Source organism: Silurus aristotelis (genome assembly GCF_946808225.1).
Source record: "Silurus aristotelis genome assembly, chromosome: 4".
Classification (NCBI taxonomy): domain Eukaryota; kingdom Metazoa; phylum Chordata; class Actinopteri; order Siluriformes; family Siluridae; genus Silurus; species Silurus aristotelis.
The window spans coordinates 31,646,115-31,718,203 of record NC_139577.1 but is presented as its reverse complement, the minus strand read 5'-3'; the positions used below and the strand labels follow the sequence as shown (position 1 = coordinate 31,718,203).

General features: G+C 37.6%; 2 protein-coding genes across 2 annotated transcripts; both read right to left on the bottom strand.

The window, feature by feature from the left end:
- Positions 1–30,290: 30,290 nt before the first annotated feature.
- Positions 30,291–35,208, bottom strand: LOC310725620 (uncharacterized protein). The gene is made up of 2 exons (XM_083540615.1): positions 34,931–35,208; positions 30,291–32,366 (listed from the first exon to the last, which is right to left on the bottom strand). Exons 1-2 carry the CDS (start codon positions 35,027–35,029, stop codon positions 31,266–31,268), a joined length of 1,200 nt encoding a protein of 399 aa, XP_083396741.1. The 5' UTR covers positions 35,030–35,208; the 3' UTR covers positions 30,291–31,265.
- A 3,190-nt stretch (positions 35,209–38,398) lies between these two features.
- LOC310724563 (uncharacterized protein) lies at positions 38,399–42,441 on the bottom strand. Its single transcript, XM_083538786.1, has 2 exons — positions 42,221–42,441; positions 38,399–40,034 (listed from the first exon to the last, which is right to left on the bottom strand). Exons 1-2 carry the CDS (start codon positions 42,326–42,328, stop codon positions 38,937–38,939), a joined length of 1,206 nt encoding a protein of 401 aa, XP_083394912.1. The 5' UTR covers positions 42,329–42,441; the 3' UTR covers positions 38,399–38,936.
- Between the last annotated feature and the right edge of the window lie 29,648 nt (positions 42,442–72,089).

Here is a 72,089-nt window from a genome sequence, read left to right as displayed (position 1 = left end):
TAACATTTTGCAGTCAGTCAATCAGCTCTGAATATCATTGAAACTGTAATATACATTTTTTTTAATTCAAATAACATTTTTTAAAAGTTTGCTTTACTACGTTGTCTTTTTTTTTTTTTGACCGACTGTTTGATCGTTGTTTCATTTTGGCGTGTTAAAAAGGTTGTTGTGTTGATGGTCAATGCAGTATTGAGGTGTACAATTTAATTTGTATTTTAGGAAACAAAACCTCACAAATCAGCTGTTTTTGGTTTTTCACTAACACGTGTCTTGGTGTTGAGGACTTGTGCATCTTTGAGCCTGCATTCAATACGAGTCAAATACTCAGATACTGTTCAAATCAGATAAAATCAGATTGTTGACTTTTAGTTTGTAATGGGGAAACTTATACTTTTACTCAAGTATGATTTCAGGTACTATTTACACCTCTGTTGAATGAGTTTAAGTATCAGAAAAGTCATCATTTATGTGAACTTAATGTGAGCAATAGATGCAGTTCAACGCTCCAATCACCTGCACATGAGACCTTTTTAAGAGGAGAGTTTCTATAGGTGCATACACACATTGGGAAAACTCTGACTCTACACAACCATGTGGTTATGCAACTTCTATATTCACTAACGTCAGCATAGAACATAGTACATAGTACATTTATGGCATTTGGCAGATGCCCAAATCAAGAGCAACCTACAATGAAAAAGTAGTGGAGGTAAAATAGAGATATGCATTATAAAGTTTAAAAAATTATTTCTTACAGTCCATCAGTTGTAACTTTTTTTGAATTGCTATTATTCCTTCAAAACATTGATAAAGGCCACATATTGCCTTCGATGATTTGATTAGAATCACATAACAATTTAGTTCCCAGTTCTGTGTCTTTATTCTCTCTGCCCTATTAATCATTTAATTACCATGCATGCACCGTTGCGGTAGCCTTTTCAGCTGCTTTCGTTTCTTTATTCAACACTGAAAAGGTTACATGGATTTTTTTATGCCATTTTCCCCAACCAGCAGCATAATCTTAATAAATCAAATTATGCTTTGACAGCCGCGGTGAGGCGTGTCGGCGATGATGGGTATTGGATTTCTGGTATCGTGAGATTGTGTTTGCGTTGCAGAGCAGATGGTGGGATTAAGAGTAATGACCAGGTGACATCAATAATGTCAACACATTGCTTTTCTATTGCATGTAAAAAAATAAATAAAAAAATACAAGCATTTATTTATGACACTGTAATACTTCAGCTTTCAATTTGCTCAGCTTGCTGGCTAATGGCCCTTTTCAAAATGTTATTTCCTTTCGACGCATGAAAACGGTTTCCTCCTTCGGTTCCTCTCAATACTTGTCTGAAACATGACAGCAATTTGCTATGCTTTTTCTTAGTGTTTCCATGATGGTGGTGGACACTGTGTACATTCCACTGATTTACAAATATGTAGGTACTCTTTAAAACATTTTATGTGATGTACTGCATTTTTTTGGCTGTGCACAATGACAAAGTTAAATCTAATCGAAAATGTGTTTTAGATATATAATGTAAAACAAATTTATAAAACCTCCACATAAAAATCTAAATATTTGCCTGTTTTAGTCCTTTATAATGACACTAATTAATAATAACTAACTGTAATTTTCACCTCTATGAAATATTTTAGATTTTGCATACAGTCCATCAATTACAGACAGTTGAATTATCCAGATTTTGTGAATATTATGGATGCAACAGCAGTAGGCCTAGATTATCTGATTTCCGCATTTTTCCCCCAGTGATATTGGCTAACAAGTTTGTTTAGAATGTACAAGTTACAGAATGAAGGTAATATAATGGGTGCTAGAAACATGAAGTTACTGAGCAACTCCAGAACTATAAGCATGGATTTGGACTGTAATGATCAACAGTTTACTACAATGGCTCAGGACCACAGATTGCATTTAATCACCTAACACAGCACACCTTAACAACGATGGATATAATGTACAGATGTTTTTCCACCTCGCCCTTCTCCCATGTGTTTGCCAGCTTTCCACATCAGTGGTGCTGAACTGGCACCTTTCAGCACCCTGTTCAACATCCTGTTTGCAGTCATTTTCTGAGTGAATTTACTACCATGGGAATGGGCTGGAGGTCGTTACAGTAATTATTAATATAGAACTATTCATTCATAATAATACTTACTGTATTGTCGAGGTTTTTTTCTTTTGGCTGCTCTCATTAGGGGTCGGCACAGCGGATCATCCGTCTCCATATCACTCTGTCCTCTAGATCTGCCTCTTTTAAACCAATACTGTATTATCAAGGTAACAGTAGTACAAATTATTTCTTGACTGAGACATGGGAACTAAATATTACCATGTAACCAAAATTCCAATATCAAAGAAAAAAGAAAGAGAATGTTCACCATAACTAATTAATAATCTACCTTCTATTCCTCAGCTGGAAGTGTTTTTATAACTCTTCATGACAGACCCGCATTCACAGTTGAATGCTCTTAATGTTTAAAGACACTCACAGCTTTTATCTTCACTGATGTGAATATTGCACTTGAGTAAAAGCATGGTAACAAAAACCCCATGCAAATGATCTAACAGTTGTCAGGTTGAACCAGAATTCTTTTCTTGTGAAAATGGATTTATTACTTTACTATGACATAACTACATTTAAAGACTAACATGGGTAACATGTTTCATATCAGTTTTACTACTGAGATCAAAAAAGTGTTATATTAGTCTTTTAAAACATACAGTAAATATCCTGATATGTAAAGTTTGTTCCGTCTGAATACTAACCTACGACAAGTTTTTTTTTTTTGTCAATAAGTTTTAAATGTCAGTGTAGGAACGGGGGAAAAGCCTGTCTGTCCATCAAACAAACCACTGTCAATTAAACAAACAAACAAACAAATTATTTGGAAAACATCTATGACCTTTGAAACATGTCAAGTTTTAATGTTGAGTTTGGTTTTACTAATAATTAACAAACATTTGCATAGAGCATCCATAGTTGTCCATTCTAATGCTAATTAGAGTATTAAAAACTTGAAAGGTATTAATTTAAGGTACATTAAGAACAGACTAAAATGTGGGATATACAGTGAGGAAAATAAGTATTTAAACACCCTGCTTTTTTGCAAGTTCTCCCACTTAGAAATCATGGAGGGGTCTGAAATTGTCATTGTAGGTGCATGTCCACTGTGAGAGACATAATCTAAAAAAATAAATCCAGAAATCACAATATATGATTTTTAAACTATTTATTTGTATGATACAGCTGCAAACCATCTCATTTTCGCCTCTCTCACCTTGTCTCCAAAACGTCCTACATGCGCGTCATCACTCTGAACGAAAACCTCAACATCTTCAGCTCTGCTACCTCCAGCTCCACCTCCTGTCTTTTACTTAATGCCACTGACTCTAAACTATACAACATCTCAGGTCTCACCACAGTCCTATAAACTTTCTTAGTTAGCTGATGTGACTCTACTAAAATATACACATTACTTCTATAGTAACTGCATTAATGCTTTAGCATGCCTATTCTTAAACCCTTAAACATTACAACTAGTTTATTAGCATTAAAAAAAAAAAAAAAAAATGCATATTCAGAAAATGTGCATGATGCATGTGTTCATCACTGCAGAGGCTCCAGATGGATCTTTCCTTAGAATGCAAGTCTGAATCTGGAATTTTCTGTAAGACAAACGCAGTGCTTAATAATCTCCACAGAGACCTTTGCTCATTGTATTTCTAGCTTCTAGGACCTATATTATTGCTTAGGAGTGATGTAGTGCAGGTGCTGAATGTTCAGCAGCTTTCCATTGTATTAAATGGATGGTTTTAGCATCTGAACTCCAAGTGGGATGGCGCATTAATAATAAATGGTGACCCTCATTAAACCTGAAAGTGAACTGAACAGAGCATCCTCTAATTACAGCTGGTGCACGTTCCACTGGGACACTCAGGGTTATTGTTAAGGTTAACGATAATGGTGCTTTCTTCCCTACACATACTGTTAAAAGAAAACGGCTGTAGATTATTGCATAATTGGAACGATTGTCTCCGTTTGTCCCTTTTCAAAAAAAACTATTTATATCTACTGTATAGGCATGTATTCTATCACAATAATTTTTTCCCCCTAAGAATCTGTTCGTATCGGGGTCAATTATGGAGGCGTTTCCAAGCAAAAGCTGTCGATCACTGCCACACTACACACACCAATTATACTCATGTACATGGAAAAGGTATGATTACTGTGTAATCTGAAGAAACAGCATGACTACATATACATTATAAATGCCCCATGCAGTCAAAGTGAGCATAAACATATTTTTTCTTTTTAGTATTACATGTACCCTTCAGCTGCCAAAATGGAAGCTATTTTTTTTTCTAAATAGCATCCCCCACAGTGTGGGCCATATCTAGTTATCCATACAGAGCCGTATCCGTAAAAAGCCTTCATATTTCACACCTGGTTTTCTACAGTATATTCAGAACTGTATTAGCAGAAATGGCTACACAAATCACACAAATAATTCACTTTTCCTGCAATTTTCAACATTTAAAACATAATTTTCTCTCCTCCTATCTGTGTTCAGGTTTCCGAAAAGTTTCTTTCACTATTGCTTTCAAATTCTTCTTGCTATCCTTGCTGCAATCAAGATTGTATTAGAATCTGAGCAACCAGGCATTCAGGACTCATATAAATCAAGAAAACTGATTATTTGCAAAAGCAGTCGATGTATTCCCCCAACATCATTTAAAAGTCTATGCAATAAAATCTGTATTAAGCAAAAAGAAAGCGAAGAACGTGTGACATTTATTTGGTAAATATGCAGGTTATAAAATGTTTTGTGCAACCAAGAAGCTTCCAACTGACTTTCTGGTTTTCTCCAATGAATACATTTCCCTCAGTTTGCTGTGTGTATTTTGTATGGCAGGTTATGCTAACACTAAGGTAAGAAACAGTCAAATTAAATGAATAAAATGAAATCACTTAATAGTGTCTCAATAGAGACGACATTACTTCCTGAAAACTGGAAAATATTTCCAGATAAAATCAAAATTGCTTTCAAACCGGAGCTTCATTTCAACAGAACTCAACTTCACACATGTTTTGAGTAAAAACCTGCTTATATACATTATATTGAAGAATGGTGGAACAATGGTGAGCTTGTGACTAGCTGAACTTGAACACGTGCAGAAAGCGGTAAAAACACTCGTCTTAAAGGATGTGTGGTGAGTGTCCACTTGCATGGTGCGTGTTTTGAGGAAAGGATTACAGTGACCAAAGAATTAGAAAACAAGGAACTCATGAATCAGAAAGCATGTCATTAATTAGTCAACATGGAACGCTAATGGCAGGGTGAAGGTGCTTTCAAACAAGTGTGATGCCATCTTGCATGTTAATGAGGTAATGTTTAAGCTTTAAGACATGTTTGCTAACTCATTTGGTTGGTTTCAGTCTATACAGTTCAATTTAAATGTGTGCTAATAAGTGTACTTAAAATGTGCATACTGCATATATTTGTGTTAATTGTATAAAATGTTTAGTATTTGATTGTAATTAGGTATTTCTTTCTGTTTTCTTTAAAGGTTCTCAACCTAAACAAAGCTAAACTAAACTAAACTACTGTAAACTCAACTCAACTCAATTGATCCAAAGCTCAACTTTGTTGCTAAGTGAAGCTCTGTTGGACAATTTAAACCAGTGACTCAACTCAATCATCTAACTTTATTCAAGCTGGTGAAAAACTCTTCTGTGAATGGATGTGAATGGAAGTATTAAACAACACAATACAAATCAATTAAAATTGTAATGAGCTTATTGAAGATTGACAGTGAAGCAATGTTTTGGTTGATTCTGTGTCTGTGACTGACTGAGCTCTTAATTTTTTCTTTTTTAGTTAGAGGCAGAATTGATGTGTGGAACCCAAAATAACTCGACCGTTGATAACCAAGCCTGTCAATTGGTACCGGGCCGCACAGAAAGAATACATGACTTACATTATTTCCGTTTTATTTATTATCTGATTCTAAACGATGTTTTATTTTGGAAAATGACCGGATTCTCTCCACCACATCTGTCTATGACTCACTCTTGATGCATGTCATGATGTTTGCCTCAGTCACATACATACCTACATCCACTACCTTCTTAAAGGGGCTGCTCCGACCACTAACACATAATACATTACCGCTAAATTCAAACCCCCAAGCGAGCAAAATGAACAAAAAACAACACAGTTGATTCACGTTTATTATTATATTTAGAAAATACCAGTTTTTATGCTGGTCGTATGATTTTATTTTGTTGTATTTATCTGCCACACCTTAAAGGCCGTTCTGAAAATATTGTCTGACATTAAACCGGTTCGTGGCGAAAAAAAGGTTGGGAACCTCTGATCTACAATATAACACCAGCGGTCTTCACATTCGTGACAGTGTAGAATGGCCAAGCATAGATGGTGTGTTATTAAAGCAGGAAGGTGAAAGCAACAGAAGATTTATTGGCGTTGGAGAGTCAAGTGGATGAGTTAAAGATGGCTGAAGAAGCAGTGGGAAATCCAATTAAGCAGCTTAAAAAAGAAAGGACTTCTGCTTAAATCATTTTTACTAGACAAGTTAACTTCCTCAGCAGAGAAGCTCGCAGAAACTTTGACTTGCTGCAAGGAAGGTTTTCAATGATTACAGAACTGGACTCCTCACCGGCATGGAGATTGATACTTTTAGTGGAACAGGAGGTCAACAATGAAAAGACTGCATGTGAGTGTGATGTTAAGTTTAAAAAATGTAAAATGATTGTCCAAGAAAATTTCTGGTCACGATATGGTCTGCATGAAGGGACTAATGCAATTGCTGCAGCAGAGAAAACCTTGATTGAGTAGCAAGCAAAGCTGTCGACAGCAATGAGTATGAAAACTATGAAGGCCAGTTTAACTTGATCACAAAACGTGTTAAAGAGGCAATAGGAGCTCTGTCAAGCTGGGAGAAATGAATCCCTGATTCTAAAATCAAAGTCTTGGAAAGACGCTGAAGGAGGCCGACAGAAAATAGACCTTAAAGTGAGGAAAGGATAGTTTGCTAGAGCATGGAGAGCCACTAAATGTCAGCTGCACACCCCAGCATAGTCATTCAGTTTGCCTGTGTTCGATGGAAAGAAAATAAACTTTTATCGTAGGAATACGGACTGGGAAAGACCATAATGACAAGTAGAAACTTCTGGACCTGTGAAGTTCAAAAAGATACAATTGCTGGATAGTATAGATGGCAAGATTATGAAAGACTCCAAATTCTCCTCCTATAACACTGCAGAAAGTGCTCACAAATCGATATGGAAAAAAGTTTGCGATCGCAATGAAATTTGTGGAGGAATTTGAGACAATTCCTGTGATAAGAGGAACCCAGCCACACAAAGTGATTGAACTATTTACAAAAAAAAGTGGAGAAGGCTTTTGTGGATCTTACTGATCTTGGAGACACTGGGGACATAAAAAAATTATCTTGTGGTCAAAACCATCGAAAGTAAACTTCCTAAGTTTAAGAAAAAGGACTGTGTTTGTTTTATGACTCCTAATAGTGATGTTACATCAGAAAACCACTTTGGCAAGCTTCTTGACTTTTTGGAAGGAATCCTGGAGAGACTTGAGCAACTTAGAGTCACAAAGAAAGTGGATAAGCAAGAAATAAAGTCAAAAAGTCATGCATTCACCAAACTGAAAAAGATAGCACCATCTGAAAGTTTGTGTATTGTGTGCAGATCTGTGCAGCACAAAGGAAAAATCTTCTTTTGTAATAGGTTCAAGGAACTGAATGTAGCAGAAAAGGTGATCCAGAGAAAACTTGGATTGTGCAGGAATTGCTTGGGATGTCATGATGATGACAGCAGGTGTAGAAACTAATTTCTGTGCAGGAGTAAGGAATGCAAGAAGGAGCCTCTGCAGATCATCATTACCTTATCTGTATATATCTTAGGGGAATTAAGGTGGAACAAGAGATATTCCGTTCTGAACTTTCTCCTGAGATAGTGGAGAAGTGCAGGAAAATGTTTACCAACAGGGTCAGGATGGAAAGTCCAAAAAAGAGAAGTTAAGACTGTTGGAAAATAATGGACTTAAGAGCTTCCAGTTATTATGCTGACCAATGCAGGCCAAACAATTGGAACCCTCATTCATTTAGCATACGATACATATTTCATAACTCATGAAGCTGCCATCAGACTCAGATTGAGAGGTGAACCAGTCTTTGAGTCAAAGACACACTTCATATGATCAATGAGAACTGCTGTGGTCAGGTATGAGGAATTCCTTGGAGGAAATGACCATGACCCAATAGTTATCTCCAAAGCCCATCAAGAAAACAAAATGTCTGTGTTGATGCAAGAGGCACACTTGCAAGTGGCAGAGAGTTTCTTCAGTGGAGGAGCTGGGATTGAAGCCCCATGAGACTTGAAAGAGCTGGAGATTATAAGTAATGGTCTTACTTATGTGCAAGCAGATTCCAACAGTGATCGACCTCTTGGGAACGCAAAATACCCATGGATCCAAGATCCTGCTTCTCTTCAAAATAATCAAAGCGGAGTGGAGTCCACTTTCCTAAGAACAGAAAAACAGCTTGGCAGAATGCTTGAACAGAAAAAATCTGTCTGTCTGTCTTTCTTTCGGCTTCTCCCATTAGGGGTCGCCACAGCGGATCCTCCCCAATTTATCCGGGCTTGGGACCGGCACTGAGAGTGGCTGGGGATGGTTCCCTGACCGGGGATCGAACCCGGGTCGTAGCGGTGAGAGCGCTACATCTTAACTACTAGACCGCCAGGGGAAAAAAAATCTACATTTCTTAATTTCATGACATGGATAAGAGAGGTGCTGCAGTAAAATACAGTTTTTGACAAGTGGACAGGTGCAGTCTGGTATGTAAATCTTTTATTAGCACTAAACCCACATTCAGTCACTATGCCTGTTAGTCTTATGTGGAATGGCAGCAAGAAATTTAAGGGGCGACCTATGACAAGTATAAACGACCTCTTGCTAAAGAGACCAGATGTGTTGAATCGTATCAGAGCTGTGCAGTCTCTATTGCTGGTATTTCAAAAGACAGCTACACAGACAATATCCACACATCTTATAATAATCGAAAGAGGCTGGTCAAGATAGTGAAGGGCCTTGAAGAAATCCTGAACTTGGGAGTAGGAAGAGTCCTGGTGGTTCCAAACCTCTTCCATTTATGGATAATGGAGGCCACTGTGCTTATTGGGACCTTAGAATTTTTCTGTACCCTTCCCCAGATCTGTGCCTCATTACAATCTTCTCTCGGAGTTCTACAGACCTTTCCTTGGACTTCATTGCTTGGTTTGTGCTCTGACATGCATTGCTAACTTTGGGACCTCATATAGACAGGTGTGTGCCTTTCCAAATCATCAGATGAATCTACCACAGGTGGACTCAAATCAAGTTGTAGAAACATCTAAATGATGATCAGTTTACACAGGATGCACCTGAGCTCAATTTTGAGTGTTTTCTTTTTTTTTTTTTTTAATTTGCAAAGATTTTAAACAAACTTATTTCGTGTTATCATTATACGGTATTGCTTGTAGAATTTTAGGAAAAATAAAGAATTTAATCCATTTTAGAATTAAACTAACATACTGTAACAAAATGTGGAAAAAGTGAAGCACCGTGACAACTTTCCGGATGCACTGTATTCTCAAGTAAAGTTTATTTCTATAGCGCTTTTCACAACGGACATGGTCTCCAAGCAGCTTTACAGAATTTACAGTTAAAGTGAACGATGTGTATTTACCCCTGAAGAGCAGCCATGGTGACTGTGGCAAGGACAAACTTGTCTGGCTCACAAACCAAAGCGCCCTGAGGAGTAAACACAAGTTGGAAAAAGTCAAGGCAAACGCTGATTCTAAAGATATTGTAAGAGATGATGTCAAAGTTTTTTTTAAGTCAACCTGTTTTTTGCTCGGGTCTTGAGAAACACAAGAAAAACTATTAAATGTGAAATCACAAAATGTCTGCCGGTTAGTTGTGTTGAAGTTAGAAGTGCAATTTAGGTCAATTTAGGTCAATTTAAAAGTATTTCAGACTGCCTGTTAAAGAAAACAGGACTTTGAGAGCTGAACTGATTAGGTCAGAAGAAATAGTTTTACGGAGAGCTACGAAGAGCACCGGAAACAAAAAAAGTGGAGCGTAGAATTATAAAGCTTGTGACTGGCACACGCTGAGCTTAAAAATGTCCAGAAAGTTCTAGTTCCCTGAGGGAACGAGACGCTGTGTCGGAACGCTTTGGAAACGCGACTGCGTTGTCCATGCTCTGAGTAATGATTCTAATCAGTCAAAATTGAGACAAGCTGTCACCGACGGGGTGACGTCACGACCAGGGAGTAAAAGCACACCTGGAGAGAAGACTGTTTTAGCTTCTGTAACCGTGAAGGAAGCGCTAAAAGTGGGCCATGGGTGTGGCTAGAGATGTAACGTCTCATTTCCTCTGGGAGCTAGGGTTACATATGTAACCTACAGACGTTCCCTTTCAGGAATTCGAGCTGCGTAGGAACGCTTTGGGAACAAAAGTCCAATAACTTGACACCGACCAGTCCCTGACTAGTGTAAATAAACGCAACTGAGTCAAAGGACAGAGGTGCCAGGAGTGGCAAAGTGGTCACGATTGTAAAACCTGGTAAAGATGAGCACAGTGGACCACCCCGCAGCATCACAGAGGTCTTAGAGGGACACTCCAGAGGACCAAGCCTTAGAGACTGCCACACTCCGGGTCGAGTAAGCTCTGACCCCAAATGGAGCGGGGCCACGGTTGTGCAACAGCATCCAATCCCAACAGGGCTGGTGGGTATATGGAGAACCATAGGGCTTTTGCCGAAATCTATAAAAAAAACGCTTCATCACCTGGGGTTGGAGACGCCACTCCCCGGGCTTGGACCCTGTCTCGACAGGGTGTTTGCTGCCTCATTCAAGTGGCCTGGGATATAAACTGCTCTGAAGCAGAGGAGCTTCCCCTGGGCCCACAGGAGGATCTGGCGCACCAGGCTGTACTAGGGGGGCTACCACAGACCCCCCTGGTGGTTGATATATGAGACCACCGAGGTGTTGTCCGAGCGGACCAACACATGATCACCTCCTGAGGTCCTGGAGAAAGTACTTGAAAGCCAGAATCACGGGCAGCATGTCTAGGCAATTGATGTGCCACCTCAGATGGACACTGTCCCATAGATCTTGTGCAGAGCGGCCACTCATGACCGCTCCCCATCCTGTAAGGGGCCGCATCCGTCGTAAGCACAATGCAACGACCGGGAACTCTTGACACCAGGCCTTGGAGTAGGAAACCAGGATCTTTCCACGCATTTAAGGCATGTAGGCATCACCATGTGACCTTTACATTTTGAGGGGATTGCACTTCCGAGAGAAACCCCGGGCACTGAGTCACCACTAAAGGGGTCTCATGTACAGAAGGCCAAGTGGAATGACAGTGGACACTGCTGCCATTAACCAGAGCAGTCTCTGGAACTGCTTAACAGCTTTACTGCACTTCTTTGACCTTCCTGACTGCCATGAGGATGAACGCTATGCGGGCAGTGGAAAACTGCGGGGTTACAGGCAAAGGCCGAATGGAAGAACCCAAATGACCCCAATGAACGCTTTGACCCCAAGAGCAAAATTCAGGAACTTCCCGTGAGAAGGGAGGATGGGTACGTAAAAGTACAGATCCTTTAAGGCTACTGTGACAAACCAATCCTCAGATCTGAGACATAACCTGCTTGAGGGTCAGCACCCTGAACCGGAGCCTTATTAAAGAGCGGTTCAGCTGATGTAAATCTATGATAGGACACAACCCACGATCCTTTTTGGGAACTATTAAGTACCGGCTGTAAAACCCTGAATCTGTCTGACAGAGGGACCACCTAGATGGCCTCCTTCCACAGGAGAATATTTACTTCTCGTTCCAGGACCAGAGCCTGCTTGCTTCTCACCAGAGTGAGAGAGAGCCTGTTTAACCGGTGCGGGCGAGACCTGAACTGAATCGCGTTTCCTCACTCTACAGTACGCAGGATGCACAGAGACACGTCTGGCAAAGCCCTTCAGGATGCCAGGTTCTCCCTTAAGGGTATCAGTCTCTCGAGACTGACCACCGGTGTGTCCAGAGCCACGTTTAGGCTTTGCCCCGGGAGACCATTTGGTCCACAAAGATGCCAGGCGGAACAGAGGGAGGGAGCTCAGTGGACCTGGCCATGCCATGAAGAACATTCAGTGGCGGGGTTAATGAACCAGGTCCCTAAAGGGGCTGGGAGGAGATGGGCACCGAGAAAAGCGGTGCTACATGCCTCCGGTCATACCTCCACAGGTCAAGTCAGGACCTTTTTGGCTGAAGCCCTCTTCCTGGAGATAAAAGTCCTTAGATCTGTTACCTCACAGGCTTTGACCAGGACACCGTGCGGGATCCCGCACAGGGGGAAAGTGCGTTGCGACACTCGTACTTGGCGGTACGAAGTGCTGGGTTGGGGTTGGGGCCCGCCGAGCAACCCTCATGAGAGCGGCGTCGGAGAGATGGTTAGAATGCCGCAGACTTTTTCTTGGACTCCTGGAACCTGTCGACTACAGAATTAACAGCGCCTCCGAGAAACCCTGAAGGAGAGAGTGGGGCTTCCAGCGGCACGACCTTGTCCCTGTCCGGTATTTCGGTATATAAGTCAGAAAACTGGCTGCCCAAGGGATCTCCCAGATCCAGCTCCTGCAGCAGGTCGGCTTGGTATGCCTGCAGTACCGACATGGTTTTCAAACACTCAGCAGCCTGACCTGCTGAGGTGTAAGCCTAACCCACCAGCGCCAAGGTAATGCGCAGGGGCTTGGTGGGTAATGTCGGAGGTTTTAGGGAAGATGGCCCTCCTCGAGCTTCGGAACGCCGCATGTCACAACCTTCAGGAGCTCCTCGCTATCGGGTTTGTGAGAGCGTGCCCCTCCCCCCTCAGAGGAGGAGGAAGAGAGGCGGCACTGCATGCTCTTGTGACGAGGGCAAGATATCGCTGAGATGCGTCGTTCCAAAGCCGACCTAAAGTCTGACCAAGCAGAGGAAAGAGAAGGGACAAACTTAAACCTCCAAACCTTCTGCGAGATCCATAAGCGAACCCCAGGAACTGGAGCGCCGCTCCGCCTCAGCGAGAGCGGGATCATAACCACGAGGACTGGGGGCGCTCTCCTAAAAGAGCACCCACTGGGAGCCGAGCAGCCGCATAGGCATGCAAGCGCAGTGCTGGCAATCTTTTGAGAGTCAAAATTGCATGCTCCGCTTCCAAACAAGCCACCCACACGCTGTGTGCATCCATACAGCCGAAACATGTGCTTGGTTTTCTTAAATGCCTCTATTTATTTTTAGAAACAGACAGACAAACATTAAATTTCACACAGAGCACTTCATGAAAAAAACAGAAGCTGAAGCAGTCTTCTCTTCAGGTGCGCTTTATACTCCCTGGTTGTGATGTCACCCGGCTGGTGACAGCCTGTCTTCAATTTTGACTGATTAGACTCATTACTCAGAGCATGAACAACGCAGTCACGTTCCCAAAGCATTAGGATGCAGCTTGAATTCCTGAAAGGGAACTCCAGTGACAAATCCTATATGTCTTTCCCTGCTTTAATCAACCCAGTTCCATAAATTAGCTTGTTATCATGCCCTTGATGGGCTACATTAGGTGCAACAGGTAACCAAATAATGATTCATCTTTAAAGAACAAAATATCCCATAAGACAGGGATGTTCAATCTTTTCAACAAAGGGCCAGTGTGGGTGCATGATTTCATTCCAACCAGTCAAGTCCACATCAATTCAACCTATTTAAATCTAATGATTTTTGTTTTCAATGACTATCAGCTGTGGTCTTTGATTGGTTGGAATGAAAACCTGCACCAACACCTGCCCTTTGTGGAACAGAAAGGGTGGACACCCCTGCCATAAGACATTTTTGGAAAATGTTTAGTTGTTAAAAGCATAGTAGCAAAATAGTAAGATTCATTAAATAAAATCAATAAAATGTATCTAAAATAAATAAATAATAGATTTTGCTAGTTTTTACACTGTACTTAGTGAACCATCAGAGTTTAGATTTATACCTCTTGAGAACTTATTTGCTTGATAAGCTTAATTGCTTATTTCAGATTCACCCCAGAAATATAACATAAGTCTGAACTCTCAGTATATCAGGCTTCCTCTCGGTTTTGTTTATTAGTAGAGCACCACATCGCAGCGTCACACCACATCACAAACACTTCCTCTCCTCTCAAGTAAATTTATACAGCACAGACTTGTGGAGTTTCTCCTCAATATGTCATATACACCCCAAAAACCTTTGAAGATCCACTTCAGGCAGTACATCTTCATTCCGCTGGAAGTTTATAGTAATATGGAGCTTTTAGCAGCCGCTGTGAACTCTGTCAAAGAGGCCTTAGAGGTGAATCTGCTATTGTAGCCTTTAATCTGGTTTTTCATGTTGGCCATTAGAATCTCAGCAGCATCTGCAAGAGGTCTTAAATCATTGTTTTTAGAAAAACAGAACTTAACGCAGCTTGAGTGTGTTAGATTTTTGTAGTGTGACATAAATTGCCCATACTGGGACCGATAATAATACAATGTGTGTTTTCTGAGCACTGGGGTGTGGGGTGTGTGGTGGTCTGGATTAAATAGCCTGCTGAATGTAGCTGTGACTGAATTCCTGGAATACAGCTAAGAAGGATTAAAAAAAGCTTAAACAGTGTTTAGCAAGTCTCTCTCTCTCTTTTGTAAACTGCATTGTTAAACTATTTAGTTTTATGCTGATCATGTTGTGGAACTTTCTTCTATTATTTGTTTTAGATTTGACATTTGTTGTTGATTATTGCCTGGCAAATAAATGTAAATTTCTTGATTAACCCGGAAACGTCATGAAATATTTTATATCTAGTTGATTATGTAGTCTAGTGTTACTGCATATCTATGACCAGAACTGTACATACAGAAGGCTCATGGAGCATCAAGCACAACATCTGGGACCTTCTGATTTCTGACTATTACTGACCTAGCAAGTTATAACAAAAGTGACCAAATCAATTATTCATTATGCATGAGCAAGCATTTAACAGCTACTTAAAGAATATTAGTTTACGTTATATCCTCAGACTAAGATTCGGACTGGCCAATTTGTCTTTGTGAGCAGGTACAGATAGTCAAGCACAAGGCTCTAAGCGACTCCGGGTCCATAATGAATTATTAATTGAAAAGACGGAATGCTTAGAATAATCTATTGAAATTAAAGAAAAAATACAACCAGCTTTAAGTAGATATATTTAAAATAAATCTTTATTACAAATTGGAGTCAGATTTGAGTTATAAAAATAGGATTTATGTAACAAATTGCTATCCCTTTTATTAATCTTTTACAGCAGCATGAGAAAGACTGACATGCAGCATACCTTCACCCAACCCAGTGGATTCCATCATTGGGCCATTGGAAGGGTCACCCTACAAATTAATTTTGCCACTTGGTCCCAGAATAGAAAAGAGATTTGAAGTATGCTTACCTCTTACCCTGAGAAAAGGTGGGACCAGCTGTGCTAGAGGATCTCAGGAAATTTGGTGCAGTGCGAGGAGCGAGGAGGTCTTCAGTGTAAGAGGTTGCTACTTCATTTTTAGGATTGTCAGCAAGCATTAGTTTTTTAATCTGATGCGTGAGTGCTGCTACCGGAAGCCAGTGAAAAGAGTGCAGCAGTGGGGTGGTGTGTGCAGCTGCATTTTGGATTATTTGCAGAGGACAAATAGCGTTCAGAGGTAGGCCTGCCAGCAGAGAGTTGCAGTAGCCAATTCTCAAAATGACAAGAGACTGAACAAGCACCTGAGCAGCTTGTGGAGATAGAAATAATCAAGTAATTCTGATGTTGTAGTGAAGAAACTGACAAAATCAATTTAAGGCTCTAGGTTTCTTATTATAAGCTTACTAAGTGACCCTGTGCTTTGACCGCATCTTCCTGACAAGCAAGTGGTAGCTCAGTGGTTAAGGTGTAAGGTTATCGATAGGAAGGTAGGTGTTTAAGCCCATGTATTTCCAAGCTGCAACTCTTGGGCCCTTGAGTGAGGCCGTTGATGCTCTGTGCTTAAAGGGTGTGGTATCATGTCTGGCCGCAGCTTCCTAACATCACTAGTATATGCGTAGAAAAAATTTTATTGTGTTGTAATGTGCAAGTGACAAGTATAAAGCACTTTACCCTTGACCTTTGTAGTGGACCTCAGGAGACAGGAGTGTGAGCACACCATCAATCAACAATTTCCTCAGTGTTTACACCACCGAAGACCTTACTAAAATCTCTTTTTTCTGAGATGGCTGAGGAAGTTTGCCCCAACATCCTCAAAACATTTTACTGCTCACTCATGTATTGAACTGCCAGTGTTTGATTTGTATGAAGGAAGGCTAATTATTTAAAAAGGTTTTCTTCACAGAGTCAACAAAAAAAATGCAAAAAACTTTGTTGTTTCAAAGTTTATTATTATTTAATATTTAAATGTATTACAAATGTAACATTTGTAAACATTAAAACTTTACATTTCTTAAAACAATTTTAAATAAAATGTATATAAATAATATATAAAATAATATTTTATAATAATAAAAGAAAAGAAAATATTAAAGTAAACTAGAATAAATTAAATCAATGCAATACACTTTTTTTATTATATTGATTAAATTGAGTAATCAAAAAAATGTATTACATAAAATTAAATAAATGAAAAAAAAATTATTATTAGTTTACATTTGTTGGACCCCATCTTGAAGCTGTACAAAAAACGCTAACGAATCCATGTCGTGAGACTGTAGTAAAACCAGAAGTGGCGGTGTTTCGCACATGCGCAAAACAGCACACTACAAATCTTATTTCCGGTACTGAGTGAGCAGCCACAGTGACACAACACTAACTTTAGTTTCTTTTTTATACCCATGGCATTGTGTATGTTTTCAATTTGAATAATATAAAACAAATACGCTCAAAATGCGAGACTAAAGCGGTCCGCCACTTAATACGTTTCTGTGGAAAGTCAGATTTTATGTTCCACACATAAAAAGGATTGCATTCGGTACACGTGTGTACCAAATTGAAAACCCTGTACTGTTACACCCCTAGTAGACACTGCTGGACTCTTGGTAACAGAGCTTATATTACTTGTCTGGGTGAAGGTTTTATGGTTCTCATCACCCTCCACTGTACAGCAGTTCATGCATCAACAAAGCAGATATTTTAAAGTTAATAATTACCTGCTTTAATTTGCCAATGTTTAGAGATATGTAGTTATTCTTGCACTAGACCACAAGCCCTTCCACCTTCTCTCTGTGTGACGTCTCATTACATTCACTCTAGAGGTCAACTACTGTGGTGTTGTCAGCAAAATTAATTATGTGGTTTGAACTTTCTCGCATTGCAGTCTTGGCTCAGCAGCATGAAACAGCAGTGGGCATGTCATGCACCCCTCTGAGGAACCAGGGCAAGAAAACAAATTGAATATACAGCATAACTGTCATAATCCTTGTTTAATCTTTAGATTTCAGGGAAATGGTCCTCAAAACTGAGAAAGTAATCAAAACCAAACATAATTAACGACAAATAGTACTTACAGGTTACATCTACGTGAAATTATATACCAATAATGTGTCCGTTTCATTATTTGTAATGCGATTTGCAAATTCCCCTGGGGACCCCAAGGGTACAAACCCCAAACTACGGCCTGCCCTCACATTTGAAACGATCCTCTGAACAATGCCAGATACATATTTTGAAAATGTAATTTTAAATATGTTTTACTCAAATAATTTATTTATTTAATAATAAAGATTGGCATTTAAACAAATCATTTTTTAAATTATTAATAGAGGTTGAGGCACTGGTAGTTGACTGCTAAAACTATCGGTTATTGGCTAAAATCCATACCAATAGTTTTTCCGGCTTCCGGTCCGCTGTCATCACAAGAGCGGCCTCAAGGGGCGAATCCCTGACACTACGTGCTGTTAGTTTTTACACGTGAGACTGCACGCTGCACGGAGAACGCTAAAATAGTTATTATTACTTTCTTAATTATATAATTACATGTATTAATGAGTATATTCATATCTGTTTCCTTTAGCACATTTTCATGATTGAGAACAGTTTTTTTTTTTTTTTTTGTAATAAAGTTCAGTACTATTTTACATGAAGTGTTATGCTGGTTTAATGATCCAGTTTCCATTTTAAAAAAAGGAATCCAACCTAGTTATTAACAGCCTAATTAATTGCTAGATTTGCCAACAGACCATATGTATATGTATAAGCAAGTAAATGTTTTAGTTTCTATAGCAATTAATATGAAAAAATGCCATAACGACGAATATGCTTTTTTAATTGGCTATATATCTCTTAGAAAGTGATGCACATTTGTCTGTACAGTGCAAAACCAAATAATAAACTAATCTAGCATTAGGAGGCATACTGCATAAATTACAATAATACTGGTTGTCACAATCTTCTGTTAAAGACTGACCCGGCCTCCTGTTAAAGAAATAAAAAATTGTGGCCTTCACAGAAAAAAAGGTTGGGAATCTGATTTACAGCTACAGGAGTTTTACAATGAAAACTGAAACACTGGCCAGTATAGTTGGAGTTTTTATGTATACTTATGTGTTATGCCTGGCCGCCAATCATCACTGAATACATATTCAATAAGTAAAAGCAGAGAGTGAAGGTTGAATTAGCAGAGCTGAAAATAGGACATGTTTTAGTTGAGCTTCTCACTGGTACTTCTTGGACTAAGACAGTAAGTCGTTGGGGTATCAAACAGCTATGTTATCCAGGAAAATGTCAGCATACCACCATGAAGGACAAACACTATCCAACAGGATTAACTGTTTACCTCCTCCCCTGTTTTGTTCTGCTTTCTTGGGCTTGCTGCTGTTATACAATAGGTGGAGCCCCTTATTAATAACAATTAAATGGTGGCTGGGAAAGGAACCAAAAAGAGCAAGAATCTGATCAGCCTAGAGTTGACAAAAATCATACTGAAGCCTATCTAGAAGTTTGGCTGAAGGCTTTTTAAGGCTATGGGTTACTGATCGGAAGGTTGGATATTCAAGCCACGGTTGAGGCAAGTTGTCACTCTTGGGCCCTTGAGCAAGGCCCTTAATCCTATGTGCTCCAGGGGCACTGTATAATGGCTAAACCTGTGCTCTGACCCCAGCGTCCTATAAATAATAGGATATGTGAAGAAAGAATTTCAATGTGCTGTAATCTATGTGTGTTAAAGTCTATTAATAATGTTGTTAGCCTTGTTAGCCTTGTGTCACAGTGCATATGTTACAGCCTTATTCCAAAATGGATTCAATTCATTATTTTCCTCACATTTTTACAAACAATATACCAGAATGACAACGTGAATAAAGTTTATTTAAAATCTTTACAAATTTATTAAAAATAAAAAAAGCAACAAAATCACAGCCTTTGCCATGACACAGGTGCATCCTGTTACCACTGATCATCCTTGAGAAGATTCTACCTCTTGATTGGAGTCCACCTGTGTTTAATTCCGCTGCTTGGACATGATTTGGAAAGGCACACACTTGTCTATATGAGGTCCCACAGTTAACAGTGCATGTCAGAGCACAAACCAAGCCATGACGTCCAAGGAATTGGCTGTAGACCTTCGAGACAGCATTGTATCAGGATTGATGACGCTTGAGAGGTTCTGCAAATAAGAATTTGAGAAACTGCCCAAGATGTGCCAAGCTTGTAGCATCAAACTCAAAAAGACTTGAGGCTGTAATTGGTGCTAAAGGAGCTTCAACAAAGTATTGAGCAAAGGCTGTGAATACTGATGTACATGAATTTTTTTTCTTTTCTTTCGTTGGTTTATTTTGAATAAATTTGCAAAGATTTTAAAAAACTTATTTCACGTTGTCATTACAAATTCAGGTTCATCATTCGCATTAAGACTGGATTGTGTCATACATAAAAAAAAAAAAAAATTATCTACGTTTACGAGAAGGAAATCATAACAATCCTGTATAGTCATAACAATACCAGAATGAAATCGAATATTTTGAGAATTAAATCAAAATTGCTAGAATGAAGTCAAAATATTTTGAGAACAAAATTGTAGCAAAAAGTTTAAATAGCACATTTTGAGAAAAATCACAGAATTGCGAGAAACGTTTCGCTGTTGCCATAAAATAGATGTGGAGGATTTGGTTAAATCCTACTTTAGGTTGGGATTTAGTAATGTTTTGACGCATCAGCAAAGGGTGATAATTAGTAAACAGACACTGGTTATGTATGAAACTTAATTTAGACAGAAATTTGCTCTTTTGTAAAGTTTATAGCATATCGATGGTTACACATCTGCAAGCTATTTGAATTGGAGATGTTGTTTCTTAAGAGACTATGAGGATGATGATCAAAGAAATGGACCCTGAAAGAAATGAACATCTGGGTGCTTGACGTCTAATGACTTTACCAGTACATATTCTCATAAATACTGCTTTATTCTCGTATTGCTGCTACTTAAATCTCGTAATCTTAGATTTTATTGTATTTTTTGTACCGTTTTTCAAATAGAAATCAGGAATTTAATTGTATTAAATGATAATATTTCACACTGCATGGACAGAAAGCTTTTTCAGCTATAGGGAGGATATTAGTGTTGCTAGATCAGCATAATTCTCTACCTTCATTAAAGATAATACAAATTTGTATTTAATACAGAAGCAAGGTTAACTAGGAACAAGACCTGCGATATCAAACCACCTATTTTATCTCCAAGATAAAAAAAAACAGTCAGCCGCATACTCACATAACATTCAGGGAAACATCCAGGCAGGTTTCATGTTTTATCACAGTATAGGAGTAGCACTGGTTAAACTGGTATATGACCTACTATCAGGTCCAGTCCGGGTTGTGCTCTTTGCTTATATAGCTTGATTTTTGTGATTCCTTAGATCATTTTTTTTTTTATTATTATTATTATTGATTAATTGCATTTTTGCATAGTTTTTTTTCCCTGCTCAGGTCTTATTTGACTGATTTGTGTTCTGTTAGTAGATGTGAATGTTCAGTAAAGTCTTGTATTTAAAAAGCCCTTTTTAATATATATTTTATATATAATAATTATTCCTAAACACTGTTTTAGTTTTCACTGGCATGCTGATAGCATACAATGTTTCAGCAAACTAAAGAGAAAAACAGATTAGATACTGGAGTCTGATTAAGTTCCTTCTACTCAATTCTGACATAAATTAAACATTACTTCTACTAGGACCATACGCAGTTTTGCTCTTAACTTACACCACATATAGGAAGTACTGTATTGCATAATGTAAAATATTTGTTAAGCTTTTATTACATTGATTAGATGATCTGGTCTGGATGTTGTAGTATGTGCATAAAGGGTAAGAGGTAAGTATACTTCAAGGCTCTTTTCTGTTCTGGCACCGAGGTGGTAGAATGAACTTCCCCCAGATGTCCGAACAGAGTCGATGGCTATCTTCAAGCAACAAGCCTTCCTCTTCCTGAAGCACTTAAACTAACACTATCCAAGTTTGCTTTGTTTTAAGAAAAAACTCCCAAAAGAGTAGTCTGATTTATTCTAAGTTGTAAATTTGGCATGCCAGTGTAGATTTATTCATTGATAGAAACTCAAAGCACTTTTGTACCTCGTTCTGGACACGGCGTAACCTAAATGCTGTAAATGTGAAGCTCCAGGATGTAAGTAAGGGTCCTTACTAGAACCACAGTGATTTTATAATATCGCCTTATTTCATCTACTCTGTAATGGCTTTCAGTAAAATTTAGCTTTGATAATAAAAATACTTCTAATGACCTATAAAGCACTGAATGGTATCTAATTTCCTTCATACCTGGAATCATGAAAACTACAGCACAGGGAAGCCCTACTGTATGGTCTCTCCTTCCAATTATTATGTAATTCTAAAGTCTAGCCAAAATCCTTGTTGTTTATTCAGGTCTTCAGTTAATAATGAAGAGCTTTTAACTGCTGCACGTTAAGAGCAAAACAAGTACCCTGTGTGTGCAATCTCCTTACTTTCTATCCAGCTACATAACACTCCTGCTTGCCTGATGAGGTTTTGATGATCCGAATTCGATCTGCCCTCTGCTCCCGCCTGGTCTATTCCGATGTTCTCCTTGCCGAGGATGGCCCCACATAGAAAAAAAGAGATTGCCCTGAAATTGCTGTGGTTGGTAGCAAACAGATATCCAAAAGATCGCTGTGTACAGGCTTTCTGAATAGACCAAAGATGCATGCTCAGGTCTCATTTACTTACCTAAAAAATGATTTTAAAGCTACAAAATACTTATAAATACAAATCCTTTAAACACAATTAGTATTGCTTGATAGCATACATTCAGTGTTAAGGGCCATGCTCAAGGACCTAGCAATTGTAGCTTGGTGGTGCTGGGATTCAAACTCATACCTTTCAAATAACGTTACTCAAGTAAACTTCCACCTATATATATATATATATTTCTTCAAGATGGCTTGTGCCCCTGATTAATCCACTTCAAGTAGCAGAAAATAGCAGTATTCAAGTAATAAATAATAGAAACATTTTCCACACTGTGAGTAAACATCTATTCTTATGAGCAATAATACGACTTTTTTTCTGTGTAAATGTACTGCTGTCTTTTTAAGCACCCGATCCATTAAAACTTTTCCTGTACTGTGAACAGCATTATAACTTCTCATCTATGTGAACACTGGTCATTTTTACTGTTATTAAAAGCAGAGATGTGGCTTTTTAACCATTGTAATTGATGGTAAAAGATGCTATGTTTTAGCAAAACTCTTTCGACATTGTGAGCAGTAGTTTGGTTTCTCTCCTGTGTAAATAAGCTAATGTATTTTGAGCTTGCTTTGCTGTGTAAAACTCTTCCCACACTATCAGCTGTAATAAAAATTCTCTCCTGTGTGAATGTACTGTACAGAACTCTTCCTATAGTCTGAGTGGTCATTCGGCTTCTCTCTTGTGTGAACTTTTTAACCTGCCCAAGTTCTTCAACACCACCCCACTGCTGCGCTCCCTCCACTGGCTTCCGGTAGCTGCATGAATTAGATTCAAAACACTGATACTTGCCTACAAAGGCAAAAATGGACCAGCACCATCTTACCTCAGAGACCTCATCACTCCTCGCACTGCACCACGCTGTCTGAGATTCTCCAGCACTGCTCGACTGGTGCCACCTTCTCTCAGAATGAGAGGTAAGTACACTTCAAGGCTCTTCCCCTAGATGTCCGAAAAGCAGAGTCCCTGGCTATTTTCAAGCTTCCTCTTCCTGAAACACTTAAACTAACACTTTTCCAGGTTTGCTTTAATTTTTACAAAAAAAAAAAAATAAAAATCCTCTCAACAGAGTTGTAGGCTGATTTATCTTAAGATCCAGAACCAGTGTAGATTATTTCATTGATTGAGACTCGAAGCACTTTTGTACGTCACTCTGGACAAGGGCGTCTGCTAAATGCTATAAATGTAAAGGTGACTGGACAGTGTTCCCAAAGTAGCTTAACAGCGGTAAAGAGGCTATAAAGGTGGAATGTATACATTTAGTGCCTATAAGTTTGTTCCTTATACGTTTATCCCTAATGAATGAGCCAGGGGTGACTATGGCAAGGAAACCTTCTTTTCTTATACCTTAAATGGTATAGGGAGGAAACCTTGAGAGGAACCAGACTCAAAAGGGAACCCATACACATCTGGGTGACACAAAATGTTCATTCAGTAGTGAATTCTTTCTTTTCCAATTACTTCATGAATGTGTTTTCAAAGGTCATTAGTATCAAGACATCGATTTAAAGAAATTGTACTCTGTAGCAGAAGCAGAAACACAATGTTAGAAAGTTATATGCCTCGATTACACCTGGTATTAGATTGGATCAAATATGGACAACAGAGACAGGTAGCAATTCCAGCCTGGCCTTTTTATGTCTTGAATACATCATACTGACATTTTACAATCAGAAGTCATTCTGAACTGCCAGGGGTGGTTTAAGGGGTGGTTTAATTTGGTTTTGTCAGAATGAATTAAACACTCAGTATATCCACATCCATTTGAGGCCGATCTACAGTGCTCCAGAGTGAAAGTAAAAAAAAAAAAATAAATAAAGTTTTGTATCAAAATTCTTTAGTGTGCCCTTAGGCCAACTAGATCTAGTGCATACAAATGAGTCCAGAGCACCATTTATTCCCATGTGCAATTTTTTCAGTTTTCAGCTGAATAGAAAGATATTACCAAACTGACTGAATAATGAATCATTAAAAAACCTGCCCACCAAACACATATTGGTCATTAAGACACTGTGTCATGCCAAAACACTCCGAGTACATATTAAGGCAGTGATTTTCAACCAGAATGCCATGAGAGGGCATCAGGTCTGCTGTGGGAAATGATCTATTTTACATTATTTGGTGCAAATAAATTATTATTTAATTGCTGAGAATATTTTGCCATTGTTAGGCAAGTGTCCCTGGGATGTAGTGACTGGCAAAGTAATAAAAATACTCCTCCATGCCAGTGGGTGGCATTGTAGGTAGCACAAACGCCTAACTGGACACTGGACAAAGTTCTGACCCAGATATATTTCCCACTAGTAATTTGAGATGAGAAATCTGTTTACTAATTATGAATCATTCAGTAAACAGATTTGAGTTTCATGAGTAACTTAATTCAAGTGAGTCAGTAAGGATTCTGCCTGCTTTTGCCATGGAATTCCACTAGAGGGCACTCACCAAATCCTTAGAATTCACAGAATCCGCAGACTTATGATTCCCAACAGATCCGCTGAATCCCACGGTTCAGGTGGATTAGCCAGGAATCAGGACCCGTGAAATTGAGTCTGTTTCTGACAATGAAGGAAGTTTCCTTATCGACTCAGTCACCTACTTCCTAACAACAACTTAGAACAACTAAAAAGTGTAATTTACAATTTGTGAAAGAACCAGGTTATTTAAATCAGATGGGTCTCTACTAGTGATGGGAAGATCGGATCATTTTAGTGACTTGGTTCTTTGAATCTTGTTCATCAAAATTAATGAATCTTGAATTAATTAGTCATTTGGTTCATTATGTTACTTTGATCAGAAATGGTGGCTCCAGCGGTTAAGGCGCTGGGTTGCCGATCGGAAGGTCTGGGGTTCCGGTATCGCCAAGCTGCCACTCTTGGGCCCTTGAGCAAGGCCCTTAACCCTCTATGCTCCGGGGGTCCCTTACGAGGGAAATATTAAGGTCCGTGACGTCGGAGTGACGTGGGGCCGCCTTCCCGTGGGCTCACCACCTGCAGGAGGGACCGTAAGGGACGGTGCTGTGAGGATTGGGCAGCAGTCAAAGGCGGGGGCCTGCTTAGACTGCTGCCCCCGCGACCCGAATTACGGATAAGCGGGAGAAAATGAATGAATGATCAGAAATCAACTAAAATGTTACATTTTAATAAGCAGATCCCCAGACACATCTACATACACTAACTTTGACTATAATTCCGAAAATGTATATATAATATAAAACTGCATAGCGTCTAAAAGATGTTTTGCGATGCTTTTCTTTGCTCTTCTGAGTCACATTAAGGACTCATTCAAAATGAACGAATCATTCATGAATGGCCCGTCACTATTCCCTAGTGTGAGTGGTGGCCAAAAAAAGAAAAAAAACCGCTGAACTTGAGGCAATAAGGTGAATGTAATCTTTCGCATTAATTTATGTTTATCTGGTTGCACCAACTGTGCAACTGTGAGCTGAAGTCTACGAACAGCATTCGTATATACGAGTCCTTGTTGTCTAGGTGGGTGAGGGCCAAATGAAGGGTCGTAGAGATGGCATCTTCCGTGGAGCGGTTTGGAAGGTATGCGAAATGCATGGGATCCAGTGATGGTGGTAGCTGGGTCTTGATGTGCCTCATGACGAGCCTTTCAAAGCACTTAATTACGATGGGAAGTAGACTTCTTCGGCACGGGAATAATGGCGCTGCTCAGGGAGATGTTGAAGATGTCGGTGAAGACATCCACTAGCTGTTGTGCACATTCCCTGAGCACTCTGCCTAGAATGTTGTCTGGTCCAGCAGACTTTCATGGGTGAACTCTAGAGTTTTCCTCACTTGAGCTGTGGTTAGACAGAGCACCTGGTCACTGGGAGGAGGGATATTCTTCCTTGCCGCCATGTTGTTCTGCACCTCGAACTGGGCGTAGAAGTCGCTCAGCGCATCTGGGAGGGAGGTGTCATGGTCACAGGCAGTAGTTTGTAGTTTGTGATAACCTGGATGCCCTGCCACATGTCTCCACTGTCCTGAAAGTGGCCGTGAATTTTCTTGGCGTGTGCAGTTTGGCCCTTTACTGTCTTTAAGCCCGTCTTATCCCCTGCTCTGAAGGCAAAGTCTCTTGATTTTATCTCTCAAATAACAAATCTCTAACATAAACAGACACTACTTCAAGCAGTGCAACTGAGAGAAAAGCTATAAAATGTAGAGAATTGACTATTGGGAATAATTTATTACATATTCATGGAAAAAAAGATATTAAACATAAGTCAGTGATTCTTATTTGGTTGAGCAGAGAAAGCCTTGCCAGCTCACCACTGTACACATCATACTAGTGTTGTACTACAGTGCCGGTTTGACATCTATCCAGGGTTTACCCACAGAGTTTTGAGTCACTTGATTTACCCATGAAACTGATTTTCATTATTATAAATATAGGTGTTATTATTATAAATAATGGCATTAATAATGACTACCACACATGCCTGCTACTTAACTTTTCTACTCCATGTTAGTGATGGGAAGATCGGGTCATTTTAGTGACTTGTTTTTTTTTTTTAACCAACTTTGACAATATTGAAAATATGACAATGCAGCTAAGGACAAAATTTGATAAACAGAATGAGTATCTTCACCTCTCTATATTGTCAATAGTCCTTTTATCACATGACTCAATAATTGTAACAATAATGTCAAGATTTGGACCAAAAAAAAAACCCCTGATCTTCTGAATTGTGTAGCATTTATGGGAGTCACATGACAAAAGAACGAATGACTCGGACCCAAGGATTTATGACACGAACTACTCAATTCCGTTTCCTGTGTAATGCATTGCATAACGTTTATGGGAGTCACTAATAAAAAAACTAACGACTCGGACTAGAATAGTCGAGAGAGATGAACTGCAAAATTGTTTCCTGTACATAAACTACGGGGATTTTGTGATGCTTTGCTCATGTGCATCCAGTAGAAAATGAATGAATCACTCTTTAAGGACTGAGTCACATCAAGACTTGATTCAAAATGAACAGATTTTTCATAGACGACCGTCACTACTCCATGTTATTTTGTATGAAGTTGTTTATAAGTAGTGGCTTCAGAGGAAGTGTCTATCTAGAACATATGTGTATGTTACCTTCTGGCTCTCCCTGTTAGCTATGCTGTCATAGCTAATCTTGCACTGTTCACACTGTACAGTGTCTAAATTTTATGTTACAATATGTATATTTATTAATCCTTAATTAAGGCCTAAAGATCTATAAAGTTACTGAGCAACTCTGAGCAAGAACAATAAGAATGGATTGAGAACAATGAGAACAATCTTCTACAATTTGCATGAACAGTTCTGCATTTAGGCACTGAATCAATGGACACTTCAACAATGATAGAACTGTAATGAACGGACAATCGGTACCACTTGGATAAGGATGGGTTTCATTTTGAGTCTGGTTCCTCACAAGGTTTCTTCCTCATACGATCTGAGAGCTTTTTCTTGCCATTGTCACCACAGGCTCACTCGGTAGAGATGAAATAACAGGCATTAAACTTGCACATTCAATCATTTATATTCAATAAATGTATAAATTTAAGAATCTCTGTGAAGAATCTCTGTAATGTTTACAGAGAATTTTACGAAATTTTCTCTCATATATATGGAATGGTCAGTGTTGGGCAATAACGCGTTACTGTAACGCAGTTAATTTTGACAGTAACTAATACTGTAACGCGTTACTTTTTAAATAAAGTATCTCCATTACCGTATGGTGCGTTACCCGTTTCTTTTTTAAATGAATGAATTTGGGCTGAAGTGTAGACTACAGTCTAACCTGTTTACAGCAGCGATGCATTGTAGGATTGGTGGATGAACCACTGTAAACGTGAAGAAGACGCACTGTGGGCGTGTCTCTATTTATTCATGTCTGTGCGGCAGTAATGGTGAGTCGAGGCGAGAGCAAGACGAGTTTCTCAAAGTGGAAATATGCTCTTTATTTCACTTTAGTTGAGTATAAAGACAAAGACTTTTAAGGCAAATGTAAGCTGTGTCTTTCTGGTTCGAAGCACGTATCTACTGCGATAAACAGCAACTCCAATCTGTTGAAGCTCCTCCAGAATCTCCATGCCTCGATGAAGCTAGTAGCTAGAAGCTAACCCGGTGTTCTGTTCTACATTGTTGATAGTTTTCATACTTCAGCTGTGAAAGGAACATTTTTAAGAGCTCAACACAACAGCAGAAGCTACTTTAGTTTTTGATTGTGAATATATTATTCAGCTTGTTTTGTTATTTATTTCAGAAATCCTTGTGATATATTCAGTTTGTGCTGCTCTGACTTTAATAGAATAGTGTTTAAAAATGACTTTGTGTTTAAGTCAGTTTTATGTTTGTAGACCATAACGCAGAAAAAGGGCATTAATGGGAACAATAAAGAACGTTCTTTAAAAAAAAGTTACTTTTAACAGTAACGCGTTAAACTTACTTTTTGGTGTAAGTAATCAACAAAGTAACTGAGTTACTTTTTGAATGAAGTAACGAGTAACTGTAACTAGTTACTACTTTTTAGTAACTAGCACAACACTGGGAATGGTAAGATTCATTGATTCACATCAGTATTTTGCATCGTTCTCTCAACACCGCTGCTGCTATTTGCTATGCTGAGCGTCACATAGAATACAGATTAACATGGCAGAGGTAGAGCTGTGTCTTCCTGCACACAGAACAGCAAAAGAACATCTGTTTTTAATAAACCTTTGTCCTTTTTTTGCATTACAAAGGCTTGTTTGTGAAAGGGCAATGAGTTAAGTCAGACGACACTTAACTAAATGTATGATTTGAAATAAAAGTGAACTGCAGAGCATCATATTTTTTTTATTGTATTGCATTAAATTGCATTTTGTCAAAAAGAATCGAAATCGGATCACACTGCATCGTAATAGGAGCGAATCATATCGCACTGCATCAGTAGCTGCTTCATATCCGTCTTAGTTATGAAGATGCACAACCCTATGGTATAATATTGCAGAAACTCCAAGTGCCAATAACCTTTCATGAAGAAAGTGTTTATTTGTTGCCAGTGCATTTAGGAGAGAATTACTCAACAATCATTTAGTTTCAGACTAACATAAGAATGGCATTAATAAAATATTAAATACAGACAAAAAAGAAGGAAGGAAAAAAAGCAAGCCAACTTAAATATATTTTACAACAAATAAGACTTTCAATAGTTAATTAAAAGAAAAAATAGGCAGAGCGTTCTGTGTATATGGTAGCTGTAAGCAAATGGCCGAAATAATTACTGCAAGAGTCAGCAAAGAAGGGAAACATACATATATATAATATATTAGGGCTTAAACAATTCGAGTAATTCGAATAAAAAAAAAAAATTATCAAGGAAAATTATGTGCCTTAAGATTTATTTAAATACACATGGAGCAATGTTTCCCCACGGACCATTATAACTGATGCACCACCTGCTAAACTCTGTAGCACTCTGGACAGGTAAACACAGAAGACGATGCAGAATAGACGAGGGGAGAAGATGATTGATATGAAAGCCTGTTTCCGTCGCATAAAAAATTTATACGTTTGCCTAATTCCGACTTTAATTCTCGCAATTCCGATTTTATTTATGATTTGTATATATTTGTATCTGCATTTTGATGTAATATGGCAATTAAATGCACCAAATGGGTTTCGTTTTCACAGGCATTCTTTTATTCAATTTCAGCAATAAAATTTAATTTTTTCTCAAAAGGAAACTAATTACTTGTTTATTTTAAGAGACCCGTCTTATGTTTCTTTTATATTTAGTATTGCTCTTTAATAAAGAAAAAGTACCTATGTTTCGATTCCTCAATTAAAAGATAGCTACAGCCCCAATTTATTTATTTATTTATATATATATATATATATATATATATATATATATATATATATATAGAGAGAGAGAGAGAGAGAGAGAGAGAGAGAGAGAGAGGGAGAGAGAGGGAGAGAGAGGGAGGGAGGTCTTTTTTTTTTTTTAAGTTGGAAAGAAGTAAAAAGGGATATAAATCGGTTCCTTTTGCCACTTAATCCTCTTTATATACACTTTAGATCCAACTCATCCAACAGAAAAAAAAGATAATTTACCATGTCTGTGTATAAACCGATTTTGGAATCCTTTGTTCTGTACTGTATTTTGCACTAATTCGCATAAACTCATGCTCAAGTCAAACAATCTTTCAAAGCTATAGACAGAGTCCTGCATTTACAAGACAGCAAAAGCTGAAGACGCTCTGTTTCTCTTTATACTTTTTTTGCTAGTCATTTTGTTCTGCATGAGCCTTTTATGGAGATCTGTTAGGAAGCAAATCAGCTGTACCTTCAAAATTCCCAGGGTTTCCTGAGTGAATACTGTTTGTCAACTTTTTATAATTGGGTGCATCTGACATTTTTGTTCATTTGGGCCTCCAATTTTTAAAATGCTCCTGCAAGCTACTAGAAGACGAATATTATAAAGTCCAACCATCGGAACAATAGTTTAGAACAGAAACGGTTTCTGTAACGAGATATAACTGCGTACATCATTCGAAAACGAACAAAAGCCGCTAATCAAAACGGATTAGTTCATGATAACGGATTGCGCTAAAACTTTTGAACGGGTTGTAAATGAACGGTTACACTGTGATGCATTATATACCCTGTACAACGTTTAAAATCAAGTCACTGAACGTATAAAAGTGTTTGAATGACCCCTCCATTGTTCACATGTGAAAAATAGTCCGGAATCCTCTGGTTTGCGATGTTCGGTTAGAAGCTTGTGTCTGTACCAGGTCTTCGGTAAGTAGGTTACGTTTAGTTTAAGATAGTCATTTGATATATGACACGTGATTAACGTGAACGAGACCCACGCTGTGAGCATACGCCTTCGGTTCCGTGTAAATGAGCCAGGTTTTTTTCTTAATAAGCCAACACACACGTACTGAACTCATCCCACACTGAGTTGCTGCTTGTCTGCTGCGTGAATGCGCTGGTGCGTCTTGAAGGATCTGTGCTGTTTAAAGCTCTTCCCGCACTGCGTACAGCGGTACGGCCTGTCTCCGGTGTGAATGCGCTGGTGAGTCCTCAAATGGCTTAACTCTCGGAAACTCATCCCGCACTGCGAGCAGTAATGCGGCTTCTCTTTCGTGTGAATGCGCTGGTGCGTTTTTAAGTGGCTCAGTTCCCGGAAACTCATGCCGCACTGGGAGCAGTAATATGGCTTTCCTCCGGCGTGGATGCGCTGGTGCGTTTTTAAGTGACTCAGCTCACGAAAACTCATGCCGCACTCCGAGCAGTAGTGCGACTTATCCCCCGAGTGGATGCGCTGGTGCGTTTTCAAGTGACTCAACTCGCGGAAGCTCATTCCGCATTGCGAGCAATAGTGCGGTTTCTCTCTGGTGTGAATGCGCTGGTGCGTTTTCAAGTGACTCAGCTCGCGGAAACTCATCCCGCACTGTGCGCAGAAATGCGGCCTCTCTCCCGTGTGAACGAGCTGGTGGTTTTTTAGAGTGGGCAATTCTCTAAAACCCTTTCCGCACTGAACGCAGCAGAAGAGCTGCTCTCCCGTGTGAACGCGGTGGTGGCTTTTTAGATTGCTGTGCCGCGTAAAGCTCTTGCCGCACTGCGCGCAGTAATACGGCTTCTCCCCGTTGTGAATGAGCTGGTGCCGCTTGAAGGAACTCTGCAGCGTGAAACTCTTCCCGCATGGCGAGCACCGGTACGGCTTCTCCCCCGTGTGGCTGCGCTCGTGGTTCTTAAACGGACTGTGACGCGTAAAACTCTTGCCGCACTGCGAGCACACGTACGGCTTCTCTCCCGTGTGAGTGCGCTGGTGCTTCTTGAGGTTGCTTTTTTGGATGAACGTCTTCCCACACTGCGAGCACTGATGGGGCTTTTCTCCCGTATGGATTAGATGGTGTTGTTTCAGGTGACCCTTTCGGGAAAAACCCTTTCCGCACAGCGAGCAGTAGTAAATTATTTCCTTGCCCGGTTCAGCCCCGATCCCTTCGGTTTGGGTGTGCTGGAAACCTGATGAGGACATTTCACTCTGGAGGGAGAAAAGAAATGTTACAGTTGATTTAGAGTTGATTTATGAACCAGATTTCAGTCTTTAATCCACCATTTCTGGTGCAGGTTCCAGGCGTGACTAGAGAAGGGGTTTGACGCCAGAAAAATTCGGCTTCACCCCTGGCCCTAAAAACTCACCAGAGTAAAACCCTAGAACCAACGGCAGTAGGGATCAGGTAGGGGTGTGCGATATATATCTATATAAATATTGTCTACAATCATATCTTAATAGTTGTTTTAACAATGAAATGATCGAGTATTTCGCAAAAACCAAACCAAACACACCTACACAGTGCACGCATATATTACGTGATGTCTAGTGGCGTGCATTCATTCACTGCATTTAGTCTTTAAGAATGCATTTAGAACATTTTCAAGATTCGGTGCAGAAAATGTGTACATTTATATCATTTCAAATAGTTCACCGATAACAAAAAGTGCAATTTTTTTCTCCCAAAATCAGCATTATTACAAATGTTATATTAATTTTATGACAAACAAACTTTCTTTCGGCTTCTCCCATTAGGGGTCGCCACAGCGGACCATCCGCATGTTTGATTTGACACGTTTTTACGCTGGATGCCGATTTATCCGGGTTTGGGACCGGCACTAAGGCTTGTGCAACCCTAATGGCTGGGGTTGGTTCCCTGACCGGGGATCGAACCCGGGCCGCAGCGGTGAGAGCGCCGCATCCTAACCACTAGACCACCAGGGAACTTAATATTAATTTTATACAACAGTTAAAAAAAAAAACTAGTTCATTTTAAGAGACTAAGTTTTAGACACCACGGTGCCTGTTTTAGCTCGATTTTATTTCAAACAAAGCCACAGCACTGTTTTGTGTCTTAGCAAAATGATGGTATTTCGTTCAGGAATGAATCACTTGTTTAAAAGATTTGGTTCAATCACAATGACTCATTCTCCTATTCGTAGCGATTTTTTTCCCCCATCTCTCCACCGATGAGATCCGAGTCACTGAACTCATGCGGAGCTTAATATTTGATGAGCTTTGAGACTTTTACATATCGATAAAACTTTTGCATTGCAGTGACAGTTTCAGCACAATGACCACCTGGTAACCATTTGCTTACACCGCACTTATAGTTACAGTGTGCGTTTTTCTGCCTTTGTCCGGGGGAGGTAACGTTCATCAGGGAGGTCGAGACGAACAGGCGTGCGTGCGTGTGTTTGTGTGTGTGTGTGTTTTCAACATAATTGTTAAGTATAAAAATAAATTATAATAATAATTGTCTAATCAGTCTAACTGACTGATTAAATGTAAGCATTTGACTCAAAAGATGATGCACACCTTTAGAAAAGGTAAAAAAAAATGCCCATAAAATGTACAAATCTATTTAAACTTGTTGGAAAAGTTTAATTTCTGTCACGGATGTGAACTGATCACCGAACAATATGAAGAAAATCAAAAATTGTAGGAGGCAGCTGTTCATGGTGGTCCTAAGGGTACCAGCACAATAACACACTCGGCAAAATATTGTCTAATTATCGTTAACGATAAAATCCAAAAAAGTTTCCGGAAATCATTTTTGGTCGATATAGCACACCCCTAGGGTCAGGGAAATCTATTCTCACCAGTACATTATCTACTACTTTAACATCTACAGTACCTGTTGCAAACAGGGAAAAGAATACAAAATGTCTGAGAGAGTAGTTCAACAAAAGTCTACAGAAAATCATACCTTCTATTGATAGAATCTTATATAATCTTCTAGGGAAGTGGTAGGTCTGGGGTTCAAACCTCAGTATCACCAACATCCCACTATTGGGCCCTTAAGCGAGGCCCTTGAGCGAGGCCCTTAGCCCCCTGTGCTCCGATGTATCCTGTCTGACCTGCGCTTTGACCCCAGCATCCTAACATTGCTGGAATTTGCAAAGAAAGCATGTGGAAAGGAAAAAGAATGGATGAAGTGATTTGGCAGGAAATGCTCAACGCCAGGCTTTGATCAGAGGCTCGAATGAGCAAACTATAAGTCAAGAAGGTGTACAAGGATCAGAAAAGGGGGCTCAGCCAAAGCAACTTGTGATCACCACCACTCAGGAATAAAAACCCCTTGACATGAGTCTCCCATGTTTCCTAAGTCTTGTGGAATCTTGCAGCTGGTTTGATAACCCCAGTGCTGCTCGAGATGCGGGTCTGAAACCAGAACACGGTATCAGGAGACCAGGTTGCAATCATAATTACAAATACAAAAAATACACCAATAATAAAGGAGGCACATCATCATCATGTTCCTCATATTGCATTAAGAATCAGTTATATGGGAATGTAAATACATCTTTAAAACACGTATTTAATATTATTTTTATCTATCTAGCTCAGGTTTCAGATCATTTATGCCCAGGGAAAGATTGTCCCAACCAGAATTACAAAACTATCACGACTTTATACATAATATACTATATGATTATATGACATCCGATTCTGATAAGGTGTAAAGACGATTTTTTTTGCATTTACCGTCATAAATATATAACTTTAAGTAAGCATTGTTTGGATTTTGATCTGTATTACAGTGAACTCACCTCGATCGAGCTTGTGTTTACATCTTCGCTGTCTACAGACTCGTCTTTTCCTTGGTTCTCGAGTTTAGCTGAATTCTCAGATTTGCAAATGTTCGCCATTATATATACATAATTATATATATTATTTATAATATATATATATATATATATATATATATATATTATTCTGCCTTTAAATTGTATAAGAATTTCTGCGGTAGTCTGTTTGTTTTAAGTAAATACAGTGTTCAGTAGCAGGGCAGAGTTTCAGCAGCAGGGCGCCGCCATGTTGAATCTCACGACCTCTCGCGAGATTTCAGGATTCCGAGCTCCAGGAAGCGACCCATGACTGTACAATGAGGGGGAACTCGTATTATTAAACTTATTTAAATACCAAATGGAACATTTTCCCATTAAGAAGCCACTTCTATCACTAAGGAGCTAATTAGGAAGACAAAAATGTTACACCAACTTTACTTTTTCCTATAAGTAGTTCTCATATACTGTATGTTTTCATATAAGCGATATACAGTACCAGTCAAAAGTTTGGACACAGTGCTATTTAATGTGTTTTCCTTATTTTTTATTGCTTTCAACATTCTATATTAATACTGATGACACCAAAATTACAAAACCATGTCACCTGAAATGGTTTCCCAGACATATTTAGGAGTTCCCAGAGGAGTTAAGTGCTTGTTGGGTGCTTTTTATTCACACTCCAGTCCAACTCAATTCCAAACCCCCTCAGATGGATTCATATCGGGTGATTGTGGAGGCCAGGTCAATTGACAATTTAATTTCACCACTCTCCTTAAACAGGTAGTTCTTACATAACCCAGGGGTGTGTTGGGGTCATAGTCCTATTAGATAACGGATGATGATCCCACTAAGCTCAAACCAAACGAGATGGCATGTACCTGCAAAATGCTGTGACAGTGACAAGCTATGCCAGTTTAATGTGCCCTCAAACTTTCACAGTGAGAACCACACAATCAGGAACTGTCCATTTACCCTCTGTATGTCTAACGGTCAAAAATCTCAGATTTAGACTCATCAGATTAAAGGAAAAGTTTTCCACTGATCAAATGTCCATCTCTTGTGTTTCCTGGCCCAAACAAGTCTCTTCGGTTTGTCATTCTTCAGAATTAGTCCATAGTGTTTTTTTTGCTGCAGTTCGGCCACAAGTCTTTCCTACTTGTATGGAGAAGTGATGGGATTGAAATAATAATAATTTAAAAAAAGTAAAGAAAAATAAGAAGCAGCTCCATGTCTTTTATTAGAGGTCACTAAATAGCTGTATTAGGCACTGAACATTGAAATAGTAAAATACTGTACAATAAATTCTATTGTTTCTCAATGTACATGTAATACAATGTACAAGTTTCACTGTACTAGAAGTTGAAAAACTGAATTAGTCAAGCAGATTAATAAATTAATTATTCATTAAGAAAAATATTAATGAATAAATAAATGTGACTTTCTAATCTGCTTAACTAATGCCTGTGCAGTGGAGGAACGTGGTAGTTATTTCTTTTTCATTAAGAAACGACTTCTCCTGCTTTAGTTTCTCACATTTTGTCAAGTGAGAAACCATGGCAACATTAATTATAATATATTGCTTGGTATAATGCAACATTTATTGTCAGCCCATGGCCTTCAATCCAGTTTGATTTTAATAGGAAAAAGTTTGGGCACCTCTACTTTTTAAGATTTTAAAAATCATTGCATTCTGTTTTAATCTAAAACAGAGCATCCCCATTTTGTTTGTTTAGAATTGTGGTTGTACTACCAATACTACTACAACTAATAATAATATTGGAAAAATTTGCAAATTAGATTATAAACAATACACTAATGATAAACAGCAGATGAAATCCTACTTAATACTTCTAAAAAAAACAAAGCAGAATCACTACTGGTTCAGAAAATCAAATATGTATTTTGTGCAGGATATTTTGTATAGATTGATAGATTGAATAGAATTAAGCATTTGTGTATATTTTGGAATACGGTACACAGTCTAAAAATCAAAAAAATGATCAATGAATAACTGACATAACACATTTTGGTCATTTCCTCTTTAGTAAATGATTCCTGATAATAAAGCAGATCATAATGAAATGCAAGAAACAATGACAGCCTGCAGTGCATGTAGTATAAATATAACAAACTATTCAAAAAGTTTGTATTTATGTTGCATTATTTCTTTTTTCTTTATTGGTTTAAGACACAGGTTTCCTGTGATCCTGAAGGGTAAGAGGTAGGTCAAGTTACATCATGACCCTCTTCTGTTTTAGCACCGAGGTGGTGAAATGAAGTTCCATTAGATGTCCGTACAAATGAGTCAATGGCTTCCATCCTCAAACGATGGGTGAAGACTTACCTCTTCCTAAAACTTGTTAACTAGTTTATCATCCCTGTTTGTTATATGTATATAAAAAAGTGCTATAATTCCTCTTAACTTTTGGGCTGATTGTTTCCTTTGTCTGCAACCTCATAACCCAGTTTTGATGTATTCATAGGTAGAGACTTGAAAAGCACTTTTGTACTGCTAAATGCCATAAATGTAAGTACTTGCTGTTCTATAAAATGCATGTTTGCCAACATTTAACACAAGTTTGACCTCAGGAAAGACTATTCAAGAGAGTTAAACTCAAATATCCAGGACCGATCATGTCACTCAAATCAGGACCACCACTGGGAAGCTGGGTCTGAAGATCAAGGACACATCAGGTACTGCTTTTCAGCAGAAAGCCCTCATAAGGTTTACACTTCGTTGTGTACAGGTAGTCCCCGGTGGTTCAAATTATGATTTTTTGATGTTACGATGACGATAGCAATACAGCAAAATTGTGAAAATATAAATATTTTGCATGGGAGGCAAAAGTAGCAGCATACGATACTTTGGGACGCTGCGAGGATGTACAAATCTCATGCCTTGTGAGATGCCTTATTCTCGCTAGCGGTCACCAGGGTTCACCTGTCTGTGTTAGAGTGCGTATTTTTTTCTGTATTTTCGATGTTGCAAAGCCCAGTTTTTACAGTGGCCGAGAAGTGCAAAACAAATCCAAAATCAAAATAACAAATCCGAAATCAAAAAAACACATCCAAACACAAATGAACAACCAAGAAAACAAAACAAATTGAAAAACAAATGAACAAATCAGAAATCAAATGGGGAAAAAAAAAATAATAAGCCGAAAACAAATGAATAAATCCGAAAACAAAATCAATCTGAAAACATTAACAAATCCGAAAACACAATAACAATTCAGACAAACCGGAAAACGTAGGTATAGTTTGTGAATAAAATACTTACTGCTCATTGGAGAGACATCTGTCATTCAAGAGATACAGAAAGTGGGAGATTGATTCTTTTTATAAAATTTATAAGTATGTTTCTTGTATGTGCAAAGTTCTGCACTTACGTAAAAAAAAAAATTATAAATCCAATAGTGCAACTTGAAATATTTTTACACACGATTTTATTTTTCACACAATATTTTTAAACTTTCATCTGTCTTGAATGACAGCTGCCTCGTCCTATGAGTGGAATTCCATTCACAAACTATACCTATATCCTATAGCCATGTTTGAAGTGTTAGTGTTTTCTGATTTGTGCAAATTTTCAGATTTGTTTGTGTTATTCGATTAACGTGTGTTTTGGTTTTGGTAATGTGTTTTGGGGGTTTGTTCATTTGTTGTCGGATGTGTGCATTTTTGTTGCACTTCTCGGCCACCGTAAATTTTAGCTCGTCTTTTTCCTTTTTACGGCGTCGCCAGACACTGTAACAGAGTGCACCGATTAGTCTCATCAGTACAGGTGCCCTTCTTACCGCACATTTCCTCCAGCTCTGTACTCCGCTCGCGATCCACCGCTCTTCCCCTGCCACATACGTATATACTGTAACGTTTATACAGTACGGTAATGAAAATTGCTGTTTTGCTAAATTATGTATTGTAATTTGTTATAGTTTTATATAGAATTTACAATATACTTCCCCATACTGATCTGTTGTCTAGCTGGTCAGGGGCTCCCTGTATAAATTATAGGGGGAAAACCTTTGAGATTTAATTTCTTGTACCAAAAAAAAAAAGATTCTTTTTTAATTACGCCGACACAGAAACGTTTCACACACTCGGAGCAGAAGTGCGGTTTAGCGCCGGCGTGTTGTGTAAAGCTCGTCCCACACAGTGAGCAGTGGTAACGCTTGTGCTCAGTGTGAACACACTGGTGCTTTTCGAAAGCTCTGTATTCCGTAAAGCTCTTTTCGCACTGCGAGCAGGAATGTGGCTTCTCTCCAGTGTGAGTGCGCTGATGTGTTTTGAAGGTGCTCGATTTCCGGAAACTCTTCCCACATTGGGAGCGTTGGTGCGTCCCTTCTCTCGTGTGAACGCGCTGATGCGTTTGGAAACGGCTCAGTTGTTGGAAACTCATCCCCCAATGTGAGCAAGAATGCGGTTTTTTTACCGCATGGGTAAGCTGGTGGTGTTTCAGAGTGCTATATTGGGAAAAACTCTTCCCACATTGCGAGCATTGGTGGAGCTTCCCGTTATGAACGTGCTGGTGGTTTTGTAAACTGCTGCGGAGCGTGAAACTCTTGCCGCATTGCGAGCAGAGGTACGGCTTCTCTCCGGTGTGAACGCGCTGATGGTTTTTGAACGTGCTGTGACGCGTGAAACGTTTCCCACACCGCGCGCAGTAGAACGGCTTCACTCCGGAGTGGATGCGGCGGTGGTTGTTAAAAGTGCTTTGTAGCGTGAAGCTCTTCCCGCACTCCTGGCAGTGATACGGCTTCTCCCCCGTGTGGATGCGTTGGTGGTTTTTGAACGTGCTCTGCAGCGTGAAACTCTTCCCGCACTGCGAACACTCGTGCGGCTTCTCCCTGCTATGAGTGCGCTGGTGGTTTTTAAGATTGCTCTGCTGCGAAAATGTCTTCCCGCACTGCGGGCACCGATGAGGCTTTTCTCCGGTGTGGATCAGATGGTGTTGCTTCAGATGGCCCTTTCGAGTAAAGCTCTTACCACACAGCGAGCAGTAGTACTTTCGCTCCGTGTCCATCTCGGGACTGATCTCACCGTGATCGTTTTTTGCGTAAAGGGAACCAGATGCGGCCGTTTCACTCTGCAGGAAAAAAAGAGACAGAAATAACTGTTAGGTCGTACTGGACATGGATTTCAGCTGTATTACCCATGTGGTAGGCCAAAATTAACACATGATCAAATGGTCAGAAATTCAAATCTCAGCCTTGCCAAGCTACCACTCCTGGGCCCCTGAGCAGGGCCCTTTTCCACTCAAATGCTCCGTTGTATAAATTAGAGGTCAACACGATTAATCAGCACAGATAGCTACTAGAACTATCTGCAAAAATCCATACCGATAGTTTTTTCCGGGTTGCGTTATATAGAAGCCTCTAAAGGCGAAACTCTAAAGCCACGTGCTGTATGATTAAAGTGTCTTTTTTTATTAATTCTGCATGTTTTTATTAATTTTGAGTGTTACTTTTTCTTTCTAAAACTGCGTTTTACTGCCACGTTAAATTAGTTTTTAAAAATCTAAGATTCTGAGAAAAAAAGTTGTAGCACTGAGTATAAAGTCGCAGCTCTACAAGAATAAAGTCAATTTCCTTAATCATCAGCCTCATAGTTGCTTGCGAAACAACATTCCTCTTTAAACAGCACGCAGACATAACTTTGGATATACTTCAGACTGCACAAAAGAGGCAATTTCCTCAATATATGTCAAAACATTTTGTTATGAATAAATGAAGTATCCTACTTAACTGCTTCATGTACTAATTTACCCTTGCTGATGCGATAAGTTAAAAGAGTTCAATCCTAACCTAAAGTAGGATTTAATCAAATCCTCCACCTCCATTTAATGCAAAATAGCAAAACGTTTCTCACAATTCTGTGATTATTCTCATATTGCGACAAATCTTTTTTTTACATGCAACTTAAACGCCATCATATTGTTCCAGTTAAAATGTCTTTTATTTTCCTCAATATTTCTTAACATAATAAAAAAAAGAAATTACTAAACAAATTATCATTTTTATTATTCAGTACTGAGTTTTAATGTTTTGCATTTTTATAATAAAGTTCAGTGCTATTTTATGTTGTGTTATGTTTGTTTGTTTCTTTATCCAGTGTCTATTTAAAAAAACTATCGGTTTATTAATTGGTTTATATATACACATACATATATACATACATACATACATACATATACACACACACACACAAACACACCGGCAGGTACGATCCAACCTAGCCCTGTGAAAGCCACTATCGGTCGACATCTAGTATGAATGAGACAAACGTAAGTCGCTCTGGATAATTGCGTCTGCCAAATGTAATGTAATAAAGCTGGCTCACAAGAAAGCCTACAAACAGTCTGCTTTACACAACCTGTCCAAGAGCATGAGTTACTGGAACCATGTCCTGTAGTCTTTTTAGACTAGCAAAAACTTGCTCAGCATGTGTGGAGACCCTCTGGTAAAGAGAAAAAAATTGGGTCCTGCCTACAGTGAAGCATGGTGGTGGTAGCATCATGGTCTGGGGCTGCATGAGAGCTTCTGGTACTGGAGAGCTGCAGTTCGTTGAGGGAAACATGGATTAAAACATGTACTGTGTCATTCTGAAGAAGTTTTCCAACACGTAAATGACCCCAAACACACAGCCAAGGTGACAACTGCCTTGAAGCTGAAAGTGAATTCAATGCACAGGAGGATTAAGGGAGCGCTAGATAACAACACTTTGGACACAATTTTGACATGTTTAGTACAAAATACTTGCCTTTTGTTTGTACTTAAATATGACTTCAAGGATTAATAATAATAATTAAAATACTAAATGCAGAAGAAGAGGGTGGCACCAAATGGCCATGACACTGTGAAGCAAAGCGGGGTAAGAGCCTTGCTCAAGGGCCCAACAGTGGTAGCTCAGCATTGGTGGGGTTATTCTACTTTCTCTGGTATGCGTAATATGATTCGTAGTATAATGACTTTATTCTAAAATGAATAGTCAAAATCACACAATTCCTCTATTTTCAAAGCCACCAGCCTTCAGTGGGTCATTTATACAAGGCATCCAAATAATATTTGCTATATAATTATTTAGAAGGAATATTTATTTCAAGGATTACAGAATACAATGTATATGCATGTATGTGCCTTATATGCATGTATTTCCTTAAAACGACACACAATATGTACAGACATATTCTACACACACTGATATTTGATCCAAAACTAATAGATCATCTGGCCACTCTGTGTGTATCCACTTCAGGGATTGTAATAAACTCACCTGGACCGAGTCCTTGTTTACATCCTCCAGGTATTCCTCTTGTTTCTCTGCTTTAAATGAATCCCTGCAACTTTCGGCCATTCTATATTCTACAAAGCAATTGTCCATAATAATTATAATAATTTCTCATGTTCTTTGACCTGTTGGAGATTTGCGGAAGTTTTCAATGCACAGTTTTTAGAAGAAAAATAAGTTTCAGCAGCAGGACGCCGCCATGTTGAATCTCACCTTTTCTCGCGAGATTTAAGATTCAGAGCACCAATGAATACACGTGTTAACGTGCAGCACCTTTCTAACTTAGGGTTCTTTTAATTCGGATTTTTTAAGCATATTAAATATATTAAATTTTAAATACATCGTGGAATCATAAAATACTACTACTACTACTACTACTAATAATAATAATAATAATAATAATAGTAATATAATAAAAAATAACAATAGAATTATTGAAAGAAATAATATAGATAGATATAATATTAATAATATTAATAATAATAATAATAACAATAGTAGTAATATAATAAATAATAATAATCTAATTATTGATAGAAATAATATAGATAGATATAATATTAATAATAATAATAATAATAATAATAATAATAATAATAATAATAATAATAATAGTAGTAGTAGTAGTAATATAATAAAAAATAATAATAGAATTATTGATAGAAATAATATAGATAGATATAATATTAATAATAATAATAATAATAATAATAATAATAATAATAATAATAATAATAATAGTAGTAGTAGTAATATAATAAAAAATAATAATAGAATTATTGATAGAAATAATATAGATAGATATAATATATATACACATACATTATTGTATAATTGTATATTATTGTAAAAATTACTGTATTATTAATATAATAATAGTTATATAATAAAAAAATAATTATATATATATATATATATATATATATATATATATATATATATATATATATATATATATATATATATATATATATAGCTAATGAAAATTGATTTGCTGTCTGTGTGAACCAAAAAAAAATGGAAAAATCAATTATCTGTACCATATTAAATCGCATACAATCATATTGCATTGCATCGCCTCTCGTTGATTCTCATTCAATTGGAACAAATTAAAATCGCACTGCATCGCATTTGGATGAATCGTATCGCATCGTATCAGTAGCTGCTTCATATGTATCTTTAATGTATCGTATCGTTGGCTATGCTTTGAGATGTGAATCGCATTACCTCAGTTATAGAGATGCACATCCCTACCCCTACATCCCACACTTTCCAGCAGTAATACGGCTTCATTCCTGGGTGGATGCGCTGGTGGTATGTTAAATTAGTCTGTTCTGTAAAACTCCTGTGAACATTGATATGGCTTCTCTCCTATATGAATCCGCAGGTGTTTTTTTTAAATCGCTCTGTTGGATAAAACTCTTCCCGAGCACTGATGCGACGTTTCTCCTCTCTGAATGCGCTGGTTGTTTTTTGAGATTGCTTTGCTCTCTGAAAGTCTTTCCGAACTGCGTGCAGTGATGCGGCTTTTCTCCCTATATGGATTAGATGGTGTCACTAAAGGTGACCCTTTGTGGTAAAACTCTTTCCACACAGCGAGCAGTAATGCGTTCGTGCCTTGCCCATTTATGTATCACTCTCTCCATGATGGTTCTTAGAACAAAGTGGACCAGATGATGACATTTTATCAGAATAAGAAACACTGGTGTTAAGTGATCTGTTCGATGTACAGGTTAAAACGTTGTGGTTTGCAGTAGCTACTTCGGCAATCTAGCGAAGCGAGCGAATTGTGCTGAGTTTACATGTATTTGCGTATCTGCATCACCACAACACTATCTCTTGTGAGTTTTATTTCACCACCTTTACCCAAATGATCTATCCTATCAAACCAAATAAGAATAGATCTGTACAGTGCTTATTAGTGTCTCATAGAAATAAAATAATGCCCGGCATAAAACCTCCTTCACTAAATCACTTCACTTATTCGGCTTTCCTGCCTTCACCAGCTCTATGACACTTACCTTGGTTTACTAACTCCATCTATAAAGCCCTGTGTAAGCAAAAATGTGGGAGTAACATGTGATAGCCACCTTACTTGAACCTGAAACAGATAGCAACCTGCACTCAAACACTCTCAATTTCAATTTCAAAGCACCACCCATATTATATTATAGTTATATTATAACTGTTTACATGCTGTCCATTGCTGTTGTTGCTGTTTTGCACAACACTGTGCATATGTTTACAAGTGCACTCTTGATTACAGTTCTCTTTTTGCACAATGAACTGTATAACACATTATATATACTGGTCAGTGCTGTTTCGTGTCATGTATTCTCTGTTCATCTTTTGTCTTGCACCGTATGCACACAATGCACTTTATGTGGTGAGGACAACTCACTGTAGTCCTTAGCTCTATGTTGTGTGATGTAGCACTATACTGTTAATGTAGCACCAGGTTTCGGGAGAAACGTTGTCTCAATCCTTTTTCTTACACTCCAGTGCTCGTGTTAGTTCTCACTCTCCAGTGTTCTGTAAGACTATAATCACACTCTTGATGTCACCCAAATGAGGATGGTTCCCCTTTTGAGTCTGGTTCCCCTCGAAGTCTCTTCCTCATAACATCTAAGGGAGTTTTTCCTGGTCACAGTCGCCACGGCTGCTCATCAGGGATAAACACACATCGTTCACCTTGACTGTTGATTTCTGTAAAGCTGCGTTGAGACAATGTCTGTTGTGAAAAGCGCTATAGAAATAAACTTGACTTGACTTGACTTTAACTCAGAATACTTTTAAAAAGTGTCTTTATTGGAATGCAGTGTGCACTGGTTTCCAGCAGTCATCCCTAAACAGGTTAAAGTTGTTTCAAAATGCTACTGATCATTTTCTGAGTAATACACATAAAATACAACCCCTGTTTAGCTATCGCTGCACTGGTTTCCAGTCATTTTAAATTCGATTTTGAAGTTTGTATGTTTGTCTATAAAGCTCCAGATAATTCAGTTAGCATATAACTCCATTTATTTTCTACTGGACAATCAGGAGCAAAGCATTGCAAAATCTCCGTAGGTTATGCACAGGAAACAGAAGTGTTGTTTGTTCTTTTATTGCGTAATTTCCATAGACGATACACAATGCAATAGTGAATTTTTTTTGTTGAAATCTTTATATTATTGTTGCAATAATTATGGGAGTCACATGACAAAAGAACTAATGAAGATATGAGAGGTGAGGTGACAATTCTGTTTATTAAAATTATCATATTATATTTTCATTATTGCAACTATAGTTAAAGTTGGTGTATGTAGACGTGTTGGCAGATCTGCTTATTGAAAATGTAACATTTAATTTTATTTATGGACCGGGTCGCGGGGGCAGTAGTCTAAGCAGAGATGCCCAGACTTCCCTCTCCCTAGACACTTCTTCCAGCTCTTCCAGGGAAAAACCGAGGCGTTCCCAGGCCAGCCGGGAGACATAGTCTCTCCAGCGTGTCCTAGGTCTTCCCCAGGGTCTCCTCCCAGTGGGACACGCCCGGAACACCTTCCCGGGAAGGCGTCCAGGAAGCGGGAGAAGATGAGATGAGATGAGATGAGAATTTTATTTATGGAATGAAATAAACTGAATGACAAAAAAAAAGATTTCAATGAAGTTTCAAAGAACCAAGTTGCTAAAATGCTACATGCTGCGGAACACAGAAGATGTGCAAGTATATTTATTACGGAAAATTGTCATGTAATACAGGAACAGATGGATATAAATGCAGTTCTGCAGTGTTCGTTCGAATCCGAATCATGGTCAATTAAGATGCAGTGTTCAAACAAACAGCCTTAACGAGGGGAAATGAGAGCAAAAAAGCCAGAAATAACAACTAAGTATCAGTGAGAGTATCATGGCTTGGTGATATTCACAGGATGCTTATTACTGAGAGTCGTTTATTTAATGAGTGTGTGTAGACCTACAAACTCAGCTACAGCTCCCTGGATGTTTTAATGCCTCCTTAAAGATGTGCTAAGGAAAATTCTAGAAAAGGTTTGCGATTGCGTATATAACCCCATTTCCATAAACACCTTGACGCAAAATGTGAATAAAAATAGAAAGCAATGATTTTCTTATCTCATAAATCAATATTCTATACTCAATCAAATATATCAAATGTTTAACCTGAGAATACATGTGTTTTTAATGAAAAAATAAGGTCAATTTAAATTTGGATGCAACACATCTCGAAAAAGTAATAGAGAGTGTGTTAGAGAAGTGAAGAAAAGAGTGCAGGCAGGGTGGAGTGGGTGGAGAAGAGTGATAGCAGGAGTGATCTGTGATAGAAGAGTATCTGTGAGAATGAAAGGGAAAGTTTATAGGACTGTGGTGAGACCTGAGATGTTTTAGGTTTAGAGAGAGTGGCATTGAGTAAAAGACAGGAGGTGGAGCTGGAGGTAGCAGAGCTGAAGATGTTGAGGTTTTCGTTGGGAGTGACGACGATGGACAGGATTAGAAACAACGATTGTGATGTTTGGACATGTGCAGAGGAGGGACATGGGGTATATCAGTAGGAGAATGCTGAGGATGGAGCCACCAGGAAGGAGGAAAAAAGGAAGAACAAGGAGGAGGTTTATGGATGTGGTGAGGGAAGACATGCAGGAAGTTGGTGTAAAAGAGGCAGATGTAGAGGACAGGGGGGGTTGTGGAGACGGATGATCCGCCGTGGCGCCCCCTAATGGGAGCAGCCGAAAGAAGAAGAAGAAGAAGTAAATAGTAAATAGTAAAATAGTAAATAGTAAAATATTATTATATTATTATTAGTATTAATAGTAAAAAAGACACACACACACACACACACACACACACACACGTACACACACACACACACACACACACACACACACACACACACACACACACACACACACATTAAAACGTATGCCAACCTGTGCAGTTGCATGCTTGCCAAAAAATATGCTTACATCACACTTTCCCACAGTGCTCTTCTTCGTCTGCAAACACACATACACAAACAAACACACACACACACACACACACACACACACACACACACACACACACACACACACACACACACTTAAGCCCTTGTAGAAATTCCCGCCTACTTCAATTCACCTCGTTCTCTGCTCTTGTGTGACTCGGATCCTCGCCTTGACATAAATGTAATTCGTGACTGTACTTCGGTAGCTTTTACCCGTAACTGTACTTTACTGAAGTATGTCCATTATCAATGGCTTTTCTTCGGTCTGAATGAGATTTTGTGTTTTTTAATTCAATTAAAAGCTGTGCAAAACTCTTTCCATATTGTGAGCAGTTATATGGCTTGTTTTCTGTGTGAACATGCAAGAAAAAATCACTTTTATAAGCCACTTTTCCAAATGCTAATAATGTAACTGTAAATAATCGATCATTGCCTCCACATGTCTTAATTTTCCATAAAAATGAGCATATGGTAAATCAGAGTCGCAATATCACAATATTTATGAATTAATTAAAGTGTGTGATAGGGGAAGGGGTGACTAGGTGGACATTAGACTTTATTTAAATTGACTATTCCACTTATGCAGGATTTTATATACAGCTGGCTCGATACCACTTTTTCAAGTCCGATACGATAACGATACCACAACCTTGAAAATCTGCTGATACCGATCTAATACCGTCTTCTTCATCTTTCATTATACTCAAACAGTGCTACAACAAATTTCTACTCAGCTAAGGGAAGAAATGCAGAGCTCACAACAAGACTCAGTTCAACAGCAAGCAGAACATTTAGAGAGGAATAAATGATGAAGAAACTCCAGACTCGAACTTACCACAACACCGGTGGCTGCAATATGTTTGATTTTTTGGAAGTAGTTAAAAAAGAAGGTTTTGGGTTCATGATCATTTGAATAGAAATCAATCAGTGTTTGACTCATTAATATCGTTCTATTAATAGATCAGTGTGCTGAGAGTCTTTTTCACATGAACTGAGTCATATCAAGTTTATTTCTTTAGCGTTTTTCACAACAGACATTGCCTCAAAGCAGCTTTACAGAGTTTAACAGTTAAGGTAAATGGTGTGTATTTATCCCTGATGAGCAGCCATGGTGACTGTGGCGATGAAAAACTCCCTTAGATGTTATGAGGAAGGAACCTTGAGAGGAACCAGACTCAAAAGGGAACCCATCCTCATTTGGGTGACATCAAAAGTGTACACTGGAGAGTGAGAACTAACATGAGCACTGGAATGTAAGATTATGAGTAATGTTCTTTCTACAGTCTTTCACAGTCATTATGGTTATAAAACTAGGAGCTACTAAGCAACTCATAAAATAGCTCCACATTTGTGATCATCACAGAACCAACACCAGCTTCTCCGTACCAGAGCCTTTAAACGCTCCAGAAGGTCCAATGTCAAAACTCCACATATGAAGTGGGATCCAATTCGCGCTGGTACGTCTCTAGATGGTTCGGCATGTTTGTGGGAATCTACTTCTTTAAAGGTCCACAATCTTTATAAGGTGGGATGTGACTGGGGCTGGAGCAACCTCAGGATGCCTCAGGATGGGGAGGGAAAGAGAAGCAGTGGAGAGGAATTGGCGTAGCTGCATGATATTAACAGCACAAGTTGATAATGTGCATGTGATCAGATGCTCTGGAGCACAAGGTTATGATGTGTGATGTATGTTATGTGTAGGCTTTGCTAAAAAGATAAGTTTTTAATCTGCACTTAAACTGGGAGAGTGTGTCTTTGTGTCAACTGAGTTGATAAAGCAAAGAGTCTTTTTACATAAATGATGATACGAACATTATAGCCATAATAAATCAGCGTACGTTGAATACTTAATTACATTTGAAGGCAAATACTTTTGTACTTTTACTCAAGTGAGCTTTTAAAGGGGCACTTTTACTTTTACTGCACTCATATTTTACTGAGTGGATCTCCACTTTAACTCGACTACATGCTTTGTGTACTTCATCCACCACTGGACCTACACTAGGAACAGTGCCATGACCTTCTCCTGAGTAAAATTTCGCTGATGTTTTCTATACTTTGAGTAAAACTCTTCCCACAGTGTGAGCAGTACTACAGCGTTAGATGTAGTTTGAGATGAAGTCTAGGGCTTTTCTTTAATGTGAATGAGCGATACGCAGGACTGCTTCTCTCTGGTGTGAATTTGTTCGTGTCTTTTCACAGAAAAGCTATTAGTAAAAGCCATGTCACACTCAGTGATACGGCTTCTTTGCCGTGTGAATGAGCTTGTGTTTTTTCAAACTGCTTTGATGTGTAAAACCTTTCCCACACTGAAAGCAGTAATAGGGCTTTTCTCCGGTGTGAGTACGCTGGTGTATTTTTAAAGGCGTTAAATCTGTAAAACGTTTCCCGCCCTGTTTGCAGGGGTACGGCTTCTCACCGGTGTGTTTTTCTTGGTAAAGCTCTTCTTACAGTGTGAGCACCGGTACAGCTTTTCTCGGTTGTGAATGAGCTGGTGTGTCCAGGTTGTCCGCCCGCTGTGTAAAACTCTTTTCACATCGTAAGCACTGATAGGGCTTCTTACCCGTGTGGTTGCGCTGATGCTCCCTTAAGGTACCCAGTTCTAAAAATCTCTTACCGCACTGCGCACAATAATGTGGTCTCTCTCTCCTGTATGAGTGAGCTGGTGCCTTTTAAAACTCCTTTGCTGTATAAAATTCTTGCCACACTGCCAACAATAATGAGGTTTCTCTCCAGAGTGAACTCGTTCATGCGTCCGGAGATCGGAACTGGTAGTAAAAGCCTTCTCGCACCCTGAGCAAGGATACGGTTTCAGTCCGATGTGAGCGAGTCGGTGATTCCTGAGACTTCTCTTATGGAAAACTCTTCCTGCACTGCTTGCACTGGTGAGGTTTTTCTCCCATGTGAACGCACTGGTGCCTTTTAAAACTACACCAGTGCTTCCAGCACTGTAAACTGATACGGTTTCTCTCCTGTCTGTTTGCCAGCAAGTGAACATTTTGTCCTCAAAGTTTGACAAATTGTAATGTCTAGATGACTTGGTCAGAGCATCTCCAAAACTGCAGCTCTTGTGGGCTGTTCCAAGGAAGGAACAGTGGTGAACCAGTGACAGGTTCATGGGCGGCCGAAGCTCATTGATGCACGTGGGAAGCAAAGGCTGGTCCGTGTGGTCCGATCCAACAGACGAATTCCTGTAGCTGGAAGTTCATGCTTTTAATGCTTGATAAGTCATAACTGTTTTAGCAGCAAAAGGGGGATCAACACAATATTAGGCAGGAGGCCATAATGTTATGCCTGATCACTGTGTCTCTTAATTGATTGCTCTGCAGGTGCAACATAATAACTTTTTCAGCACTGTCGAATTTTTTCCTTATTAACGAAAGTTAGTAATAAATATATATCTATGTGATACTTATTAATGTGTATATAAAACAGTGGCTTCTCTCCTGTGTGAATGTGTTCATGTGTTCTGAGTTTAGAAATGATAAAGTAGGGACAGGACTTCAATCATATGTGAGTAAATTGGTGCTTTCTGACACTATGTTAAAAACGATGCATTGAGATACAAATGCTAACTTTAATCCGATGCACACTTTTTTTTTAATATTGATGCATCACATCGTTAAATTTTATGCCGATGCACCGATGCAAATTGCTAAATCTTACCATTCCATATATTACTGTATTTATTTATCTAACGCACGTGGTCAGAATAACAACAGTTACACTGTTAGTTATGAAACTATTTGATACCATCTCGTATTTGTTTTATTATTATCATCATCATTAACATCATCAGTGGTGGGCCGTGAATTTTACACCCAGTGGTGTCCCACCTGAATTAATTCACCTGTTAACAGAGGTGGCAAAAGTACACACATCTTTTACTTACGTAGAAGTACAGATACTCATGTTTTAAAATACTCGGGTAAAAGTTGAAGTACTGATTTTACTTTTTTACTTAAGTGAAAGTAAAGAAGTCTTGGCTCTGACATGTACTTCAGTAAAAAGTAGTTATTACTTCTACCTGTTTTAGCTGTTAACTAGACCTCACATCATATTAATATTTGACACAGACAGACAGACAGACAGACAGACAGACAGACAGACAGACAGACAGACAGACAGACAGATAGATAGATAGATAGATAGATAGATAGATAGATAGATAGATAGATAGATAGATAGATAGATAGATAGATAGATAGATAGATAGATAGAACATTTTCATTGCCTAGTACAGGTACACAGCAACGAAATGCAGTTTGGCATCTACCAGAAGTGCAAATAGTACAGATAAATATGTAGCATATGTACAGCATGTGATATGTATGTAAGCATATGTACAGTGATTAAATATAAAGGCTATAACAGTGCAGAAATGTGTGGACATCATTAAGAGCCTTTGCTATGTTTCCACACGGACAGTTAATGAGGTGATACCGGAGAAACTGCACCTCTTCAAGTCAAGAAGCTTTTATATACTGTATATAATCATAGACATTTTACAGATTTGAATGATGTATTGTTTTTATCTGTATGATCAATAAACACAGTAATTTATGTTCGTGTCACCATATTGATTGGAAAAACAAACAAATAGCCACCTAAAGGATTGATTGTGTGAATCATGGTGGATTTGGTGTTTGATTTGAGACTTTGTGCAAAAACAAAACAAAAGTTTACTGTTTAAAATAATTTATTCTGTGGAGTTTATTTATTTATTTTATATCTAAGTAAAGAAGGGACGTCGTGAATAAGTGTATGTTTTGCTGGAGGTTTTAATTTCGCCTCTTTTATATTTAGTTATTTATTTATGTATTTATACTTTTTATAAAAATGGTAAAAACAGAAATGCGCGCTGAATTGATAGCGTGTTAATAACATCTAGTGCCGTTTACAATAATTTTAAATTTATATATTAATACAAAACTAATTAAAAATGTTGTTACCTAATGAATGTATCCAGGCTGAACATCCACATACAGAACACAAGTAGAGAAAAGATGATGATCATGAATGTGTCTGTTCTCAGTCATGTTCTCATCACTGACTCCCTCTGTCTCATCCACATTAACCCCAAACTTCTTACTGCCTTCTGCCCTGCTGATTCTTATCTCCGTAAAGAATGAGGGTCAGGACTTTATACACCAGCGGATTGAAAAAGATGTGCAGTAACAGGAAATCGGTTGTTCGGCTGAAATCGGCGCGCAGTGAAAAGAAAAATTTGATATTTCACCAAATCAATGGATTAAAACTAAAGTAACGAATCGGTTTTGCAAATGTAAGAAGTAAAAAGTCCAGATATTTGTGTAAAAATGTAATGAGTAAAAGTAAAAAGTTAAAAAATAAATAGTGGAGTAAAATACTGATACCGGAAAAATCTACTTAAGTACAGTAACGAAGTATTTGTACTCCGTTACTTCCCCCCTCTGCCTCTAAATAGCATCATTATGATGCCACGTCTATAGAAACCATCAATATTATAGAGAAAGGCAGTATAACAGAGTGCTACATCACAGACATTACTAAAGCAAGAAACCAAATGAACACAACAAAGCAATTCTCTTTTCACTGCAGCCACAGCCACAGCACGCATACATCATCTCTAGTAGAAGTACCGATATTAACTTTATAAAATGACTGTTGGGTTTACCTGCATTTTTTTGTGTATTTTTTTTCAGTGCATTACGGTTTTCCGGGGGATTTAAAATCAAGACAAATTTGTTTTTGTGTACATTTTACAGGAAAGAAAACACCAAAGTATATTTTACTAGTGGATGTGAAATTAATATTTATGATAATTATTATTATTATTATTATTATTTGTCATGCAGTAGAAGAATGTGTTCAGATGTTTCTAGGTGATTACATTTTTTTCTAAATTTCTATCTAAATTGCTTATTGATGATGTGAAGGCATTTAATCCCGTCTGAATCAGATGCCTCCCCTTTACCGCTCTTTCCAATAAAGGTTGCCAGATGTTATTTACTGCTTTTCAGATGTTGCATCATTCTGTAGCACATCTCGGTTTTGCCTTTGAAATAGCTCTTTTCAATGAAAAGAGTTAATGTCTAATGTTAACATCTAATGGGTGTTAATGGGGGGGGGGGGGGGGGGGGGCTGTGCGGAATTCTTCCAATATGGCAGGATTTTCTCTGCTGACAGATTCTCCACCTTTTCTAGATTCTTGTGTTGTATTTCGTTTGCTGTGCACTTTAACAAAGACTTTGGCTGACTTTTTGGCCTATTTATTGATTTACTTATTTATTCAAATTCTTAAATCTAACGTCAGAACGTCTAGACTCTAACTTGTTTTAAATATACAAGAGGACCAAGGCACAGAATAATTCAACATCACAGAACTTAATAGTCATCAACCAATTATCTTTACCCCATTTTTAATTGGAATGTTGTAAGTGGACACCTGGACTTATTTGCTCAATATAAAATATCCAAAGCAATCAGTGACTGGTTGCATTTCTCCCTTTGGCTTGTCTATTTTCTGTCCATCCCAGGCAGGCTGTTGCCCCAAGTATTTTGCCAGCACACTTTCTGCCAAAGGTGATTTGAAAACTCCACAACATATTCTATGTACCCAAGTCTCCACCACATTTTCTTTCGGCTTCTCCCAATAGGGGGCGCCACAGCGGATCATCCGTATTCATGATCCGCATGTTTGATTTGGCACGTTTTTACGCTGGATGCCCTTCCTAACGCAACCCTCCCCAATTATCCAGGCTTGGGATCGGCACTAAGAGTGCACTGGCTTGTGTAACCCTAATGGCTGGGGTTGGTCCACTGAACGGGAATTGAACCCGGGCCGCAGCGGTGAGAGCGCCGCATCCTAACCACTAGACCACCAGGGAACTTAAGTCTCCACCTCCTTCGTTTTTTCAAAACTGAATTTCCTTAAAAGTGAATCATAAGCCACGCAATTTCAGAGATGTACAGAGAGACCTGCTCAAGATGATGACTAAATAGTCTCAGATCGTTTGGGATATGGTTTTTTGTTGTTGTTGTTTTTGAGAACCATATAACTTGGGTCTATGAACATAATGCTATAAACATAATCACTTGCTATAAACATAATCACTTCTTTTTACTTTGTTTGCAGTGTATACCGCATTTCACTCTCTTGTCCACAAAGCCCTTTCATCATTATGCAAACATCTTCCCTCATTCATTTCTACCTGATCAAATATATCATTAATGACATTAAATAATATTATACACACTGCCTTACAGTGTTCCACTTTCAATTTGATATGAGCTAGAATATGAATAAAAAGTCAAAATACCTAATATTTAATGCCCCAAAATGTACTCTTACTAAACCTCTTCTGACGTATATTATACACGTGTGTTTCCTTGTGTCTTTGCATCTTTGCCAGACATATATATATTTTGTAATATATGTAATATAAAGCCAATTTTATTGTCATATTCTATCGTACCACACTGAGCAGTAATACACTCTTGTCCAGGGTGAATAAATTGGATAATTAAGTCAATTACAAAATATATAAATTATTTTTACTATTCTAAGCAAATTAATTGTGACCAATTAATTAATTGTGACCTCTTTATTTAATTTGTATGCCTATATACACATTATATACATATACCAGCTCCTTCCAAAGGTGTACAACCCATACTAAGATGAGAGCATGCACTTACACACAACACACACACACACACAAACTCATTTCACATTGCAATATCATTACACCGATGCTTTTTATGTGAATGTTTCTTATTTATTTAAACAAATAAAGATGTGGATGTTCTTACTTAAATACTGCTACTAAAGACCTAAAACACGATTGTAAAATGTTTAACCAGAAGTTACTTAAAAAGTTACTTAACAATGATGTCACTTAACATTACAGAACCATATACAAATGATGTGTAATGTTATAATAAACACATATTACATCATATCGGATTAATATAATAAAAACTGATCATGAGATGTACAGTCATTTCAATCATATTTGAAGTTAAAAGATTACAGTAGCATTTTTAGTCTGTAGCATTCGATCTTGTTTGTAGGATCGTCCAGACACTCACATGACCCTCACATGGCTTTTTATTGTCAATTACTGAAAGAACATATACAAAAACTAAAGTACAAAATATTCCAAAAAAACCTGTGTAGGTATTTTAATATATAGCTCAGTTGCCTATGCAGACAGTTCTAAATGGTTCTAATGGTTTGTTTTTCATAAAAGGGAAACATTTGTAGATGACTGTAAATGAGCGTTCTTTGATATTACATCAAATCATTCAAACTCTTCATTTTGAACACTTTCTTCACACACTGTAAGCAGTGACACAGTTTGTCCCTTGTGTCGATTCTTTAGGGTCTCTTTAAGTATCTATTATAAAAATCCTTTTAAATTATGAAGAGCAATGTGACTTCTTTTTTGAGTGAACACGGAGGTGTTGTTTTAGAGTATTCTGTCGTGCAAAACTTTTCCCGCACTGTGAACAGCTATGCGGCTTCTCTCCCGTGTGAACGAGCATGTGTTGTTTCAGAGTATTCGTTCGTGCAAAACTCATTCCACACTGTGTACAGTAATGCAGCTTCTCTCCTGTGTGAAGGCGCTGGTGGAATTTGAGATTTTTCGGGTGGACAAAACTTTTACCACATTCTGAACATTGAACTGGTTTGTCCCCTGTGTGAATACGCATGTGGTCTTTGAGGCTAGTTCGGTGGGCGAAACTCTTCCCGCATTGTGAGCAATCATATGGTTTCTCCCCCGTGTGAACGCGCTGGTGGTTTATGAGAGTTGATTGGCGAGCAAAAGTCTTCCCGCACTCCATACAATAATATGGTTTCTGTCCCTTGTGAAGGATCTGGTGTTCTTTTAAACCTGAAAGGTGGGCAAAAGACTTCCCACACTGTGAGCAGTGATATGGTTTCTCTCCTGTGTGGATGTGCAGGTGGTCTTTTAGAGTGCTCTGGTGGGAAAAACTCACCCCGCATTGTGAGCAGTGATATGGTTTTTCTCCTGTATGAGTCCGTTTGTGGTTGTTTAGAGTTTTCTTTATCCTAAAATTCTTCCCACATTGTGAGCAGTGATACGGTTTATCTCCTGTGTGAATGCTCTTGTGTTCCTCTAGTGCTTGTCGTTTGGCAAAGCCTTTCCCACACTGTGAGCAGTAGTGTTTTTTCTCCTTGGCCATTTCTGCATACAGGTCTCTTAGAGAACTTAACTAGAAAACTGGAAAAGTAGAAAGAAAAAACAGAATGTTAAAATCTTAGAATGTTTTGCCCCACAAATATGCATTTTAGGTGCCTGGTCATAATGTGTCTGACAATCGCACCTGGTCTTTAAATCCCTCAAACGCACACCATGACAACACTATGATACTAATATTCACTGTTGGACAGTAATGAAGTAAATGTAATGCGTTGCTGTACTTAAGTAGGTTTTTTTTCGCATCTGAATTTTACTGAAATATTTCCATTTGGGGAGAATTTTACTTTTACTTCATTACGTACTTACGTTTTACTCAACTACAAAATCAGTCGTTTATGAGTGGATTAAAAACGTAACTGGTCCAGCAAGCCACCAACCAGGGTAAAGCGCCTGATTTGTTTTGAACTTGTTTTGATTTGCACTTGGGGGTATTTAAATATCACCATACAGTTCAGTCAATTCATCAGCAAACAGAACATTTAGAGAGGATTAAATGATGGAGGAAACTCCTGACATGAACACCCATGGCAAGGATTTGCATGATTGTTGAATTTGGAAAGAAGGTTTTGATCTCATAGTAATTTGAATAGATATTAATCACCGTTTGACTCATTAATATTATTATATTAATAGATCGGTGTGCTAAGAGTAATATCAGAGTCTTTTTACATAAGTTGATTAAGGAAGAGTCTTGCAACAAAAAAATCATAAAATTAACATTATAGCCATAAAAAATCATAGTACATTAGATATTTAAGTAGGCAAATACTTTTGTATTTTTACTCAAGTGGAAAAAGGGAGCACTTTTAATTTTGTTTGGAGTAATAATTTAATTTTGTATACATTTCTCATATCACTGTTTCATTTATTTGTAGAAATCATTCAGTTTTTATTGTCTATAACTAAACACCATATACAACTATTTATTTATTTGTTTAATTCATTTTAATATATTGTTTTTTTTTTTTTATTGCTTTTAATTTTTTTATTGTTTTTTAATTAGAGAAACATTATTTAAACATAGAAATAATGGAAACTTACCGAGCTTGAGTGAGCTGAGAACCTAAAAATCACAGGTTGTCCTCTGTGGTCTTCTCTTTAACTGACTGAATTATAACTACCAAGTGCCTTCTTTAAATACACCTGAGGGTAAAGACACATGATAGTTCAATAGCAGAGCATTTCACATTCTTTTGCCAGCTATTAGCACCTCGTCGCCTGGTTCTAATTTCTAATCCTGTCCATCGTCATCACTCCCAACGAAAACCTCAACATCTTCAGCTCTGCTACCTCCAGCTCCATTTCCTGTCTTTTACTCAATGCCACTGTCTCTAAACCATAAAACATCTCAGGTCTCACCACCATATTTAAAAGTATAGATTGCAATTTGGAATTGTATTTATGAAAGAAAAAAATAAGCTTTCAAAATGTATTTTTTTGTTTTTTTTTTGGTGGTGTTCATCTACAGAATCTTTTTTATACTGGTATAGAAATTCTATACATTCTGACATTAATAATGCTATTATTTAATCACTAGATAGTTGACATTCTTTTTTCCAAAAACTGCTTCTTTAGGTTTTTCAGGTCAGATTCACAAAGAGACAAGCTAAGTTTCCTAAACCAATCCACTACTAGTATTTGTGCTGAAGGTAGTTTTAAAGTCTGCAATTCCATTTTGGTAATTTAACTAATAGAGGCATGAATTGGCCAATCATCAGCCCTTAACCCAAATGAGTAGCATTTTCCCACATAAAAAAGGAGCCTAAAGGGATGAGAAGATAAATGCCAAAACCCAAGTACTTCAAATATTACAGCAAAATATTAATTGGTTTAGTTTTTCCAATAGATTAAGTAGGAACTGTAAATATTGACCAAATATACATACTATGTTTCCCAAATAAACCTTCAAGTGATTTTCCTTCAGCTAAACACACATCGTATTCTTTATTCATCAGTCATAGAAATTGGAAAAAAAAAAAGTCAAGCATATAAACAAAAATAACAAAAATGAATCACTATATACAAGCAGCATGCTATCGATGCTCAGGCAAACATACAGCTAACAAAAACAGCAGTTACATACCTATAGATGTCCAGAAATAGATTTAACCAGGACAACTAGAAATGTGCATATAACATTACCATTGCAAAGAATGTATGATGTTTACTCTCCTTTTATTTCTTACATTAGTGTCTCATTAACCTTTAGAGAAGGCATTTAAACTTGTATTGTCTATATACACAGCCACAATAGAACATAGAAAACATATTACATGTTGAAACAGAGGAACTTAAAATTAAACAGTTGAAGAAATATTTTGCAAATAATGAGGTTAATTGCCAACTGGACAGTACGATGATTGTGTATAAATCTTAGAGAGGCGGAGTCGCTCAAAAAGTAAAGATGGTCAGAGCTTCACCAGTCTGTAATCTTGTATAAAAATTTCAGAATAATGTTCCTCAACATAAACTTGCAAACCATCTCACAGCACATAATATCATCATGTTTCAAAGAATCTGGAGAACACTCTCTCTGCACAAGAGACAAGGGTGAAAATCACTAATGGAGGCCTATCATTTTTGGGCCCTCAGGTGGCACTCATTAACACCTCCAGAAATCCACTCATTGGGCTCATTAACACCTCCAGAAGTCATTGTCTGTGAACACAGTTTGCCATGTCATCCACAAATGCAGGTTAAATCTCTATCATGCAAAGAAGAAGGTATGGGTGAACATGATCCAAAAACTCAACTATTTTTTGTGGGCCAAAGCTCATTTAAAATATATTAAGGCAAAGTGGAAAACATAAAAAAGTGGATTGTGGCATTTCTAGATTTTTTTTTTTATGTGTTGCAGCTATTCCATTTAAAATGACCATATCTTTTCCTAAAATGGTGTATTTCCTCAGTTGAAACATTTGATATTTTTCTATGTTCTTTTATGAATAAATATGGCTTTATGAGATTTAAGAATCATTGCATTCTGTTTTACTTAGCATTTTACACAGTATCCCAACTTTATTAAAATTGGGGTAATATTTATTTATTGTAAAAAAAATAATTACCATTTTAAAGTGAGCTCTTTTTGTGATCCAATCACTCAGTACCTTTTGTGAGTGCCTTCAACCCATCTTCTTCTTCTTCTTCTTTTTCTTCTTCTTCTTCTTCTTCTTCTTCTTCTTCTTCTTCTTCTTCTTTTGTGTTTTGTAGCAGTTAGCAAACCAGGTCTGGATTGTTGACTGGATTGTTGAGCTTTGCTGTTAAAGAAAAAAACATATATTTAAAGGATTATATTGTGTTATGTTATCTTAATAGAACTCCTCTCACAGTTTTACAAAAGAGGTTAAGAAGAGGTAATTAAGTTGTAATGTATAAGTTTAGTAGGTATAAGTTTGTTCCTTCTAAGTTTATCCATGCATATAACGGGCATAGAGGTACAGTATATTAATTTCTATGTATCTCTAAAGGCATCTCAACTGCTTCAGTCTGTATTGCTGACTTAGCAGATATTTAAAATAATTTGTATACCTTCTTAAAGCTTGCAAATGTACTATATTTATATTATTATGCAAAAGTGCCAATGCTGAGCCACATATCACATTCACTATTCACACATTCACTACAATCTATTGCAGACCTTAAGTTTGCACAATATATGCTTTTCAGAAACTGGCAGTCAGCATCCAAATCTATTTCTACCAGACCCCTGAAAACATTTATTTAGACCCCTGAAAACATTTATTCAGACCCCTGAAAACATTTATTCCTCTCTCATTGATCTGTTATCCATTGGAAATGCATTGCAAATATTTGTTACTCATTTTTGTTTTAACACTTGATCATCAACTTTAACTTGATAGATGGAGTTATTCTTCTCTGCTATGTTTCTTTTAATCATTAATATCCAACAAATAATTCATTTTCTCACATCAATTTCACTGCTGAATATAGACTTCCAAACTAAAAAATATGGCCCAAATCCAGCCTCAAGGCCATTGTTTGCAAATGTAATGGTATATAAGTGAACATGTTTGTTTTATATGTTATATAAATAAAATAAATAAAAAAAAAAACATGATGAAACTCCTGAAATAGATGAACCTCTAGAAAATATTGCAATGCCTAAAATGTTTTAACCTTAAACTGTTTCATTTATAACATAAAATCAGGTGATTTTGTATAGTATTGTATATACATTTATATGTGTAAATGTTTATTTATACAAAGAAAAGAAAATGCTGAGCTAAGCTATCTTTTGCGATCCGTTTGTCCACAGCAGACTTTTGTGTGAGTGAAATACCTAAAACTGAAACAAAGAGTCTCCTCTTCAGGGCCAACTGAGGACAAAGACAAAGGATAATCAAATATCAGACAATTACAGTCATTAGCTGACTATTACCGCATTATCTGAGTCTGGGGTGTGGTAGGTGGACATCAAGAACCATCTGGTCAATTAAAAATATGCATATGGGTGGATGTTCCCCTCTAAAATGAATACAGCAGAAAGGCCTTTATAGGGTGTCACTTCACTTTGGTCTTCATATATATATATATATATATATATATATATATATATATATATATATATATATATATATATATATATATATATATATATATACAGTACAGACCAAAAGTTTGGACACACCTTCTCATTCAAAGAGTTTTCTTTATTTTCATGACTATGAAAATTGTAGATTCACACTGAAGGCATCAAAACTATGAATTAACACATGTGGAATTATATATGGAATTAAATACATAACAAAAAAGTGTGAAACAACTGAAAATATGTCATATTCTAGGTTCTTCAAAGTAGCCACCTTTTGCTTAGATTACTGCTTTGCACACTCTTGGCATTCTCTTGATGCCTACTTTGAAGAACCTACAATATGACATATTTTCAGTTCACTTTTTTGTTATGTATATAATTCCATATATAATTCCACATGTGTTAATTCATAGTTTTGATGCCTTCAGTGTGAATCTACAATTTTCATAGTCATGAAAATAAAGAAAACTCTTTGAATGATATATATATATATATATATATATATATATATATATATATATATATATATATATATATATATATATATATATATATATATATATAAACTTTTGGTCTGTACTGTATATATAATATATATATATAAACTTTTGGTCTGTACTGAATATATATATATATATATATATATATATATATATATATATATATATATATATATATATATATATATATATATTTTTTTTTTTTTTTTCTTTTCTTTTTTTGGTTAATCGCATTAATTAAAAACAACTGTTTTTCCAGAAACGTTTCTCAGTTCTATACTCCTTTTGAATAAAATCTAATTCATTATTCTAATTTGTGTACATATATTACAGCGTTCGCATGGAGTATGTTTGAATGTCTAATTGATTAAACTGAACATTTTGTTTTGTGACTTTCTTATAATTAGTTTTTGTTAGATAGAATAGGCTGATTACATTTTCATACATACATTATATATTATTATATTATATTATATTATATTATATTATATTATATTATATTATATTATATTATATTATATTATATTATATTATATTATATTATTCACCACCATGGGCAAGACCAAAGAGCTGTCATAGGACATCAGGGACAAGATTATAGACCTTCACAAGACTGGAATAGGCTACAAAACCATCAGATTGTGTTCTTGGGCATGTGTTTTGGGTCATTGTCCATCCATCCATCTTAAGTGTTCTGAGTTCACTGTCCAGTGTTCTGGGGTCAAGTGGTGCTGTATCATGTCTGACCCCAGCCTCCTAACATCACTGGGATATGTGATAAAAAAAAAACTGTTCTATAAAGTACGTGATCAGTCTAAAGCACTGTATTCTCAACCTAACTTTATTAGATTTAGGCACACCTGCCTGATTCATCCCGATGAGCTACTTCTGTTAGAACTTTCTACCTTGTGAATCACTCTTTGGAGTTGTGAATGGTCCCACATGAAGATCTATACTTTTCAAAATAGTTTGCCAAGTTTAACTGAGACACTGTATATCTATCCAACCTTTATTCATAGATATTGTCCTGCACTTGATTGCACTTGAATTGCTCATTATGGATTTAAGAGTACAGGTCATGTGTGTGTGTCTGTGTGTGTGCATATGTGTGTGTGCATATGTGTGTGTTGTGGCGCTCTGTGAATTTCCTCTTCTCCCTTAAGAAAGGTTAGAGCTATAACCCCAAACAGGGAGCCTGCAAAGAGCTTGTTAGCACCTCAACCTGAAACAGCAGGAGCTTTTTAATCACCAAACACACCTGCAGTGAGGAACATGAACCAGACTAATAAAAGGAAGTTAATAAGGTCGCTTGGTGTACACACCTGGGTAAAGTCATACACTCACATTAGCAGTTTAAAAGAAAAGAAAGAAATAAAAGGAAATTTTTGCTAGAATTAATGATCACTTGGACTTAGGCAAAGTGGTAAAGAAGTGGTTAAGGCTCTTCTAATTTTGCTGACCCGTAATGTACATTTGACAAGTACAAAGCCTCGTTCTTTCTCTTTAGAACTAAACATTTTCAGAAAGCAATTCCCAACTACGTGTGATCCAAAATAGTGGAATATTCGATGCTTCGATAGGAGGAGTCTGATTCTACTAATATCACAGCCACATCATTGCAGAGGTGTTATGAATGGAGGATTGTGTCATTTTGGTTATATTGGGGGATTTGATGACTGATTTCACATAGACCTACCGCTTTTCTCCTAATAATTTAAGCCTATGATAATAATAGTGTGAATATAAATGTGAAAAGAAGAAGCTTTTAATAAATATTATAAAATATTTAATAAATATTAAAAGCTTTTTATAAACATTGATAAAGGAGCCGAAGCGAGAGAGGCAACAAAAACCAAATCTTTTCTGGAAATTGACTTGTATATTATGTGTATAAATGATGTAAAACCATCAGATAAAAACTGACAAAAAATGAACATTCAACTTGACAATCTGATCTAGTAGTTTTTTTTGTAGCCTTCTCTCACATTATTGTAACACACACTGTGTATAAAACGCTTTTCCACACCCTGTCCTTTCCACCGTCTATTCTATAAGAACAGGATCAGCAATGAAGTGATGTTTAATATTCTGAGGAACAAACATGGAGTTCTATCAGACATAACTTTATTACAAAGATGTGCACGTGCCAGGTCTTGAAGCATGAGGTATTTGGGTTCCACAGAAGGAGAAACTGAAATCCGATTAATATTTTCCACCTCAAAAAAAACAAACAAATGTTGAACAGAGCATGGAGGAGAGAAACTGCCTAGATGGAGCGGCAAGAAAAATGGTGTCAGACATTTACTTATTCATCCGTATCTATTTTTAACCACAAAATTGGAGCCATTTGCCAGGTGCTGCGAGTTTCATGTTTCTACAAGGGATATTTGATCAACCTTTAGCCACTCCTGCATAAATCTGTTCACAGTGTTTGTTGATATGAATAATGCAGTGCAATTTATTATGACTTTAGCCTGTATGAAAATAGCATAGCTTTTGAAAGAGTGTCACAACATTTTATTACTTCTCATACCTTTTATTACTTAACTATGATGACAAGACGACCATGGGGCTTTAATTCGTCATTCTGATTGGTCAGAAGATTTAAGGAAGATGAATCATCTCTAGGAGCAAGCCGTGGTGGTAATGTGTTCTTTCTGATACGAATGCTTTGGTTCTTAAGTAACAACTCCCCATAAGTGGATTAAAGGTTTTTGTGTATTTGTTGATATGGTTCCCTGGTGGTCTAGTGGTTAGGTTTTGGCGCTTTAATCGCCGGGGGCTGGGTTCTGTTCCTGGTCAGGGAACCGACCCCAGCCATTAGGGTTGCACAAGCCAGTGCACTCTTAGTGCCGGTCCCAAACCCGGATAAATGGGAAGGATTGCGTTAGGAAGGACATCCAGCGTAAAACATGTGCCAAATCAAACATGCGGATCACTATCACAAGGTAAGCAGTAGGTATATATCAAGAGTCATCTCTGTTTGACCACTGAGGTGGTTCTTAAGTAACAACTCCCCCTAGATCCTCAAAAAGCTGAGTCACTGCCTACCTTGAAACTCAAGGGTGAAGACCTATCTCTTCCTGAAACATTTGAACTAGTGCTTATTTTTATTTAGTCTGCAACCTTGTGAACCAGTGTTGATTTATTCATTGATAGAGACTTTAAAGCACTATAAAATGAAAATGTACAGTAAATGTGTAAAAGTTTCTTCAAACCTTAAATAACTTTTCCGAGGACACAATTAAAAACAAAAGGGTGAAAGAATATTTTCAGTTTCTGGATCTATACCTGAATGAATCACCACTTCACATCAAGTCCTTATCAAACTTTGATCATTTTAATTCACATATTAAAACATTTATTTGTTTTATTTTTTGTTTCAGTATAAAGTCTTCATTTTAGGTAATTTTTATTTGTCTTAAGTTTGTTGTTTCATGCTTTGAGAACAGTTTTTAAGAAAAGAAATGTTTCAGGTGCAGTAGTTCACACAGGTAAAAGAGGGTTATATATGATATTAACTATGAATACTACAGAGGAACCATTAGGTGCATCCTAAGCAGCTGCATTACTGTCTCATTTGGAAATTGCAACATTTCTGAATGCAAAACCCTGGATTGAATAGTAAAGGTGGCTGAGAAGATCATTGGGGTCTTACAAATGTCTTAGATTGTCTTACAAATTTCCTGAATTCTTACACATGTCCTGGTTTGGAAGTGACTGCCATTGCATTTCCTTTGTTCTTGGATGTCTAAATAGCTGTCTGTCTATTAAGCTCTCATGTTTGCAAATGGGTAACGATTAATTTAATTTAAAAGTTTAATGTAAGAGATTCATGAAGGAGTTTGATTTAGTGCACTTTCTTTAAATGACTTCCAACTACAGCTTGCTGGTTTCAATTTATCTGGTTTAGTGATACATCACTGGCAGTCTAGGAGGAGAAATTGAATTTAGTAATTATTCCAGTTGTATTCGGTGTGCGGTTTTGTGTTGCTTCAGCCACAAACAGGCGGCTTTGTGCAGATTTTCCACGCACACCTGGTCAAAAATCTAATGCTTTTAGAGGCAGTTTGACAGTAGGCCTTTCCGCTGTTAGCTTTGTACCCTGCTTTTATTATCTGGATGGACAATTTGAAAGGGCTTCATAGCTCAGAGCCACTTGGTTAAAGACATTAGCTGAATTTGAAACGTGTTGTATTCTAATTAGGTCAGAGCAGCTTATTGATTCCCCATACATTTATAATTTATGGGAATACTATCTAAAGTAGATGAAGGGAAACTCATTTTCTGCAGCAGTGCAAGAGGAGAAGCTGGGATCAGACTCAACCCCTTATGTATCACAGATTTTCTGCTTTAAAATATAAAAACTTTCCTTTTATCTCTTACGAAATTGGCAGTGATGTCTAATCCTTTTCACAAATATACAGTGCAGATGGAATGAAAAGATTGGACATTCCTGGCCTAGGGCCTCAGGCTTGGAGGTGGGCCCTTGAATCAAGATGGGTGTGTAAGACTAGGCTCTTTGTCGATTGGATATAAAATACCTGTCACTCACCAGAAGTGGAACCTCTGAATACATTAAGACACTGTGTACAGTAATGAATAAAATCCAACTTTTCTGCATACTGAGCTGATGGCACTGAAACAAATGCATCCCTTGGGGACGCATCTATTTGACGCATCTATGTGAGCTGTCATCATGCATTTTTGATTATAATGTATTATAAAAAATTATTTAAGCGAGTTTGACAAGGGCCAAATTGTGACGTCTAGATGACTTGGTCAGAGCATCTCCAAAACGGTAGCTCTTGTGGGCTTTTCCCGGTCTGCAGTGGTCAGTATCTATCAAAAGTGCTCAGAGAAAGGAACAGTGGTGAACCAGCAACAGCGTCATGGGTGGCCGAGGTTTATTGATGCACGTGGGGGAGCGAAGGCTGATTCGTGTGGTCTGATCCAACAGACAAGCTTCTGTATTTCAAATTTCTGAAGAAGTTCATGTTCGATGGGTCACGACTGTTTTACTGGCAAAAGGGGACAACACAATATTAGGCACGTGGTCATAATGTTATCCTGATCTGCTCGATCAGAAGCTGATTTTCAAAATACTAAAGAAAAAGTAAAAGTTTGTAAATAAAAACAGCAATCGCAGCTGGGTGGCCATAGCCAAGGAATAAGAATAAGATGAGCTGGTCCAGAGTAACTTTCTTATATATTTTTTTTCAGTGTTGACCTTAGTTAAAGTTTAAGTAATATGCACATTTATGTAAATATATATTTATTCTGAAAATTTAGGTCAAGGAAGCTGGGGAACCTTCAATATAAATGTTGCTTAGGTCCTCTGAATACACCGCCAAAGGTTTGCAGACACCTGGTCATAAATATGATTTGTGCTTTTTAAACATTGCATTCCACATTTAGTCCCATTTTGCTCTTATAATTTCCTCCACTCTTCTGGGAAGATGTTCCACTAGATTTTGGAGTGTTCTTGTGGACATTTGTGTTCATCAGCATTAAGGGTGTTAGTAAAAGGTGTTCGATAGGGTGGAGATCAGAGCTCTATAGCAGGCCACTTAAGATCTTCCTCTGAAAACCATGTAAAGCATATCTTAATGGATTTAGCTTTGTACACAAGGACATTACCATGCTGGAACAGGTTTGAGTTTTAAGTTCAAATGAACGCAAAATTTTATTATACAGCATCCAAATACGTCCTGTACAATCGTGTGCCTTCAGCTGTGTGGTAAACTGCAAGAATATGCCGACAAATCGATTCCTGGAGCATCATGGGACAAAGGAAGACTTGGAACATAGGTGGAACATTAAATAAGCTCCGGCTTTGCATTTATTGAGTACAAAAAACTGTGTAAAAAAGAAACTAACTTTTTGCTTTTGTTCACATTTACACAGTGTGTGTTTTGTGTGTGCTGCATGATCGACCAGGTCTCTTTCTTTACCCCAGTCACTGAAATCTGTTTTATAAGTAGCCACAGATGAGAATCAGCTTTCAACACTGATAACCTTTTGTTTGAATGCAGGACTATGATTTAAACCAGTGGTGAATGAAGCACACAAACCATGTAGTTGAGTTGAAGTGAAGATACACTTAGTAAAATGTGACTCCGATAAAAGTAAAAGTGTCCATTTAAACTTTCACTTGCAAAAAGTACAAAAGTATTTTGCTTCAAATGTACTTAAGTATCCAAAGTACTATGATTTATTATGGCTATAAGGTTCCTAGTATCATTTTTTTTACTTAATCAACTCAGTTTATGTGAAAAGACTCGAATGTGACTCTTAGCACATCAATCTATTAATAGAATAATATTGATGAGTCAAACACTGTAATAGATTGATATCTATTACAATTATCATGAGCCCGATGCCTTCTTTTTAACTACTTAAAAAAACAAAATCACACAAATTGCGGCCATGTGTGTTGTGGCGAGTTCGAGTCAGGAGTTTCTTTATTCCTCTCTAAATGTTTTGCTTGCTGTTGAACTGACACTGAACTGTATGTTGGTGATGTCGCGTGCTCGACTCTGATCGGTGGATCTCTGCCTGTATGACCGACTACGTTTTTATTCTCATTAAAAAAAAGGAAAGACTGATTTAGCAAAATTTTGTTCAGAAAAATATTTGAGTTTGAGATGTAGTGAACTTGAAGTCTCCTCAATGAAAATACTTCAGTAAAGTACAGATACGCAAAAAAAGATACAACGAATTACATTGACTTCCTTACTGCCCACTACTGTTTGAACAGGGAGGGAAAAGTAGTAGCTCACTGTTTAAGGCATTGTACTTTGGCCCAGAAGGTCATTAGTTCAAATCTCAGCACCACCAAACCAAGCTGGCACTGATGGACCCCTGAGCTCTTAACCCGCAACTGCTCAGCTGTAATTGTAAGTAGCTCAGGATAAGTTAGTCTGTATAATGTAAATAAGCAGGACTAAATAGTCAACATCAACAGCCAAGAGGAAGATCTTTTTACCTGACTTCCCACAAATCCTGTCTTTAATCCACTATTATGATGACATACCAAGAAAATGAGAAATGTTATCTCCTCTCTGCATTTGCCTGCAAAGTGACAGGAGGGAAAGACCTGGAGTAATTGCAATTCCCTTTGTGTCATGGTAGAAAGACATGGCATGATAATGCCTGAGTTGAAATGACAGTGATGAAATAAACATGTACCCACACAACAAATTTCACTATAACACAGTGGAAAAGATGATTTTGTGCAATAATCAGATCTGTACAAACTGAATAGTAACTCAGAATGAGCATTCCTACCAAATTGTAAGTTTATTAGCACTAAATATGATGAGTTCTTCAGGGCTACACTAAAGTGAGAGTAAAAGAGACACACATGGCAGAATTCCTGAGCACTATTTTTCTATGCATCAGATCACTTTCCACAATGGTAACAGATGGTCCTTGCTGCACTTGCCATGGTAGTGGCAAAGGTTGGGAGGTTAAAAAGCTTCACGTTCTACTCCAATCTCTCTTGAAAAGCATCTCTCGTTATTCAAAGAAGCAAAGTTTGAGACTCTGCAATCCTCTGTATCCTGGCTGACACTGCACTCGGCTTCCTAACATTGCTGGGATATGTGAGGAAAGAATTTCACTGTACTGAAATGTACACATGACAATTATAAACACACCTAATTTACTTAAGTTAAACATTTTTTGCTCTATAATTCTTAAATTTTGTAAAGCTGCTTTGAGACAATGTCCATTGTGAAAAGTGCTATAGAGATAAACTTGAACTTAAATAAAGCAGCTGGTTTATAATTGTCAGTGAATGAGATATAACAGGATAAATATCTGTGGAGCATACAATCTAGTGTCAAATGGAGCTCGTGGCAAAGTAACCAAAATTAAATAAAAGAAAAAAAAACCTAAAAAACATTTGCTCAAAAAATAAGCTTTTTGTTATACTAGACAATATGTGTATTGCTGTGCTAAACTTTTTCCATATAAAAACAAGGCAAGTCTGTTCTGTTCTGCTGTTGAGATTGTGTTGCATTTTAAACAGTGCCATGTATTTTAAATAGTGTATTATGGTGGGAGTGGTGGCTCCAGTGGTTAAGGCGCTGGATTACTGATCGGAAGGTCGGGGGTTCAAGCCCCGGTATTGCCAAGCTGCCACTCTTGGGCCCTTGAGCAAGGCCCTTAACCCTCTGTGTGCTCCAGGGGCGCCGTACTATGGCCGACCCTGTGCTCTGCGATATGCGAAGAACAACATTTCACTGTGCTGTAATGTATATGTGACAAATAAAGGCTATTCTATCACAAATCTGAGCATTACATGACACATGCCTTTAAGAATTTTATCAATAGGGCCAAACTTCACCCTCTGTGGTAATCAACTGCTAGATTTCTAGTGCATGTTGGTTTCCTTTCTCTGATGCAACCGTGTCATTCTTTGTCTATCTACCATCTCAACACTGAGCAGAGATTAATTGGGAGCACATCTCAAACTCCCTCACTCATAACATATAGAATATGGGAAAAAGGGAACGTTAATTTGAATTGCAAATAGTGTCTTGCAAATTCACACTTGGCTATGATTAAATTTGTAACACATAAAAGGTAAACACATAAAGTTCCCATTTCCTGAGTGAGCATATAAAATGTCAGTCGAAAAGCTCAATTACAGAAGTGAATGAACAATCAACGAGACGTTCTTGACAGTAATTCGAAAGTGCTTTTTAATTGTCAACACTTAGTCCTCTGCTTTAATTGGAGACCTGTTTGAGGATTGAGGTATAAATTTGCTTTGAAAGTGATGAGCGTGTAAAACAGATACCAGAGTATGAGAGCAGTGTTTAACACAATACCGGGTTTCTGTTTCACTGATTTGTTAAATGGTTAGTCTTAATATATCTTTAAAGAAGTATGCATTCCCTTCCTCTTTGTCTGTATATTTGGGGCTGGTTTTAGGGTCTTTAATAAGTTTAATTCAATTATTTTTTCTTGAACTGTATTCTTTATCATTTCTTGTATATGTGTTAATGGCAAAGTTTCAATGGGATACAGTTTGAAAAGCTTGTTAGCAAGTTGATTTTAAAGCATTACATCCATGAATTAGAACCTGGCACAAAACTGATTTGCCAAAACTGAGATACTGCAGGTGAGGCAATGTCCACACTAATCGGTTTTCTTTTGAAATCGCATATCTTTCTCTCTGCACTGAGGTGTCATTTTTAGTAAACGAAAACCTAAAATATTTGAAAACGCTCTACAAAGTGGATCAGTTTGAAAAAGCATTTTCACGTTTACAGTGCTGGACTGTAAATACTGAGGCTTTCGAAAACCAGGAGGAATTTTTAGTCATTGCCACGTTTCAAAGAGCTGGAAAGTAATAAACGCATTTAATTTATGCAGGTTGTCCTCATGCACAGTACATGGACGTAAATATTTACAGACGTTTCAGAGTAGCTGAGCGACTTTCAGGAAACTATTGAAAAAGAAATTAAGGACGAAGAAAGTTTTTAGATGAAAATGCCATTTTCAAATTTATCTGGATTAATGTAGTGTTTTTCTAGCTGTTATGTGAACTTCAACTACAAAGGCAATTGTTCAATTAAAAATCAACATGAGTAACTACCTCAGTTACCTTTATTTTTATTTTATTTGTATGACAAAGTAAGAAAAGTTCTTGATGTTCAAGTTTCAAGTTTATCTTGTATAGCACTTTCACACACACACACACACACACACACACACACACACACACACACACACACACACACACACACACACACACACACACACACACACACACATGCATGCACACAATGCTTCGGAAAGCTCTAGCCTGAACCAGCTATGCTATAAGATAATAAGAAAAAAAGAAAAAAAGATAATACAAATTTGGGTGATGAATCATTACAATCAACAAATTATAAAGAAAATAAAAAGAAAATTATAATAGATTTTTGTCTGTGCAATGAAAAAAAAACCAAGCTTTTTACTCATCACACTTTTGCACTTTTTTTAGCCAGTACATTTACATTTATGCCATTTTGCAGATGCTCTTATCCAGAGCGAATTACACTGAGCAGTTGAGGGTTAAATGCCTTACTGAAAGAACCAGCAGTGGAAGATTTGGTGGTGTTGGGATTTGAACTTGTGACCTTTCAATCCAAGTCCAATGATCTACCACCTCCTCAATATGAATTATACTTGCTATGATAATGTTAAAAAGGGCCTTGGTCTGAAATGTCTGCCAAGTTTGCCTTAGTTTAAACTGACTAATGGTGTAAGTTTGGTGAGTTTTGTAAAAGCTTTTCATTAGTAAGTGAAGACAGAAGCGATATTCAGAATGATATTAGACTCTGAACATCCATGTACTGTATATGCAATATTGTCCCCTATGCCACTTTTCAGTGCACACAATTCTTACATTTTATTTACTATTGTCATTTTTTACATGCGTGGAGCATATTTACAAATTGTGTCATGTTTTTATCATGGTGTTGTACCTGTACTATATCAAACCAGAGATTTATTACACGATTAATGTACCATTTCAAACTGATAGGTAGTATTTAAACAAATGCATATGGCTAAATTCTGTGAAGATCAAATCTATTTCACTTCTGTATCT

Bases quoted from the DNA above. Each gene is read 5' to 3' on its own strand.
- LOC310724563 (XM_083538786.1), bottom strand. From the start codon at position 42,328: ATGGACAATTGCTTTGTAGAATATAGAATGGCCGAAAGTTGCAGGGAT. The intron at 40,035-42,220 runs GTGAGTTTATTA...TTTTTCCTGCAG, and splicing joins TAAACAAGGACTCGGTCCAG to AGTGAAACGGCCGCATCTGG.
- LOC310725620 (XM_083540615.1), bottom strand. From the start codon at position 35,029: ATGGCGAACATTTGCAAATCTGAGAATTCAGCTAAACTCGAGAACCAA. The intron at 32,367-34,930 runs GTGAGTTCACTG...TTCTCCCTCCAG, and splicing joins TAAACACAAGCTCGATCGAG to AGTGAAATGTCCTCATCAGG.